The sequence below is a fragment of the Ambystoma mexicanum genome, chromosome 10, assembly GCF_040938575.1.
Source record: "Ambystoma mexicanum isolate Mex_15411 chromosome 10, UKY_AmexF1_1, whole genome shotgun sequence".
NCBI classification, from domain to species: domain Eukaryota; kingdom Metazoa; phylum Chordata; class Amphibia; order Caudata; family Ambystomatidae; genus Ambystoma; species Ambystoma mexicanum.
This window is the reverse complement of record NC_090932.1, coordinates 891,635,766-891,707,041: the sequence shown is the minus strand read 5'-3', so window position 1 is coordinate 891,707,041 and position 71,276 is coordinate 891,635,766. Positions and strand designations below refer to the sequence as shown.

At 50.3% G+C, this 71,276-nt stretch overlaps 8 non-coding genes across 8 annotated transcripts; all 8 read right to left on the bottom strand.

Annotated features, from left to right (window-relative positions):
- Positions 1-10,646: 10,646 nt before the first annotated feature.
- LOC138496894 (small nucleolar RNA SNORA81) lies at positions 10,647-10,823 on the bottom strand. Its single transcript, XR_011278350.1, has one exon. It is a non-coding gene; the product is annotated as a small nucleolar RNA SNORA81 (small nucleolar RNA).
- A 361-nt stretch (positions 10,824-11,184) lies between these two features.
- Positions 11,185-11,256, bottom strand: LOC138496906 (small nucleolar RNA SNORD2). The gene has a single exon (XR_011278361.1). It is a non-coding gene; the product is annotated as a small nucleolar RNA SNORD2 (small nucleolar RNA).
- A 2,103-nt stretch (positions 11,257-13,359) lies between these two features.
- On the bottom strand, positions 13,360-13,428 carry LOC138496908 (small nucleolar RNA SNORD2). Its single transcript, XR_011278363.1, has one exon. It is a non-coding gene; the product is annotated as a small nucleolar RNA SNORD2 (small nucleolar RNA).
- Positions 13,429-21,824: 8,396 nt separating this feature from the next.
- Positions 21,825-21,947, bottom strand: LOC138496872 (small nucleolar RNA SNORA63). Its single transcript, XR_011278331.1, has one exon. It is a non-coding gene; the product is annotated as a small nucleolar RNA SNORA63 (small nucleolar RNA).
- A 306-nt stretch (positions 21,948-22,253) lies between these two features.
- LOC138496873 (small nucleolar RNA SNORA63) lies at positions 22,254-22,374 on the bottom strand. Its single transcript, XR_011278332.1, has one exon. It is a non-coding gene; the product is annotated as a small nucleolar RNA SNORA63 (small nucleolar RNA).
- Positions 22,375-57,965: 35,591 nt separating this feature from the next.
- LOC138496893 (small nucleolar RNA SNORA81) lies at positions 57,966-58,142 on the bottom strand. Its single transcript, XR_011278349.1, has one exon. It is a non-coding gene; the product is annotated as a small nucleolar RNA SNORA81 (small nucleolar RNA).
- Positions 58,143-58,521: 379 nt separating this feature from the next.
- Positions 58,522-58,593, bottom strand: LOC138496902 (small nucleolar RNA SNORD2). The gene has a single exon (XR_011278357.1). It is a non-coding gene; the product is annotated as a small nucleolar RNA SNORD2 (small nucleolar RNA).
- Positions 58,594-60,645: 2,052 nt separating this feature from the next.
- LOC138496907 (small nucleolar RNA SNORD2) lies at positions 60,646-60,716 on the bottom strand. Its single transcript, XR_011278362.1, has one exon. It is a non-coding gene; the product is annotated as a small nucleolar RNA SNORD2 (small nucleolar RNA).
- Positions 60,717-71,276: the final 10,560 nt, after the last annotated feature.

Genomic DNA, 71,276 nt, shown 5'->3' with positions numbered 1-71,276 from the left:
GCTGGCAACAAGAAGGAAAGAGCGCACTCCAGCGGTATGGATTAAATCCGTTACTCCGGTTTTCCTGGCTGTTTGTATTTGGTCACCGCGACATGAGCCTGGGTAAGGGAGCGACGTTACCAGGTGTTGTTGCTGGGACGGCGACTTCATGTTTTCTAATTACGTCACAGCTGGGGGAGGTTTCCCAATCCGTCACGTGTTTCGGAGAACGTTGCCTTCCTGCATTCCAAGCCTCGTTCACAGCTCATTGGGAAAGGAAAATACGTGCCTGAGAGGGAGAGCGGAGAAGCGTTTCACTGGCGGTGAATGATTTCATTTGGTTTACAACTGATTGTAGAAATGTGCCGGGAGGTGATGAATTTATGACTTTTTTCCGTTTTTTTTTCTGGGAAATTTCGGAACTTGCAGTGTGGATTATCTTTAATGAGGGAAAGCCTGTCAGGGCATTTCGTTTTTCTGTGTGTTCCTGAGCGTGTTTCCGGATAGAAACTCTGTGGCCTGGTTTCATAAAGTGCGGGCCTTGGAACAAGTTCCGGATTAATGAATTGCCGAATTTTGGGGTCAGGTTAGTGTGGGCCGTGTGCCTGTGTTTGAGTGTTGTATCTGTTGTGGCCCATTTGTTTAGAGATATAAGTGCCTTTAATTAGTCTCAAGGCGGGGATTTCCCTCACTTAGGTGTGGGTGGCCGTTGTTTGTTTCCTGTGGTGTCACTGTGTTGTGGCCCTGTGGGGAATCTGTACCCTAGCATAGGGGGCTCGGGGTGGTCCCTTTTTGCAATTGAAGGGTTGGTGTGGGTGGTTTGTAATTAAATGCTCTTCGGAGGTGTACTTATTAACCACTTTTGCGATTGTAAATGCCAATGCTATATTAATGTTTCACCTAGTGGATGGAACGTTACTGGGACTAATGTTAACCCCTAGTGGTGTAGATTGGGGTGCGTTCTTACTTATGAAGTAAAGTGTGGGGTCTAGAATTTTCATGGACTTGAGGGTGGTGGTCCACTTGTCAACTTTCATTGGGAACACCGATTTCAAGCAAGCAACAATGTCATTGTCTTTGCACATATTTTTAGTGCTATTTTACATCTGAGGACTTTACAGGGGGGGTCATCATTTAATATAATATGTTTTGTGCAATGTTTTCAACATGTGTTGTGCAATGTTTTCAATCTTGAAATGTGTTTTTATGATGCCTGCATTAATGCTTATTGCTATGTCACGTTGTGTATGGTTAATGTTATCAGTGTTTGGTCCGAGAGTGCACTGTATGGGTGCGTGCAAGTGTTCTGGCGCATCTGAGGTCATGTGTTTTCAACTGCATTTGGTTCTTAGTGCCTGGCATTGGTTGTGCTAGGGTTGCTCACTATGTTTGCGTGTGTTGTTGATCTCTTGACCTTTGGTTGCATCTACCTGTGTGGTTTCAGGTTGGGTGTCTTGGAGTGAGGTGTGATAATGGTTTTTGGTGCCTGGTCTGTCCAGGGTGGGTCACTTTAGATGTTCTTGGGTGCCTGGTCTTCCCAGGGTAGGTCACTTTAGATTTAGTATCTCCCTCATTACTGTGGTGATTAGTGCCTGATAGTTCAGGTTTGGTCACTTTGGCCTGTATGTGGTGGTCATTAGTGCCTGAGCTTAATTCAGGGTAAGTCACTTTTGGCGGAGTCTTATTCTCAGGGCAGTTGTTCGCTGTAGTGATTCATTTTTTCTTTGCTTTTTTCCATCTCCCTGTACCAGATTTCCTTCCCCGACTCCTTCATAGCGTTGTTTTCTCTGTTTGGTCGCTATGCCTGAGTTGAGTGGAGTTTTTATTACTGTCCATAGTGTTATCCTATTGGACGAGGTGGTGTCAATTTTGCTTTGCCAGTGTGCCTCCTGATTCCGAGTCTGGTATGTCAGGTTGTCTCCTGGTGTGTTCGAAATGGATTTGGTGGATAGAGGGAACGGCCAACGGTTTTGTGCAGAGTAGCAGCTTGGTGTTGTGGTTCTTCCTCATACTGTTGTCAAAGTTGTTGAAGTGGTCCCTCGGTTTGTTGGGCATTTGTTGTTGCTTCCTTTGGGGGCGGTTGGTTAGCGCTTGGAGGGGCAGCGCTAAGACTTTGGGGTGGCAGACCGAAGTGGAAGGTGATTTGTGCTAAGGTGGGTAGGTTGGTTAGGTGTTAGTTGCGTTAGTGTTCGCTAACAATAGTTTTGGCTAGGGGTGGCAGCCCTAGGTCCTGAGGGGCAGCTCGGGACAGGCGTAAGTGCTCTGTTTCTTATTTTTGTGGCCTCGAGGTGTGACCGAGGGAGTGGTGTTGTCTTGTTTTGGTTGCATGCCGTTGGAAATCTTTTCCTTCTTGGTCCGTTGGTGTCCAGTTAATGCTGTCCTTTTGTTGGATTTCTGTTTTGGTTTTGCCAGAGGTTCTGCACATAGGCGGCCGCTGTGTTGTGGAATTTCTGGTAGCGTGGTGTCTTGGGGTGTTAAGGTCCCGTGCTGGTCACACTTCCTTGTCATTCCTTTTTGTCTTCCCTGGGAAGCGTTGGCGTAGCAGTTGGCTTTTGTGTTTCTAAGGGGGGGAGAAGTGTAGTAATCTGCTTTCAGGTTAGGTGGGTGTGTGACATCACCTACTTGGAATGTTTATGTAGAATGTTGGTGTGCAAGGTTCTGTGAGTGACGGTTGGGAGTGAGAGTGAGAAGAGTGAGCTGAGAAGATGGGTGTGGGGGTGAGCCCGGTGTTTCCCTGGTCATCTTGTGTCCCCTACCATCCCTGTGTCTTGAGGAAGAGTACTGGACATGGACAATAAAGGAACCTGTACCTAACCTGAAGTACTGGAGGTCCACTTTGTTACAGACTGCCCTTGGGGACTCAGTGAAGGGCTCTGCTACCTGTAATCATGGCACAAATCAGGGCCAGGGGATGTTGAGAGGTAGAAGCACAAAGGAGTCGGGGAAGGAAATCTGGTCCAGGGAGATGGAAAAAAGCAAAGAAAAAATACCCAATAAACTAAGCACAAAGGTGGTGGATGGGAAAAGGGGGGACCTGGTAACGGGTTAACGCACTGCTTGACCACTTTGAAAAGGGCCCAGCTTTTGTTCTCAGTTTCTGCTGCATTCTGATAGGCAGCCTTAGTTGAGTTGTAGGTTGCTCAGTTTCTCGTGAGCGCTGCCAGTTCCCTGGTTCCCTGATTCTTTGCTGAGGTGGAGTTCTTGCGTGTACCAGGTGGCGATGGGTTTCAGGTGCGCCGCTTGAGGCATGAGTCGGTCAATGAAAGAAGTGTGCCATGCTTCCAGATGTTGGGGTGTAAGGTGGAGTTTTCAAGGTCTTCTCTGAGGGCTTCTTGAAGGACCTGAAGATTTTTCTGATGGGTTTCTCCTAGGAGTGCTCGGGTGATGTGCAGGATGTTGAAATGGCACATCCAGGAAGTCAGACAAGTTAAGGGCAATAGGAGCGCCGTCGTGGAGGGAAGGCAGTGCAATGCGTCGAGGTAATCTTTAACGTGTTGGGTCTTGATTTGAGAGGAAGGGTGTGTCGAGAAGGCAGAGGAGAGCTTCCTTCATCAGTTTGGTGGCCTTAATACCTGGGAAGCGAATAGTTTACCTGTAACTCCATTTCTCCAGCATTGGTATCTTTCATGGATTCACATGCTTAGAATATTCCCCATCGTCAGACTGGGACCCCTCGGTACACATATATAGCCTTTTTCAAAGGAAAAACTTTCGACACTTTTGTGTCCTATCTACGTCCTTCTAGGACCCGCCTACGCATGCTCCGCAGGCCGTGCTAGTATAAGAGGCCCGCCCCCGCGGCTCCCCTTCAGATTTCGGCCCCTCCAAAGTAGGAAGGGTTAAATTTATCACATACATTACATACTGGGTGGTTGGTGGTCGCATGTGAATCCATGAAAGATACCAATGCTGGAGAAATGGAGTTACAGGTAAGAAACTATTCCCTTCTCCAGCATTGGATCTTTCATGGATTCACATGCTTAGAATAGATTGTATAGCAGTAACGCTTGAGACGGCGGTGAGAATGTAATGTAACACTATATATCCTCACCCTACTACACAATGCATATCTCCCGTAGGGATAAGTTAAGTCATATAACGTTGCCCACATAAAGTATATCGCCCTTAAGAGGGTAGATAACCGAATCTCCACAGGGAAGAGCTTACCTTACTGGAACAAATGGCGCAGGACAGCTCTTCCCATCTGCACCTCGTCTGCATGCTGCCTGGCAAGGCAGTAGTGGCGGGTAAACGTGTGGGGCACTGACCATGCCGCCGCTTGGCATATGTCCGTCAGCGGAATCCCAGCCCAATATGCTGTTGAGGACATCGACCTTGAAGAATGAGCTCTAGGATGTCCTTGCAGTGGCCTTCCGGCCTTAGAGTGACAAAAAGCAATCGTCGACGAGACCCATCTAGCCAGTCCCTGTTTAGAGATTGCTTTTCCTCTCGTCGACGGACCATATGCGACGAACAGTTGCCGAGTAGCCCTGATGTCTTGTGTACGATGTAGGTAAAATTTCAGGGCCCTCTTAACGTCCAGGGTATGAAGAGTTTTTTCTGCTGCCGATTATGGAGTGGCGAAGAAAGTAGGCAGAACCACGGATGAGTGTTTGTGGTATACCGTCGAAACCTTCGGGACGAACATCGGGTTAGTTGCCAGGACTACCTTGTCCTTAAAGAATCTTAGGTAGGGCGGGTCCACGACCAGCGCTTGTAGTTCCGAGATACGTCTGGCTGATGTGATAGCTATCAGGAATGCCAACTTCCACAAAATGAATTTTGTGTCGGACGTGGCCATAGGCTCGAAAGGCGGTTTCATCAAGCCTGCCAACACTGTGTTGAGGCTCCACGTCGGGGGAAAACGTTTCACCGGGTGAAAGGCTCGAAATAAACCCCGCATGAAGTGTTTTACCAGTCTGTCACTGAATAGAGGAGACGACTGCCTCTTCCTTGTGAACCTCGAGATGGCTGCCAGGTGTACCTTTATCGATGAGGGGGGACAATCCCTTTTCTGCCAAGAGGAGCAGGTAAGGTAGAACTTGTTCCGGCGTCACCAACAATGGTTGTAGGCCCTGTTGTCCTCTACACCATTCACAGAATCTCTGCCACTTATAGGAGTAAGATTTGTTAGTAGAAGGGGCTCTAGCCGCCTGTGAATTTTTTGGCAATCCTCTGAAATGTCTAAGGCGCCGAACTCCGAGAAGTCAGGAGCCAGGACGTAAGGTTGAGACTGTCCGGGTCGTGATGCCACACCGTGCCTCTGTCCCGGGATAGAAGGTACGGGACTTTCGGAAACGCTATGGGATGTTCCAGCGATAGGAGGAGGTCTGAGAACCACGGTTGCCTCGGCCAGTATGGTGTCACTAGAATCACCCGGCAATTGTATCTGCGTATCCACTGTATTGTTTTCCGTATGAGGGGGAAACGGGGGGGGAAAAGCATAGAGGAACATGTCCGTCCATGGGAAGGAGAACGCCTCCCCCACCGATCCCTCTTGGGGCCATCTGCTTGCAAATTGCTCGCATTTCTTGTTGTCTTTGGTCGCGAAGGCGTCCAGAGGGGGGTGACCCCATTTCTCGAACACTTTCCTCAAGTGACCCGTGTCCACTTCCCACTCGTGTATCTGGGCCATGCTTCTGCTGAGGGAGTCGGCTTGGCCGTTCCTCACTCCTGGAAGGTGATGAGCCACGAGGGAAATTTTGTGTTTCGAAACCCAATGCCATGTTTTCTGGGCTTCTATGGAAAGAGTCCTCGATCGTGTCCCTCCTTGTTTCCTCAGATAAAACATGGCTGTTGTATTGTCGGTCAGTATTCGCACTCGCAAACTCGTGTGGTAGGAACACCTTCAAAGCCCATCGTACCGCTCTGAGTTCCAGTACGTTTATGTGTAGGAGTGACTCCGTTGGAGACCAGCGACCTTGCGTTTGGAAAGCACCCATGTGCGCTCCCCATCCGGTTAGGGACGCATCCGTAACTATTGTGCTCTCAAACTCCGGCTCCTGTAGGGGCACACCGTTGCTCAGATTGTGGGAACTCTGCCACCACTGGAGGGTCCGACGTAGCTTGTCGTCGTCGACGGTTATCTTGTCCGACCACAATCCCTGAGCCTGTGTCCATCGGTCCGCGAGGAATTCTTGGATTGGCCTCATGAATAGTCGACAGTTTCTCACCAGATGGATGCAGGATGCCATGGCCCCCAGGACCGAAACATACTTTCTCACTGAGATCCTGGTGTTCCGCCGTAGCCGGGCCGCTTGTTGAATGAGTCTTGAGGTCCTGTCGAGGGAAGGTTTCACCAGCCCTAACTGAGTCTCGAACTGTGCCCCCAAGAATACCAGCGTTCTCGATGGCCGCAGAGAGGATTTCTCGAAGTTTATGGCAAATCCTAGTCGTTGTAGAAGCTGCCTGGTGGCTTGCAGACTTGTGTTGGTCGACGCTGGGGAGGATCCCCTTACCAGCCAGTCGTCGAGGTATGGGTATACATGGTGGCTTTGCTTCCTTAGCCAGGCAGCCACTGGAGCCAGGCATTTTGTGAACGTTCTGGGGGAGCTCTTGAGCCCGAAAGGAAGAACCGTGAATTGGTAGTGAGTTCGCCCTATTACAAAACGTAGGAATTTCCTGTGTTTCCGACACATTGGAATATGGAAATATGCATCCTGTAAATCCAGGGACGCCAGGAAATCTCCCTTTTGAACTGCGCGGATCACTTCCTGCAGAGTGAGCATCTTGAATTTTAGGCTCTTTAAGGACTTGTTGAGATCGCTTAAGTCTAGAATGGGACGCCATTTGCCGTTCGGCTTTTTACGACGAAGTATCTTGAGTAGACTCCTTGACCTCTGTGATGTTGGAACTAATTCTATCACGCCCTTCGCTAACATGAGCGTAACCTCTTGTTGCAGTACCTTCATATGGGACTGAGCGGTGAACACAGGTGGAATTTGCGGAGGGTTGTGTTTGAATTGCAGAGAGTGTCCGTTTCTTATGGTGTCTAACACCCATTGGTCCATCGTTATCCTTTCCCATTCGTCGACATATGCTGAGACTCTTCCCCCCCAGAACGGTGCGTGGTATGTCACTGCTGATCTTTATTTTGCTTGTCTCTCGACGACGATGGGTATGATGGTCGTTTTCTGGAAGACTGGAAGTTTCGTCGACGGTTAGCCGATTGTGAGGCATGTCGGTATCCCTGGGAGGGGTAAGCCGATCTGGCAAAGGATCTGTCTCCAGAAGAGAATCTCGAATTACCTGAAGCCCCTCTAAAGGGACAAAAAGACTTGTAACTTCTGCCACTCTGGAGGGCACCCAATGAACGTGCCGTGTCCGAATCTTCTTTCATCCCTTTTAGGGCCTCGTCCACCTTCTCGCCGAAAAGAAGGTCTCCCTCAAAGGGCATATCTAAGACCTTGTATTGCACCTCTGGCCTGAAGTAGGTACACTTAAGCCATGACTTGATGCAATACCACCCCATTGTTGACTTGCTTGAAGCCTGACTCAGCGAGATCCACCGCGATGTTTATTGCGTGATTTGAGGCTTCCTCACCCTCTCGGACCAGTAGCATCGCCGCCTTCCTCTGTTCTTCTGGAAGATCAAGCAGCGGAGCTAATCTGTGCCACATCTCCCTATCGTATCTGGCCACAATTGCCAGAGAGTTTGCGGCCTTTACTGTGGTCGCTCCCACGGAGAGCACTTTCTTGCCAAAGGCATCTTGGCGTCTCGCCTCGTTCTCAGGAGTCGTGCACTTGTGCTGTGCCTTTGCCTTCCTCGCTGCTGCCGCCGACACCACCGAGTCCGGTGTTGGTTGGGAGGATAAACACTTGGGGGTAGACTCTGGAGCCTTAAACTTTTTTTCTAGGCGTCCTTTCACTGCTGGTTCTGAGAATGGGTGTCTCATTGTCTGCAACCCCTCTTTCCATACATGGTCCAGTATAGGTATCGAGAACACCGACCTCCTTCTATTGCCCATGTGGTCGAACAAAAAACAATCCTTTTTATGTTCTTCTTGGGACAGACCAAATTCTTTGCATGCCTTCATCATTGAAGGGAATGACGCAATGTCGTCCGGAGGGGACGGGTGAGCTGGGCTTCTGGGGTTTTCCAACTCCGCCTCTGACTCCCAGGTAGGATCCCTGGAGGGGGATAATGAGATATCCGACATGGCCCCCCCCTGTCGGACTCCGAATCTGGCAGCTCACCTTCCTCCTGTGCCAGTGTTGAGATTGGCGTGCGTGGGTGCGTCGGTTGACGGGACGGGCCCGGCTCGTCGAGTGACTGTGGCAGGCTTGCCTGGGGTAGTCGCTGGTCCAACGACTGCAACAAGGACTGAAGCGTGGACAGAATATACGACAAAACGGATTGAGGAGAGGGGCAGATACCGGTGTAACGGAGGCCCTCGTCGACGACTTGTCAGCCGCTCATAGCCCTAGGTCTGCTGGGCCAGCAACTCTCGTTCTCATCCTCCGAGGACAGCAACATAGCTTGTTCTTGTAGCAAAGGCTCCGGGGGGGTCGGGTCAAAGACTTCAGGCCTCCAGGCCTCCTGTAGGAACCCCGTCGACGAGGCCCTTGTCGACGGGATGCCCCCTGTGCAAGTGGTAGGGAGGCGGTCGATGACTGGACCGCCGTTGACGAAGACTTTGGCGGTCCCGCCTTCTCCACACTGTGCCTGCTTTTACTCGACTCTCGACTCGTGGTCGATCTGTGATGATCGCCAGAGGAGGATTTCCTTTCCTTCTCATGCTTTTTTGATGAGGATGATTTCTTTGCCGAGGAGTCTCTAGTGGAGTGACTTCCAGACGACTTTTTCCGACGGTCTAGATTTCTTCGCCGGCGGTTCCGACGAGGCCGCTCGGCGCGACGTTTTCGCCGACTGTGTGGAGCCCACCTCCGATGGGGGGTACCCGCGCCATCATTCAGCCATGCCACCAGGCGTCGGTTCTGGTCTTTGAGGGTTTTTTGAGAAAACCCCTTGCATATGTCGCAGGTCTCCGCCGAATGGTGAGGGTGGAGGCAATATATGCAGTCCATATGTCCGTCCCCCTCGTAAACCTTTTTTAAGCCACATGTCGCGCATGGACGGAACAGCGCTTTACCTGACAGAGGACATTATGATTCGAAATCCAATGACACAACCTAGTACAAAACAGTAGGACAACACGAGGAGATCCCACTACTTTGGAGACGGTTGAAATCTGAAGGGGAGCCGCGGGGGCGGGCCTCTTATACTAGCACGGCCTGCGGAGCATGCGTAGGCGGGTCCTAGAAGGACGTAGATAGGACACAAAAGTGTCGAAAGTTTTTCCTTTGAAAAAGGCTATATATGTGTATCGAGGGGTCCCAGTCTGACGACGGGGAATATTCTAAGCATGTGAATCCATGAAAGATCCAATGCTGGAGAAGTCGTAGTAACCTAGGAAGAACATGCTTGTGACTAGGTCGGTGAAGTCTGATGAAAGTGGTGCTGGGTTTGGGAGGTCTATAGATGAGATGGAAGGAGACTGTCCCAATCAGGGAACAGGCAGGAAGGGAGTTTGAAGGTGCAAAGGTTGTAGACCTCAAGTCTGGTGCAGGGCCAGGAGGCCTTATGGATGACTGCGAGGACCTCTGCACGTCTTGTAAGGTCAGTCTCTGAGCTGGATGCTGTAGCTGTCAAGGGACAAGGATGTCCAACAAGTGTGCGGAGGATAGGTCGGACGAAGACCGCGTCAACGTCATGTTTAGTGATGAGCTCAGCGAGGATGGGTGGTTGGTGAGCATCAACTTACGTGTTGTGGAAGTTGAGGGGGTGCTGATTAGCAGGAGGCTGACGTGGGTGAGGTTGCTGCATTTGAGACCATGCCTTCGTGGAGGGGCAATGTTGCCTGGTGATGGTGGGGATAGAAGGAGGCAACTTATGTCAGGGCGTGCCCACCTGTTGTCTGAGCAGGGGTTTGGGCCCTCCTGGTCCAAACAACAATTCCTCAATTCTATCAGCTCAACACCCAGGTGAGAGACATCCTTATATTATGAGCAGATAGGAAGATGCATGGCTAAGGTGGGTGGAGCTTAGGCCAAAGGAAGGTGCTCACCTTCACGACAGCAGCTTATTTCTATTTGGGACATGCAGATCTCACGGACACAGCTTCATTATTGCCTTGATCAGCCACATGTCCCCATGCTGGTGATCCTCAAAACTCCAGGGGAGGGCAGGAGGCTGCTGGGAGAACCTACTACTAGAGAACTGAAACAGGCATTTGGGGGCTACCAACTATCTGACTCATGGGGCCCAGCATTTGATGGGACCCACTGTCCTATACACCCACCCACTTGGGGTAGTGAAAAGAGGGGCTTGGCTTGCTTTTGGTGCTTCAGGTCACAGCAGACATCCTAGCTGCTGTTGCCAAAGTCAGCCTTGGGCGTTAACCAGAACGGGTGGGAGTGGCAGCATTCATCCAATGCAAGCAGGCCTGTAGAATCCAAAATGTGAGGCATTGTACACAATTCATCACTGTACAAGTTCTTGAAATTTACCAGCTCAATCAGCCTTCTATCCAAAGGTGAAGCTGCTGCAGGAGACTCCACATTACAAAGAGTTGCAGTCCTCTGTAGGAAAAAGAAAAGTAGTCCCATCAAACAACCCTGTTCCAAGAACATGACCAACATATCAGAAACAATGTAAATTAGACCGTATTTGTTGCACCACCCTTAAGACGTTGGACACTGGACATTAAGAAAGAGGTCCACCCAAGTCACTTCAGATTGTGCTATTACTCTCCTTCCTGGGTGTACCCTGTTGGCATTATTATTAAAACCTGGAGTGATCCGGGATTTAATAATTTTCGCACAATGCTTTTTGACAGGAAGGAAAACCGTGTATGTGGCAAACCAAACAATGCAGCCCCCTTTATCAATTTACACCACCAACATAACATGCAAGAGAGCCCTGCAAACCAAACACCAAAATACAAGGTTGGAAAGCTGCACCTCTACCTTCATCCCTCCACCATTCCCCTCACCACCCACATGACCACTCAACCAACCTCTGCACTGCCACCCAGGGGCTTCCAATCCACATCAATATGCATGTCACATTCCCGTCGGCTATAAACTCCACCATTAAAGAACCTCGAATGTAAAGCAATACTTACTTTGCATTACTGAGACTCCCCCACTCCTACAGGGATGCGTTAAACCACGGGGGGGGGGGCACAAAGTAGATGTACTGCCAAGTGATCAGCGTAAGGTTTTATCATCATTGGTTTTACAGTCACGAAAGATGTTAAATCCATCAGTTCACTTGTGGGTTTCCAGGTATGGCAAATCATATGAACTACAAATGGCCTAGAAATCTGAGCATATTTAACTAGTCTGGCCCTCCCCCCCACCCTCATCTCCATGCATAGCTTGGGAAGGCACTCAAATTCTGGGGGTAAGCACACTCATGTGAACATTTTACAACAATTCGTACTAACCGCAACGGCTGCAATGTGTGGTTTGGCTTTTTCTCCCTTGGGAATTTGATTTGCGCCCTTGCCGCAAAAAGAGAACAATTATTTTTAGCCTGACTAAAAAAATAAACAAACAAGGGGTCAAATTCAAGATGCCTGGTTGGAGAAACTGCTTTTGCAGTATGGTCAACCCAGCGTGGCACGAGAGACAAGTTCCAATTTTAGTTCCCTCATTGACTGGACGAAAGCTCACGCAACAAAACAATGCAGTTAATCAGTGCATGGGATGTTTCGGTTAGTGTAATCATCCAGCACTCCTGGAGATGGCTGAGCCTAGTTAGGCATCAGGAACAAACAAGTTTTAGAATATGAAAGTCTAGTTAGACTCCCTCCATAAAAAAAAAACCCTAGGTAATGCCCTTTGTGTTTGCACCTGCACAGCAAGGTTCATTCTGGTTTTCTAAAAGGATTGCCTGATGAGGTTTTGGGGGATGTCTGTTCAGTAACACGTCTGCAAGGAAAGGTCTTTCTAAAACTGTATCAAGGGTATTGCAAAATGTTCTCCACAATCAAAAATGTCCGTTGTATAGTAAATCATGAACGGGTTTAGGGAGAATAAGTCCACTGAGTGTAGGACCACCCCGAGGATTCCATTAAATGTGCCACCTTAAAGGCCCAAAAATGAGTTGGACATTGATGTGTACCTGCGGTATGGATAGAGTATCCCGTAGTTGAGGAGGCACTATTTTTTTTTTAACCGTGGGGCAAGCTGCATCATTTATGAAACGGTAAGTGCAGCTTTGCTTTTAGAAGAATCTTTAGAGCATTCTGAGGTATAGGTAGATTGTTACTGCATATGACGCGAATGAGTGTTGTACATGGTCTTCTTAATGGATCTTCTCAGAATAAATCCCAACGTTTACACCCATCAAGTAATACCAACCAGGTTATGATGGGCTAACAAGCAGAGGTATTCAGACTCACTACCTTTACCCCACCCCCCAGCCTCCCATGACCACTTAAGCACTCCCATGTCACTTAACCTAGCTCTTCAACTAGGAACGGGATAAAAACTACTAAAACACCCATGCACCATGAATGAACACACAACTAAGGAGTGGGGAGTAGATGAAATGCATGGCGTAAGAAACCTTAATGGTAGGTGTGGTTTTTAAAACCTAGGTTGTACCTTGAGGGTCAAAAGGGAAACTGGGAGGGAGACCGGATCGACTTGTAATGGAGGGGGCCAAGATGGAAACGGGGAGGTTTCACGATCTTGGAATAAATTAACAGAAGGGGAACACAAACCCTGGAGGAACCCATGGGGTGTTAAATGCTGCAACACCAAAATGTACTAAAGGTGAAGGATTATTGGCAGTACTTAGTCGGTACAATGGGGAGGGGGGTAGAACAAGTACTGCCCCCAACCAACCCTACTAAAAACTCAACCTTCTGCATACAGCTCACTAAACAACCATACCTCTACAGCACAACAAACCGCAGACACTTGACTACACAACTAAACAAAGCACACAGCAGCTACCAACCATAACACCTACACTCGGTGAATGGTGTCAACTGAAGCTGCCAGCAGTACATCGCAGCTCTCTGGCGCATTCTCCTGCTCAGACCAAGCCCATCCCCCTTGCATTACACAGCACTAAGAAACCATGCAGGTAGCAACAGTGCATGGTATATGAACCTTTATAACATCAAGGGGCTTCCAAAGTGCACAGCGTGGATCTTTGGCACCAATTATTTATGGCACAGCACCACTAACTTATGCAGCTGTGGCTATAAATTCAATTCCCCATTAAAGAAATCTTGAATGAAAAGCAACACTTGCATTACCGAGCGCTCCACTTCGCTTCTAGGGACGCGTCAAGGTAGGGAGAATATGGCATAATTTTAGCCACACACCAATATCCCACAGGCACAAAGCAGATCTACAACCAAGTGATCAGCGTAAGGTTTTATCATAGGTTTTACAGTCCCGAAAGATGTTAAATCCATCATTTCATTTGTCCAATAAGGACCACCGGAGTGCGCTATATTAAAAACAAACTACTAATAGCCTCGAAAATATTTACATACCCCAAACCTAACCCACATTGCTTTGACCTGAAGAACAATTTAGGGACTACAGGAAATAATGGTTCACACTTACCAGTAATTGTAGAGCTGTGGCCTGGGGTACCACAGTGCCTTTATGTTACTGAAAGGAAAATACTACAACAGTTAAGGAACAAGTTACTTACCAGTAGCTGTTCTCCAGCATGGGTCTGGCATGGATTCATGCTCATGAATATTCCCCGTCAGGCTGGGAATCCTTGGTAAAGAAAAAAACTATCAGTTTCGTTTCTGATCTGTCTTGGTAGTAACCAATCACTGGTCTCTGGGTCATACTGCCCCCAGCCAATGACTGCCCTCTCCCTAAACCCCACCTCTGGCAGCCATCCTCAGATTTGGTAGCACAAAGTTCAGTACGACCAAGTGAAGAGCCGCAGAGGGGTGGGAGGGTTCACATGTGAATCCATGCCAGACCCATGCTGGAGAACAACAGTTACAGGTAAGTAACTTGTTCCTTCTCCAGCATGGGGTCTGGCATGAATTCACATGCTCATGAATATAATACATAGCAGTGCACACATGCACAACCACGGGAGGTGGCAAAGGCTCAACATTAAGCATTACATCAAAACTCAACATTAAGCATCTCTTACCTCACCAGTCTCACCTTAAGCGAACAGGTTGCGCAGCACTGCTTGGCCGACTCTGGACTCCTCCCTGGAATCCCAGTCGACGCAGTAGAATCTTGTGAAGGTGTGCGTCGACCTCCACGTAGCAGCCCTGCAGATGTACAACAGGGCCACACCAGACAAGAACGCCGTTTGCCAACCGATGAGTGCATGATGCAGCCGCAGAGCCATCTGGAAATAGAAGCCTTCGAGAGAGCCTTTCCTTGGTTCACAGGTCCAAAGTTCACAAACAGCTGTGATGAACTCTTTGTTCGGTCCACGTAGAACTCAGCGCTCTAGCTACATCCAGCAACGCGACCGGCGACGGGAAAAAAAACAGGTAACACCAAGGGCTCGTTGAGATGGAAGTCCGACGGCACCTTGGGCATGAAGGAGGGGTGCGCCCTCAGCACTACCCTCGTATCGTGAAAAGTCAGATATGGAGGCTTGCAGGATAGGGCCTGAATCTCTCCCACGCGTCGTGTGGAGGTGATGGCCACAAGGAACGTCGTCTTCCACGACAGGAACTTAAACGGGGCTGAATGCAACGGCTTGAATGGCAGGCCCATGAGCCTGGTCAGCACCACGTTGAGCTCCCACGCCGGGGCTGGTGCCTTCACCGGCGGGAACGATCAAAACAGTCCTTTCATAAATTCCTTCACCAGGCGATGGGACCACAGGGATGACCGTCTGTAGTGATCGAGAACCCGCACCCCCTGGAATCCAGCCCTTTGTGCAAAGTAAATCACTCCTAATTACCTTCCCACACAAGTAAGGTTTATGACGCACGATGAACTCAGTCCGGAAGAAAGCCAATCACACAGAACATATGATGCTTGCATTTATTATCTACAGTGTCTAATGAGAACTAAGCAGCAATTTACAATAATATGGAAATAGAAAGTGCAAGCTGTATAATGCCAATTATCAATCACAGATGAATATGCAATTATTTTGTCTTACGCTCCTAATAAAATGTAGATGAAGGTACGATCAGATCACACCCAGGACCCTCGCCGCTACAGGTGCCCGGCACTCCTCGAGAGAGGAGGGGAGGAGGACTGGCCAAGCCCCCACAGTCCTACACCAGAGCGGGGGTGTGATGCTAGGAGTCTCGGCCCAGATAGTGCACAGCTGGTCGTCCAGGCACTGTTCCTCTTGGTACGCGCGTCTCACCAACAGCCCAGGATGAGTCCCTACCTCACTGGTCCAAGTATAGTTCTCTTATTAGGGGCTGCACGTCAATCATCATGACATATCAGCTCTTCAAGAAGCTTCTAGACTCACCCTTCCGGGCAGTAAACATGTTTTCGCTTGGAAAGTTAAAAGACTGGAAACAGCCAGTCTTGGCTCCCAGGCTTCGTGCACTGTTTTGGGAAGATCTGACTTTCTTGCCTTATCAGTGCACCTGACTCGCAGAGCGAAGACGAGCAAAGCTGTGCAAAGCTGTGCCTGGCTCCCAAGGGCTGCGTAGAGCCTCTTGCAAATGCTAGATGTTTTAGGTCTTCAGGAAAGGCCTTCGCAATTAACCCCTTAAAAACATGCAGGTTCACCCAGTTCGAGAGGCCTGGTTGATGTCAGCATTTTCCTCCACGCTTCGAATAGGCTCTAATACACACAAGATAGCTCAGTGGGTTAGTGCAAGTGCAGGTTACTGCAAGCGCCTAGAAGCTTATCACGACATTGTCTTGTAGTTCTGGTGTATCGGGAAATCGCTGCCAGATGTATCTTGATTGAAGCATGAGATAGTCCAGCTTTGGCTAGCGACAGTAGGAACAAGTTACTTACCTGTAACTGTTCTTCAGTATGGGTCTGGCATGGATTCACATGCTCATGAATATTCCCCGTCAGGCCGGGAATCCTCGGTATAGAAAAAATCTATCAGTTTCGTTTCTGATATGTCTCTTAGTAGTAACCAATCACTGGTCTCTGGGTCATACTGCCCCCAGCCAATGACTGCCCTCTCCCTAAGCCCCGCCCCTGGCAGCCATCCTCAGATTTGGTAGCACGTAAAGTGGCAGTATGACCAAGTGAAGAGCCGCAGAGGGGTAGGCGGGAGGGTTCACATGTGAATCCATGCCAGACCCATGCTGGAGAACAACAGTTACAGGTAAGTAACTTGTTCCTTCTCCAGCATGGGGTCTGGCATGGATTCACATGCTCATGAATATAAGAATACATAGCAGTATACACATGCACAACCACGTGAGGTGGCAAAAGGCTCAATATCAAGCAATACAACTCAACATTAAGCAACTCTTACCTCCTCACCAGGCTCACCTTAGGCGAACAGGTTGTGCAGCACTGCCTGGCCGACTCTGGACTCCTCCCTGGAATCCCGGTCGACGCAGTACAATCTCGTGAAGGTGTGCGTCGACCTCCACGTGGCAGCCCTGCAGATGTCGAGCAGGGGCACACCAGATAGGAACGCCGTGGTAGCAGCGATCGCCCTGGTCGAATGGGCTCTCGGATGGCCTAGCAACGGTCGGTTTGCCAACCGGTGAAGTGGATGATGCAGCCGGAGAGCCATCTGGAAAAGGAAGTCTTCGAGAGAGCCTTCCCTTGGTTCACAGGTCCAAAGTTCAAACAGCTGTGACGTCTTCCGAAAACTCTTCGTGCGGTCCATGTAGAACTTCAGCGCTCTAGCTACATCTAGTGAGTGCAGAGTCCTCTCAGCCGGCGACTAAGGCGACAGGAAGAAAACTGGCAACACCAAGGGCTCGTTGATGTGTAAGTCCGACGGCACATTGGGCATGAAGGAGGGGTGTGTCCTCAGCACCACCCTCGTGTCGTGAAAAGTCAAGTCTGGAGGCTTGCAAGATAGGGCCTGGATCTCCCACTCGTCGTGCAGAGGTGATGACCACGAGGAATGCTGTCTTCCACGACAGAAATTTCAACGCCACTGAATGCATAGGCTTGAATGGTGCCCCCCCCCCCCATGAGCCTAGCCAGCACCACGTTGAGTTCCCATGCCGGGGCAGGGGCCTTCACCGGCGGGAAGGATCGGAACAGTCCTTTGATAAATTCCTTCACCAGCCGATGAGACCACAAGGACGCCCGTCCTGTAGTTCTGGTGTAACGTCAGACGGCAGCCAGATGCACCTTGATGGAAGCGTGAGATAGGCCAGCCTTGGCTAAGGACAGTAGGTACAGCAATACTTGAGGGGCCGTAATCCGCAGAGGGTTAATCTTCTGTGCACGGCACCAGACAGAGAACTTCTTCCATTTATGTCCGTAGCACCTGAGAGTTGAGGATGCCCTGGCCTTTGCAAGAACCTCTGCAGTCGGCCGGGATGTCATATCCTCCAAACTCTAGTGCTGCAGGAGCCAGGCCTGCAAGTTCAGCGACCCTGGTTCGTGATGAAGAATGGCGCCCCCTTCTCTGGAGAGAAGATCCACGTCCGTCGGCAGCTTGACTGGTGTGGACGCTGACAAGTCCAGAAGGTCCGGGAACCAGATCTGCCTCGGCCACGCCGGTGCGACGAGGATCATCCTGCACCGGGACCTCTTGAGCTGGTTGACGAGCTGGAGTAGCAACGGCAACGGCGGGAACACAAAAGAATAGGCCGTCCCAGGGGAACGAGAAAGCATCGCCCATGCTCCTCGGCTGGGGAAACCTGCTGGCGAACCTCCAGCAATTGGAGTTCGCCGCCGTCGCGAAGAGATAGATCTGGGGTTCGCCCCATCGTCGGAAGAGTCGATCCACTTGATCCTGGCGCAGTTCCCACTTGTGGCACGAGCGCAGCTCTCCGCTGAGCGAGTCGGCGATGGTGTTTTTTATCCCTGCCAGATGAAAGGGTACCAGAAACATCCCTTGGGCGACGGCCCAATGCCACAGATCCTGGGCTTCCTTGGCTAGGGCAGGGGATCTGGTTCCGCCCTGCTTCCGAATGTAAAACATTGTGGTGGTGTTGTCGGTGAAAATCCTCACCACCTTGCCCTTGAGGGACGGGAGAAAAGACTTGGGAGCCCAGAACACTGCTGGGAGCTCCAGTATGTTGATGTGGAGCGGCCTCTCCTCCGGGAGCCACAGGCCTCTCGCGTGAAGATCTCCGGTGTGTGCTCCCCACCCCTACAGGGAGGCATCCGTCGTCACCGTCACCCGATATGCTGGGGTCTGAAAGTCTGCCCGCTGCGAGATGCGCATGGGTGCCCCACCATCGAATAGCTTGGCGGAATACTTCGTTGAGCGAGATCTTGTCCTCGAAGCTGCCCGTCGCTTGCATCCATCGGCTTCAAGAAACTCCGGCAAAGGACGCATCTGAAGCCTGCACAGGCGCACCAGATAGATGCAGGAGGACATCATCCCGAGCAGACGCTGTACCTTGCCCAGGATGGCCTGCGTTCTTTCCTCCGACGGCGAGGCCAATCGCGCCACTTTATCAAGCTTGGCTCCCAGAAACAGTGCGACGGGCCAGGAGGGGTTTGGGGGAAGATGGAGAATCCCAGGTCCGTGAGCAGCTGGACGGTCTTTGCCGTGTGTTCGACGGCGAGATCCCTTGTTCTTGCCCGGATGAGCCAATCGTTCAGGTAGGTGTAAACGTGGATCCACTGCAGGCGCAGCCGTGCCGCCACCGGTGCTAGGCTCTTGGTGAACACCCTGGAATCGACTTCAATCCGAATGGGAGGGCCTTGAACTGGTAGTGCCGCCCTTGGACCACGAACCTGAGCGAACTCGGTGACTTTTTAGAATGGGGATATGAAAGTACGCATCCTCCAAATCCAACGACAGGAAGTCGCCTTCCTCCAGCTGTCCCAGCACATGCTAAAGGGGGACCATCCGGAACTTCTGTGCCTTGATGTACTTGTTTAGTCGACGCAGGTCCAGGATGGGACGCCATCCGCCTGTCTTCTTTCTGACGAGGAAGTATCTTGAGTAAACTCCGGAGCCCTGAAGCCTCTTTGGGACGAGCTCGATGGCACCTTTTTTGAGCATCTCCTTTACTTCCAACAGCAGTTGAATGATGTGGTTTTCCTTCCTGGCCACGGGTGGAATGCAAGCTACAGAAACTGTAGTGTGTGCCCCTGGGCCAGGGCATCGATCACCCAACGGTCGGTGGAGATAGACTTCCACACACTGATGAACCTAGTCAGCCGGCCTCCCACCGGGGTGTTTCGGTGGGGGCCCAACACCACGGCCGCTTCAGTCTTGCTTGGCAGCCGCCTTGCCGTCGATGGCGAGGTCCTCCCGACTTGCCTCATCCCCCTGTAAGCTTCTTGCGACGAGGAGCGGGCCGCTTGACAGTACGTCGAGGAGCCACCGCCGAATCCCTTGGAGGCACCTTGCTTGCCTCCGGAGTTCCAAAAGGGCAGACGTCATCGTAGAACTTCCAAGGCCCGAGCCGTCTCCATGACGGTCTTGATGGCATGAAGGGACTCATCCACTGTCTTCCCAAACAGGTTGTTCCCGTCAAAGGGCATGTCTAAAACATTGGCCTGTACTTCCTGGTGGAAATCTGTTGCCTTGAGCCGCCCCCAAAGGCAAACACTGTTGCCCAATTGGCGGAAACCGGTGTCGGCAATGTCCGTGGCCACCGTTGTGGCGTGGTCAGAAGCCACCTCACCCTCCTGCAGGATTGCCATGGCCTCCGTCCTCTTATCGTCCGGGAGGAAGTCCAACAGGGGGGGGGGGCGATCATCTACCACAACTCCCTGTCGTAGCGGGTCACGATCACTAGGGCGTTGGCCGCCTTAATCGTCGTCGCCGAGATGCCTCGTCGTCCTATGGCATCCATCTTTTTTCCCCTCGCTGTCTCGCGGGGAAGTAGGGTTCGAGGCCGATGCCCCCCCTGCTTTCTTCTTGGCCGCCGCCGAAACGACCGAATACGGGGTCGTTTGTGCTCTAAGACACAAAGGGGTGGCATTGGGGACCCGGTACTACTTCTCGTACCGGTCCGACTTAGCAGGTGTCGTGGACAGTTTCTTGAGGAGGGCAAGTCCCTTGTCCCAGATGTCATCCAACAACGGCACCGCAAGGACTGTTTTCCTTTTGGCCTCACGCCATTGGTAAAGGAAGCCTTCCTTCTCTTCAGGGCAGAGCTGAAAAATCTCGGATGCCTTGGCGATCATGGCGTGAAACTAGCCAATTTTGTCGGGCGGCGACGCCTGGGGAATCAGCGACGGGAGATCAGTCCCGTCGTCATCCATCCCCGTCGTGGCCGTATCCATCCCAGTGTCCTCCCTGAGGGTCGGTGAAGAAGACAAAGGCTGAGAGGGCCGTGAGGGCTGAGAAGGCAGGGTTGGATGGATCCTTCTCTTGTTAGAGGGGCTTCCCGACGGACCCGGCTCTGTCAGGTCGTCTGGAGCCAAGGGCACCCTGGTCCTTATCTCCGTGCATAAGGCCTGGATCGCTGTCAAAATGGCCGCCAAGTTGTCTTGTGGCTCGGGCTGCGATGGGTGCAACAGTTGCTCCTCCTCCACGGAGCCTCGTCCTCACTCATCATCCCTCTCGTCGGGATCCCTCCCGTGGGGATGGGCCTCCTCCAAATTCTTGTTGAGTCCCTCTATGACTTCGACCAGTTCCTTCTCGGAGGTCGTGTCAACAGCCACCGCCCCCACCCACCTCTTTTTCCACCGGGGTCTTATCAATCAGTTTAAAAGAGGATTCCCTCCGCGGGGTAATCTCCACTGGGGGGAGCCTCCCCAGGGCCGTAGCGATTCCCTCAATAGAGGCCTTGGCTGGGTGAATCAAGGCCTTCACCACCCTGGGCGCGCTTGAGGCCTTCACCTTAGGGGGAGGGTCACCGCCTCATACCCCTTCGGCCGATTCCTTCGAGATCGATCGGGGCCTCTCCAGAAGCTTAGCCGGATTCTCCGACTTTCTCTTCCCCGAGCCAGAGCGTTGGCTCGCAGTTGATGGTGTCGGTGAAGGTGCGCCCTGCCTGGCAGCCGAGGAGCCCGACCGTCCGGCGCTCACGGTTCCCGCGGACTCGCGTTGCTTTGCCTTCTGTTGGGCCCCCTTCGCCGGGCCGCCCTCACAGGACTTAGAAGACCGCTCGGATTTCTTCTCACCTGCTGGGCTGTTGCTTTCCAACCAGTTGGCGAGACGGGTCAGACGGTCCCTCATGGTCCGTTCTGACATGTTCATGCAAAACGCACAGTCCTTCTCCACGTGCGATTTGTCTTCATGAAGGCAGTAGAGGCACTTTGAGTGCTAGTCCTCCTCCTTTAACAGGTTCTGTAGCTTGCATCCAGGGCAGTTCCTGAACAGCTTGCCCGGTGTCGAGCTTCCTTTCTCCTGGGCCATGTCCACGAGGTAGGCTTCAGAAACTTCTGGAATCCTTCAGGAAGCGTAGCTCGATGACAACTACACCCTTGAGGGCCATAATAGATTCCGAAAGGGGTCCCCATTGATCGGAAGTAGAAGCGGTGGAGCTTGAGGCTCTAACCAAAAAATGAGATAAATCGCTTTGAAAAAGCGCGAAACACAGAAAAAGCTCGGGAGCTATAGCACGAGGACTCCCAACACTTGAACGTGCAGTAAAAATCTGAGGATGGCTGCCAGAGGCGGGATTTTAGGGAGAGACCAGTGATTGGTTACTAAGAAAGACAGATCAGAAACAAAACTGATACTGTTTTTTTCTTTACCAAGGATTCCCAGCCTGACGGGGAATATTCATGAGCATGTGAATCCATGCCAGACCCCATGCTGGAGAAGTACAGTGCTTGCTGGAAAGCACACATGTTTGAGACCAAGCGTCCCTGCCTGCTGTTGCACCATAACAGACAGGGATAGGAATCAATTGCTTTGTGCAGGGGGAACGACAAGGCAGCACTTGCAGCTGAATTGTAACTTATCCTGCATCATAAACCAAAATGCCCAGTTTTAGCCCATTAGAGCAGCATTTACAGCTGGTAAACACCCAGGAAGTAGCTCAACAGGGACATGCTGTTAGGGCCCATTTCAGAAGTACAGCTAGCTAAATACCTAGGGCATGCGAACTACCCATAACATTTGCAATGCCATTAGAGCAGGGAAACGTGTAATTACCAGCACTTGAAACTTCAGAGCCAGATCCACAGGGCACTGCCACAGTTTCTATACTGCAAACTAAATTTATACATTTAAGTTACTGCTCAAACTATGTACATGCTTTAACAAAAGCACAACGTGTTTGATATCAAGCGTCCCTGCCTGCTGTTGCACCATAACAGACAGGGATAGTAGGAATCAATTGCTTTGTGCAGGGGGAACAACGCAGCACTTGCAGCTGAATTGTAACATCCTGCATCAGTTTCAAGGTCGTGCAGGCAAGAGTGAATGCAAGTAGGTTGTTGATGAGTTTTAATAGCAAAGAGGGGTTCGTGGTGCACGCACCACATGAATGACTTGGGTAGACTACTGTAGTTAAAGAGTTACTTGTGAAAAGTCAATACATGAATTCCACACGCAATGTCAAATCCACTGATACTACACACTGAAACACAGGCCATCACATGGTCAATGTGTGCAAGACAATGCAGGAAAAATGTTGCCCAAAAATAAAATAAATAAGACCTGAAAACTCAGAACATAAAAAACAGGGCCAGGACACACAACTCAAGCTGTTTCTAGCAGTGTCCCTTGTCCAAGTTACACAAAAATCAATCTCAAGTTCCCTGCACTGCAATTTGCTCACACAGCTGTAAAGCTAATGCTACTCAGGAGCAGCTATGACAAAATATAAACTAGGTTTCACTACTCTAACACTGGGGAGAGGGAGCAGTGTAATGCACTGCACATTAACATTTTTCAAGATTCCTGCTGACCTTCTTGCACCCTCCATCAACCGGGACTGCCCATCTGCCATCCAGTCCTGGTGCACCTCTCTGCCTCAACTCCTGTAAAACTGACATCCTGCCCATCAGGACCCCTGCTCCTTCCTCCCCCCGCTCTGGCCTTCCTCCTTGGGCTCTCTGCCTGCTCCTCCTTCTGAAGCCAGAAACCTTGAGTCATCTTAGACTCTCTCTCGACTCCTCAACTTAGGACATTGCTCGGGAGTGCGCATGCGCGAGCGATGTATGCGCTGCTAAAACCAACAGCTCCCGGCGGCCGCTGCTAACATCCTGTAAATTTTCCACTTACGCGGACTAATCTTCCCTCAACCGCCTGCCAGCGGTGGTGGCCCCACCAGGGCTGCTGACGCCACACTCCGGAGAGAAACCGGAACGGGGGACGCCAGAACCAACCCGCGGACTGCCGGCGGACGGCAGGCGACCATCGCGGCGCGGGCGGAAGAAGAGGACCGCCCCTCCCCCCCGGAGGCGCTGAGTTCGCTGGTCCCCAGGCGAGATCGTCGCTCGGAACGCGACCCCACGGCGCTCTCCGGGGGCCATTGAGCGGCCGTGGAGAGGCCCCCCCCACCTCCTCCACCCTCAGGACAACAGTGGCCCACACACTACGAGAGGCTTTGCGGCCTGGGCGCTGCAGCACCGGCCTCACCTGCGGGACCTTCCCCCCCATCAGCAAGACTGCGAGACCCGGGGTCGAGCGGCAGCAGGAGCCGTGAGCTGCGCTCCCCCAGTGAGGAAGACACGCTGCAACTAGAGGCACCCACGAGAAGGTACAAGGGAGTGGGGGGCGGACGCTTTGCTTGTTTTTCCCCCCCGCGACCCCTTTTTGCAACCAGCCTGCACAGAACACAGGTGCGCCACAGACCAGCACCAGACCCAGAGCGCTGCTACTACCTACGTGTCCGCGGTGGACCCCAAAACTCGGCGTGAACAGTGGAACTGCCCTGCCTCTCTTGGGACCACCCCGAGTGGCCTACCTCACACCCCGAAGCGCAGCACTCGCGGTAGAACAAGGGCACAGTCCTACGCACTTTGGCCACTCGGTACGCCCGAGATAGACAAGGGCCAACATCACGCCGCCTGGTGAGGCCGAGCGACGACACTGCGAACACCCCAAACGTGACCTTGGCCGCGATTCACAGTGCGCATCCCGCGCAGCCTGTACGCAATCGTCCGCCTCGAGGGGGAACAGCTAGACCCCTGCTACACAGAACCCGATCACAACATGGGAAAGGAGAAAACTAGGAGGCAAACGCTACAGAGCAAGATGGATCTCTATACCGTGGGGGCCCCTCCCCAGCGCGAGCCTCAACCCCTAGAAGAAGAAAGTAACCCTAGAGAACTCAGCGACCCTCCTATCTCTTTGTCAGACCTTATGAAAGCGATTGGGGACTCGAGGACGTCCTTGGAACTTAAAATGGGCGGCTTATCCTCGGAGGTGTCCCTCATACGCCAAGACCTCCGCAACTTGTCGACCAGAGTGGGTGAAGCAGAACAGAGGGTGTCCAGCAATGAAGATGCGATCCACCGCATGGAACAGCAGCTCACTGCGATTGCCCAAAAGGTGACCCAACTGGAAAGCCGCGCCGAAGACAGTGAGGGGAGGGCGCGACGCAATAATCTCAGGATCCTCGGTATACCGGAGAAAGAGGAAGGACCCAGTGCAGAACTCTTCCTGGAAGATTGGCTCACTCATATCTTTGCCCCGAAGAAGCTATCCAAATTCTTCTCGGTGGAAAGGGCACACAGTCCCCACCGGCCAGCCTATACCGGGCGCCCCACCCAGAACAATGATCGCACGCCTACTGAATTATCGCGACTGAGATGCAATCCTACAAATGGCAAGGGCCATGGGCCCGATCACATACAACGGCTACAAGGTTGGCTTCTACCCCGACTACACGAAAGAAGTCCAAAAAGCCCGCCAATCTTTTGACTCCGTTAAGAGGAAGCTCCAGTCACTATCCATCAAATATGCCCTCTTCTTCCCGGCATTGCTAAAAGTCCAGTATGAGGGCGCTACACACTTGTTTTACAACCCCAAAGATGCATGGGACTGGCTTGAAACCCACGTCCTCACGGAACCCAACGGGAGACGTGGGCCATCGGGCCCACCCACGCAGCGACCCCGACCTGGGAGACCCTCGCCCCCTCGTTCCCCGTCTGAGGCAGACGACGACGCGTCAAGGACCCCGGCGGGAAAAGGATGAATACCCTGTACTGTAGGGCCCAAACTGCAGATTGGTAGAGTGGAAATGCTCACTTAGCGGCCGCCGCCCCCTAAGGCTGAGCGTGCGTTACCACACCCGGGTTATCCCGAAGAAGTTTATAAAGTTATAGGTTTAATGTTTGGGCGACAGGTGCTCCCAGTTGGAGGGGAAGTACAGGGTGGGGGGGGAGTTCAAAGTTCGTAAAGAAAACGAAACAAGAAACAAGAAGATACGACACATAGAAGCACTGGCAAGGGAGCCAGATATTGGCTATGGGCAAGACCACAGACACGATCATCATCCAGGCAGGAGATATACCAACACGAGAAGACCTTCGGGCATCCCCCCCGAAAGTATAGCGTTGCACAAATCTCGAGCGTACAGGACTACCATTGATCCTTCCAGATATCCAGATAAGCGCCCCACGCAGAGAGAATGAACTCCAACAAGGTGACCGTGCTCTCCTGGAACGTTAACGGCCTCGGCTCCAGCATAAAGCGAAGACTGATGCTCCAGTACCTTAACCGTTACTCACCTGATATTGCCCTACTAAATGAAACACTTGCTAAGCACGAGCACAATCTTCTTCAAAAAAACCAACTACTCTCACACCTACCAGGCTGGATTCACAACAGGAGCTAGGGGCACGATGATCCTGGTTCACAAGCGAGTCCCCCTGCAGGTCAGGAAGGTCAAGATCGACCCCCGGGGCCGATATGTTATGATACTGGCCGACATCTGGGGCGAGAAATGGGGCCTCGCTGCAGTCTACGCCCCCCCCTCACAGACGAAAGAGCTACTCTCCGAGCTACAGAGCCGGTTGCTTGAGGATGTGGCCGATGTATGGGTGATTGGTGGGGACTTTAATGAAGTGATGAACACTACAATCGACAGATCTCACAGAAGGTCAGGTTCCTGTCTTGCCCCCACACCACTCGCCATGTTCGCCGAAGCTTTGGGTATGACAGATGCATGGCGCGCGCTCCACAACAACGAGGCTGGGTTCGCCTTCTCAGGTGTCCACAAGTCATTCTCCCGAATCGACTATGCCTTCATCCCCCGCAATGTAAGTCACAGGCTCCTTGACGCCGACTTCCTCGCAAGAGGTATTTCTGACCACTCTCCGCTCCTACTGTCTATGAAGAACTCTTGCCGTGGTCCGGATCGTAATTGGCGCCTGAACACATACCACCTACGTCTCCCCGAAATAGCGGAGGAACTGGAGAAGAAGACAACAGAATACTTCGAAATCAACGAAGGATCAGTGGATTGCCCGATCTCGCTCTGGGAGGCATATAAGACTGTCCTCCGCGGAGAAGTTATCTCGGAAGTTTCAGCCTACCAACGAAGACGAATCCGAAAGATCAAAGAGGCAGAAGCGCGCGCCCTGGAGTGCGAACAACAAACCCTGGAACACTCCACCCAAGAAGCTAAGGAGGATTTGATCACCGCACAAGTGGCCCTTAGCAACCTGGCTCTAGACAATGCACGGACAGCCCATCAGTTAGTCCGGAGTCAAATCTACGAACGAGGTGACAAGGCGAATAAGACACTGGCCTGGTTGGAACGGCGCGAGCAGACCAAGGGACATGTGCGGGCAATTGAATCTCCAGACGGAACGCTCCTCACAGACGACTCGGACATTGTTGCAGCATTCGCCGCCTACTATGAGAAACTCTACACTCCACCGACCGAGCACTTGCCTCCCGAACCCACATGCTACCTTGACCGGTTCGAGATCCCGAAGCTCTCTCAGCGCCAAACAGACCTCCTGAACGCCGAAATCACTGTAACTGAGGTACAAGAGGCGCTCGCACAGCTCCAACCTGGGAAGACCCCGGGTCCCAACGGGTTCCCTACAGAAACATGGAAATGCCTCGGCGGTTCACTGCCCGCCCACATGCACCGTATGTTTCTACGCAGCAAGGAGCTGGGGGCACTCCCCCCGGACCTCAGGAAGGCATGCATAGTCGTCCCCCGGAGGAATGTGCCTCCTATCGCCCAATATCCTTGATCAACGGCGAAGCCAAGGTCCTTGCAACAACACTAGCCAATAGACTGCTGCAGGTTATTGAGACCCTGATCACCCCGACCAATGCGGATTCATGCCCAACAAATCCACCCGCATGAACCTGCGCAGAGTTCAGTTGGCGCTGAGTAGAGCCAAGGAAATATCAGCCCCACTGGCCCTCCTGGCAGTGGACTTTGAAAAAGCATTTGATTCTGTGGACTGGGAGGCCTTGTGGGCAATCATGTCTCGAATGAACCTGGGGCAAACGTTCATATCGTGGGTTAAACTCCTGTATGCACACCCAGAGGCCACGGTAAGGGTGAACGGCAGGTCTTCACAATCATTTCCCTTGGGTCGGGGTACGAGACAGGGGTGCCCCCTCTCCCCGCTGCTTTTTCTATTGGCCATAGAACCTCTCGCAATTGAGCTTAGGACTAACACTACTTGGACAGGGTTCGCCTGGCCAGGGGGGGGAGAAGACCGACTATCCCTCTACGCGGACGACCTCCTCATATACCTAAGTAACCCACGCACTTCCTGCCCGATTGTCTCCCGCATCCTCAGGGAATACCAGCGCTTCGCAGGCCTCAAAATAAACGAAACCAAAACCATTTACTTCCCGATCCAGGGAGGTGAGTCTGCGATCCCTGAAACCTGCCCATATCATGTCTCCATTAGAGAACTCAAATACCTGGGCATAAGACTCGACCTGTCACTAGGTGGGTTCCTACAACTCAATCTACAGCCAATAATTGACCGATTCATTAGGGACACCTCCCACTGGCAATCACTCCCACTATCACTATTGGGCAGAGCGGCGCTATTCAAAATGCTGACCCTCCCCAGACTACTGTATGTACTTCAAAACGCCCCCCATATAATCCCCGTGACACCTTCGCACTCATTGACAGACGCCTCCGCACACTGCTGTGGGGAGGGAAACAATCCAGGATCGCCCTGGAGACGCTGCAGCGATCAGTGTGGGAGGGAGGCATCGGTCTACCATGCATTCGCACCTATTACCTTGCAGCCCAGATTGGGGTGGTAAACGACTGGATACATGCTGACCCCACACTCCCCCACATCCGCCTTGAAATGGAGAGCATGACCCCACTAACCCCACTACAGACCCTGTACGCCACCCACGACCAACCCCCGTCCTTACCCAAAATGACACGTCACATTTGCTGGGCCTGGCGGGATGCGCACAAACTGATAGGCTGGAAAGGTAAACCAACGCTATCTCAACCCCTATGGCACACCGCACTCCTCCCAGAAATAGTGAAGATGGGCCCCTTGGGTCACTGGTGCGCGAAAGGGATACACACACTAGCACATGTGATACAAGAAGGCCATCTCCTTGACTTTGAGGCCATGCAAGAGCGTTTCGACCTCGCGCCTATGGACCGGTTTCGACATGCGCAAATGACCCACGCCATCCGCACCCAATTCCCTGACACGACGACCATACCCCCCTGTACTCCCATTGAGACCAACATCCTTCCGCAACGCATTACCTCCAAGGTCACCTCCACGATCTATCAAGCCCTTAACTCCTTCGGGGCGACGCAGCTAGATGGGCTCAAAGAAAAATGGGAAAGGGATATAGGTCACATGGAACCAGAGGACTGGGTAGAGGCATTAATGTCCCCTAGAGAAATAGGTATTGATTCTAAACTCAGGCTTATACAACTGAGGATCCTCCACCGCACATACTATTCACGCACTGCCATGGTCAGATGGGGTGGACTGGAAGATGGGACATGCCTCAGGTGCAAAACAGAACCGGCCACCTTTTACCATATGTTATGGGAATGCCGAGTCTTACAGGTCTTCTGGGAGAGCTGTACCAACACGATTTCTGCCACCCTGACGACACCAATCCCCAGGGACCCCAAAATGATGCTGTTGGGAATCCGAGGTGAAGTGGATCTCTCAAAACATGATAGAATATTTCTGGCACTTGGGACAGTCAAAAGATTGATCGCGGCTAGCTGGGGCTCCGCCGACCCCCTATCTGTGAACCGATGGTGCAATGAGTTGGACAGATGTGCGGCCCTGGAGCGCCGGATTTACAACGCACGGGGGTGCCCCCGCAAATTCCAGAAAATATGGGGTAAATGGCTGGACGCTAACTGAAATGTACCGAGAGGAATAGAAATGTACTATTGTTAACATTGGTTACCTGCCATACCCAACGAATGTCTGATGGCCCTCGGCCCCACCGGGTCCCCTCTGCCTCTTTGAAAACTGCCTTACTATCATGATCTGTTGTATGCCTTTGACTCATGCCTGTTTTGTTGTTGTGTTACTAAAACGTAATAAACAGAATTATTAAAAAAAAAAAAAAACTTAGGACATTGCTGCCTCCTCAAAGGAATACTCCCTTTTCTCACCAGAGGCTCAGTGTCATCCAAGCCCCGGTTCTCTCTAGGCTGGACTATTATTTTAATAGCCTCCTCCTGAATGTACCTTCTTCCATTCTGCGACTCTCTAGCTAATCCAGAATACGGCAGCAAGACTTCTCCTTGGCCTCAAGCCCAGGGACTGCATCTCACCTGCCCTAAAAAGTCTTCATTGGCCACTGATTGCTGCACCGATTAAATTCAAATCCCTCTGCATCATCCACAAAGGGACCACACGGTCTTCATATTTTACTAAATACTCCCCTACATTCCTCTGGCACCAACCGAGTAAGGCATTTCATTAATCAGGGTAGGTGGTCGATGGCTTTCCTCAGCTGGCTCCCTCCTAGCCTCCCCATGCGTCAAGCAGGACTTGCCGCCGCCTCCTCTGCTAATCCCACAGTTGCTGTAATTAGTGTTGGGGCCCGTATGCAGACCCTTTGGCCCCTGAACCTCCCCACACCCAATCAGCCAAGCTCCTGTCTACCCTAAGAACTTGCCTTGGCACACCCTCCGCCCTGGAGGTTCACTTAATCCGAACGTTGCCCCTGGTCATAGCACTCAACAAAAGCATTTAATCTGTGATTCACCCATGAGCCTGGGCAACCCAGCACTTACACCCTCTTCCTTGCTGCACTGGCAAGTTCTGAATAATCACAAGGCATAGTAGGTCTGTTCTTCCTCCTTTTCCCTCCTCTGCCCTTATTAAATATTGTGTTTTGTAATGTTATTTTGACTCCCTTGTTCCCTCCCTCTGTGGGCGCTTTGAAATTTACTTGCTGTATAAGCACCCAATAAGCATAAAATCGCAGTCCTTTCTAAACCCAGGGTTGCTATGCCCTCCCCTGAAAGGCAATTCACTTCCACGCTCAAATACCACACATGCCGTTTAGCTGGTCAAATGTAAGCTACATGTTACCATGGAGAGGTTATCCCGAAAACCTCATGTGGTCGTGGGGCTGTGGACTGGACATTTGGCATTACTGCTACAAGCACAGAGATCACAACATAAGCATGTACTGAACAGGAGCAATGCTGGAAGGAGGCGGTTTAAAGCTTGCAGTAGGTATGCCCCCCATGGGATGCAGAGTTGCTTACAAAGTCACAGGGTGTAGCCACAGACCAAGCCAGATGTATGCAAGCTTAGGTTGCTCTTAGCCAGCAGATTGAGATACAAGTGGGATGGGGTCACAGCACAATTGGCAGTAACCATATTTGGCATTTCGGGAAGCCTTCTGAATAAAGTGCCCTAAAATGGTGTGCTTTTAGAACCTTCAAGAAAGCATCTAGGAACCCAGAATTAAGGTGGCATGTTTAATATACAATCTACACAAGGGGTGTGGAAAGCCCACCACCAGTGTGCTAGAAGGCTAGTGGATTTTATAATGAAATCTAGGCATGTAGACTGAAGTCACTGGGTGGAGACACGACCAGACTCCTATAATCTTTGAAAAACAAGGTGGAAAGGCAAGCCAAGCAAGGCTTGCCCCCTATCTATGGGCACCGGTAAACCTTAGCAGGGCACCTCTGAAAGCAATAGCACCAGCAAGTTCATCAGAACAAATAGCCTTTTGACATACTAAAAGTAGCAAGCTGACCATACCTGTGAATACACCACAGACTGGCAAACTGAATGCAGGCCTCAGGAACCCAGGCCACGAGTCTGAAATTAAAAAGGATAATTAGTGCAAGGCATATTACTAGCTGCATGTCATTTTGAAAGCGCCACAATATATGCTGTTGCCCACAATAGTGATGTACTACCACCGTATAGTCCACTGTGGAGAGCAGTCCTTACTTTTCCCTATAAGAATTTGCTGTAAGGTACAGAGAACCTCACAGAAATAAAGTCTTTTGGGGAGAAGGTGTATTCATATCTACAATTAGCAGTAATTGAGGGAACACTTAATCCAGACGTCACGATAACTCCGTCATTTAAGAACAGGGCAACCAATGTACTTGCCACCAGCTTGCAAGGACAGTGCTGCTGTATTGGGAATTTGTTGCAATTCCCCCTTACCGTACCAGTCCTACCACCCCAAAACATTGACATCGCCACCCACGCAAATAACCTTCACGTGCTCAAGTGCGCCCATTGGATACATTGCACGCCTTTGGTACATTAGCCAGAACTATGCCGGCCAGGGCAACTGCTTTTTGAATGTAACTCGTAAGAGTACAGGTGCCAAGACACGTATAAGGGGTGTCCAAGAAGGTGGCGGCGGCGAAGCATAAACCTGGGCTTGTCAAAGCAGCAACGCGGGGAAGACTAGACATGCCAACCTCTGCCAGGGTTCACTTCAAAGAAAAAGGACCGCCTTTGATTACTCACCTGTGCATTGTTAGGTGTTCAAGTCAAGCTGTAGATAACCACCACACGCCTGCAACAGAAAGTTGATATTCAGGAAAGGTGCACCCAAGTATTGAAAATAATTTTACGTACAATACTTTGTTGACCACAACATAGTGATGGACTACAACTGTATAGTCCACTGTGGAGTGTGGTCCTTAATGTCGCCCAGAAGAGTATCTGTGAAGTAGCGTGGACCTTACAGAAGTAAAATCTTGCTGGGAAGAAAGTAAACCAGCAGCCCCCATGGCCAGACATGTGACCAAAGCAACAGTACACGAGCAAATACAAACAAGTAGGACATTGTGCACACTCACATAACTCAATAAAATAATGAACGGAAACTTAAGGATAACTGGAGTGCCAAGACGCTCAGAGACAAGAATGATTGTCGCTGGAGAAAAAAACTTGTCCATCTCAGTGGGTAGAGCAATCCAGGTCACTTCCCCAGCACCCCAATTGTCTTAAGTTGGAGGGCGCTACGATTCGGCCCAGGGTATTTGACGGTGCAAAAACATACAGAATCCTCACGAGCAAAGTTAAGTCAAGACTGTCCCAATGATATAATGCAAAGGGCGCATCGTATTCTCTGTAAGCATCATATCAAATATTACAAGGCAGGCATATTTCAGTTTCCACCCCAGGCCTAATTTGAAGCCACCAAGTTGCAGTGAACTGCAGGTAAGGGTTTTAGGCGTAAGAATCAGATAAACCATACATACCACAGCGCAACAAAGCAGTCATCGCTGGACGCTTAAGAGCGACTCCATGCATCGCAGACATGCCAAATAGCTATTTCAATTTGAGCAAAATGCATGCCTTCGTGCATGAGCACGATGCATTGTGCCCCGCGCCGCCGGGGATGGCTGGCACGTGCGGCTTAACAGAAGGTAGACGTTATCTAGGAGCTTGTCCTGTGATCACCCTTTTCTTTGAAGCTCAGCTACACCAGCCTAACGGGCACGCCAACATGGGTTAGACAAAAAACTAGCCCCGAACAATGCAAGCTTAAAGCCCATAACCGCACTGTTCAATCGGTTTCTAGTAGGCTTGCACATTCCCACAAACAAACATCACATAGGATTACATTGCATGAGTGTGGTTGCTAGAATCCTGCCCATGCCAATTAACAGTTAGCTGAACCCTTAAGTCTCAGAACCCGAGAACCACTACCACCACAATCAGGTCGCCCATCTAGTGTACTTGATATCATCTGTGACTTGTATTCCTTGCACAAGTTACTTAACATCTACAGCAAATAAGTCACGATTGATCCAATGAATCACCTTGTTGCTACTCCTACAATACAAATGATCTGCTTGGAACGTAGCAACATCACAAATGAGGGCATTTAACAGTCCCACGTTGTCCACAAAAGTGCCAAGCGTGTTTGGGGAGTGCCCGCTTTAAGACTCACTGCTAGGCACATGCAACCAGGAAGGGTTACATCCAATCTACTGAAGAAAAACCTTTACCTGTATGTTTGACCAGCGATCCGTACATGGCGGGAGGCGGGCATGTTCATTCGGACACGTATCACACTGTGGATGAAGTTTTTAATTAGAACACTTCTGTTGGGTCTAAAAATAATGCTGCACTCACGTGCCTCAACACATTAAGATTATATCCCACACCCCTTTATTCCAGGGAACTTGGTTATCCTCCCAAAACCTAGCAGTACGGCTACAATGCACGACAGTCAACATCTACCCTAATTAGCATGTGGCCTGGAGAACGAGGTTAAACATTTTGTCGGCCACACTATAGTGATGGACTACAACCGCGTAGTCCACCGTGGAGAGCGGTCCTTCTCCCCTTTAAGAGCCGAACTGCAAAGTACAAGGAACAATGCAGAAGTCAAAATCTTATTAGGGGCAGAGCGTGAAAAAAATTCTGACTTACCTGCAGGGATATTAACATGATACGCCGTGTTTTCAAACAATGCTGTAATAAATACAAATAGCAGTGCATTGTAAAATGTAGTATACACATTTATAGTATAACTTGCTTGCCCAACGCGCACCCTCTAGGTGGTGTAAAACCTGCGCTTGAGGAGAAGGGTGGGGTATTTCGTAAACTGAAATTGGTTTAGTAAGGAATGCAAAAACGCCATCTGATGAGGCAGGATAGTCTGATTTTTAGAAATAAATGCAGCCTTTGAACCGTAGAGGTTGAGATTTTGGTGCTAGTAGAACCACTTACTGGGCTTTACCTCTGGTTCAGAACATTGGTGGACCCTAGTCATCCTGGTGCCACAATGACCTGTAAATATAATCCATGTCCAGTTATGAAAGGAGACTGCAGGGGACAGACAAAAAGCCACATGCCTTTGGATGTCATTCGTTTTAGCTTGGCGAGATGACCCATCCATGACAGCTTGTGTGGATTGGCTGGCTGGCTTGGGTGTACCCACAAGGTTCCCTGCTCAAGAAGCTGCTGCTTTGAACCCCAAATAGAAAACAGACTTCACACTAACCCATCGCTGAGCACAAACTATCCACTGAGCTCCATCTCAAAGCAGAGGCAGCTGCAACGACTACTGCAGAAAAGCACAAAGCAGCAAGGCTCAGCACTGTTCAGCAGCCAAGTTAAGACATTTGTAGTGATGCCCTCCTCTCAGAACACCCTGATGGCCTGTCAAATCCAGTGTCTTCACCATGTGCCGCTTCGCTCCCAAAGTCTATTTTCTCAGTGTTTTTTTTTAGTTTTTTTTTTACTGGGATGAACACCAACTCCGTCTCACACTACACCAGCAGCAAATCTAATCAAAAAGATGACGCACAGCCTACCAAGTATACCTTCTACACATGCGCAGAAGGCAGGATTTACTGGTGTGACCTAATGTACTTCGAATACAGCTTATGGTAATGTAAATGATTATCACACTCAATACCCAGAGGTTTCCAAGCGCGGACACAGGGATCAAACCAGTGTTGCTCTGCGTAGTCTTTTCCAAAGCAAGCACGTTGCCCCAGAGCTATCCTACCGAGACAATGAAGGAACACGTTACTTCGAACTATTGTTCTCCAGCATGGGTCTGGCATCGAGTCGCATGCTCATGAAAATTCCCTGTCAGGCCAGGAATCCTCAGTAAAAGAAAAAATAGTTTCACTTTCACTTAGAAACTGTATTTCTCCTCTAAACCAATCACTATACTCTGGGCCATACTGCCCCCAGCCAATGACTGCTCTCTCCCTAAAACCCTCTGGCAGCCATATTCAGATTTGCCAATCATGTAAAGTGGCAGCATGACCAAGAAGAGCCACAGATGGGTAAGGAGGGAGGGTTCACATGTGAATCCATGGCAGACCCATGATGGAGAATAGTTACAGGTAACTTGTTCCTTCTCCAGCATGGGGTCTGGCATGGATTCACATGAATAAAGAATACATAGCAGTACAACATTAAACAATCACGGGAGGTGGCAAGGTTCAACAGAAGCAATACTCTTACCTCTGGAACAGACTCACCTCAAGCGAACAGGTTGTGGAGCACTGCTTGGCGGACCCTGGACTCCTCTATGGAATCCCTGTCGACGCAGTAGAATCTCATGAAGGTGTGCGTAAAACTCCACGTGGCAGCCCTGCAGATGTCCAGCAGGGGCACACCAGACAGGAACGCCGTTGTCGCAGCGATCGCTCTGGTGGAATGGGCTCTCGGATGCCGGGCTGCAGTCGGTTTGCCAGTCAGAGTGTGTGATACAGCCAGAGAGCTACCTGGAGATGGAAGCATTGGACAAGGCATTCCCATGGTTCACTGGATCTAAGTTCACTAACAGACTAATGTTTTCCAAAAACATTTTGTGCGAGCCACGTAGAACCTCAGAGCACGAGCAACGTCCAGCGAGTGCAAGGCCCTTGCAGCCGGTGACTAAGGCTTTGGAAAAAACACAGGCAACACTAAAGGCTCATGGAGGTGGAATTCCAACTGAACCTTTGGCATGAAGATGGGGTGAGTCTGTAGCACCATTCTCGATTCGTGGAAAGTCCGATATGGCTGTTTCTAGGAAAGGGCCTAGATCTTCCCCACCCTCCTATCAGAGGTGGTGGCCACAAGGAACGCCACTTTCTACTAGAGCAACGAGATGGGCCTGATGCATAGGCTCGAAGGGGGCTCTCCCATGAGCCTCGTCAGCACAACATTGAGTTCCCACACCCTCAGCCAGCGTGCCACAGGTACGCTTTTGCTAAACAGACTTTCCTCATTCCCTGAAAGGGGTAGCTTATCCTTGGTCATTGATCATGCCCACTAGCAGTTCAATATGTTTTATGAGTTCCAAACCGGAACCCAGTGCTCATAGCTCTTCCCATCTCCATACTATCCCCATACAGATAGAATCTTGGACCACGTGTGCCATCTATGCCTGGTATGGGAGGATGGCCATGCAATGAAAATTAACATTACGGTAACAACTGAGACTTGCCTACCTAAAGAGAAAGGGAAAAAAAAACAGCGCCACCCCCAGGGTGTTCCCACAAGGTCAGTGGTGCCCTAGCAAGAATATTTTCTTAGCCCTTTTAGTTGATTGTAATCACTTGTTCAACCCTTCACTAGCCCACCATTGTAGACTAATGTTTCAAGTTTCTCCAGACTGATTACTTCTGTGCTCTTTTCCCCCCCGGAGACATGATCCGAGGCCCAGAAGAAGGCAGCTTTTAATGCAGCCGAAACGTCAATGGACACAGCAACAACTGTTTCTACACAGTCCATAAAACATTGAAACTATACCACGACGTAGACCCAGGATTAGTCACTACCTTGTTAGTATGACCTTTGTCAGGTCCAAAATACGACACAATTCATGTTATTATTGTGCTGTATTAAGCTTAAAACACATTAAGATGTGTTAAAAGGATTGGTTTGTAGTGAAATGCTATATACCAGCACTGACGTGCAAATAGATGTATGCATGGTATATATTTTGTCACCAATGTTAGTATCACAATTGTATGTTTCGTCTTAAATGCACACCTATGTCTTAGAAAAACAAATGCTTAAAAAAAAGTATACAGCAGTGTATTTTAAAAAAAACTGCCCGAGATCAATGCATGAAAGCAACCTACCAGTGGATTACAAAGCAACAACAATAAAAGTGTTCTCGACTAACCTCTAATAAGGGTCTAGTTGCATGTATTTTTGGTGCAAGGTCTACATCTTGAACCCAGGTAATTTGCATCCACTCTACATTATGCTTTTGAAGGGTAATTCTAGGGCTGACTCATTTCAGCCACCCCTGTGAAGAATTGTTACATACACGATTTAGAGTATGTTAAATTGTTAAGTGACAGGAATCAATTCATTTCATATCAGAGTTCCCACACCAGGGCAGAGGCCTTCACCGGCAGGAAAGATCAAAACAGTCCTTTGAGGAACTCCTTGAAGAGACAGTGGGACCAAAGACATCTTCCTTGAGACCTGGTGTAGCAGGAGATAGCTGCCAAATGCACCTTGATGGATGCGTGCAGCAGTCCTGCCTTGGCCAAGGACAACAAGCATGGACGTATCTGCGGGGCTGTGACCCTTTCGGGGGAGATGGGTGGAATCTTCTGCAAATGGCAGCATGCCACAAAAGGCTTCCACTTGGGACCGTAGCACAAGACTTGAAGAGGCTCTGGCCTTGGCAAGGACCTCCCTGCAATCCGTTGGCAACTCATATCCTCCAAACTCTAGGGTTGCAGGAGCCAAGACTGCAGGTTCAGCAATCCTGGGTCGTGATGCAGGATTGCACCTTCTTTGGTGAGCAGATCTACAACCACTGGCAGCTTGACTGGAGGAGATGCTGACCGGCTAAGAAGGTCCGGGAACCAAATCTGCCTCTGCCACACTGGCGCGACAAGTATCCTGCATCAGCACTGTGAGTTGACCGATGACTCACAGCAGGAGAGCCAGCGGAGGGGGGTGGGAAAGAATTCATAAAGAAACAGGCCTTCCCGCGAGAAGGAGAATGCACCTCACATGCTCCTCAGCTGGTAGAACCTGCTGGCAAATTTCTGGCATTTGAATTCGCTGCCGCAAACAGTTCGATCAGGGGACTGCACCACTTGATGAAGATGCAGTCCAACTGGTCCTGCCGAAGTTCTCACTCGTGTCAGGAGCACAACTCCCTGCTGAGTGAGTCTGCAATGGTGTTCTGGACTCCGGCCAAGTGAAAGGGGATAAGGAACATCTCTTGCCTGACGGCCCAGTACAAGTTCAGCACCTATTTGGACGTGTGCCCCCCTGCTTTCTGATGTAGAACATTGTGGTGGTGTTGTCCGTGAAGATCCTCACCACCTTGCACTTCAGGGACAGAAGGAATGACTTGAGGGCCCAAAACACTGCATGCAGCATATTCTCCTCCGGGAACAATAGGCCTCTGGCGTGCAGACGTCCGGTGTGGGCTTTTCCAGCCCTCCAGGGAAGCGCCCGTGGTGACAGTCTCCTGGTCAGGTGGTTTTGAAAACCTGTGCCTTGGATGATGTTGAGAGTGTACACTGCCACCACCTTAGTACCCAACTGAACTCCTCGCAAGCAGGATCTGGTCTGTGAAGCTTCCAGACACTTGTATCCAGCAAGCGTCCAGTAACTCCTTAAGTGGTCGCATCTGCAACCTGCAGAGCCGGATAACGTAGATGTAAGACATCATGCCGAGCAGCGACTTGATGCTCGCACTGTGGTGGTCTTCAGTGGCAATACCCTCTCCACCGAGGGCAATGCTAGGCAGGAGACTCTATTTAGCCTGGCTCCTGGGAACAGAGCATTCTGCGATGGTGTCAAGCAGGACTTTGGATAATTGATGGAGAACCTCAGATCTGTCAGTAGCTGACGTTCCTCTCTGTGTGTTCGATGGCTACCTCCCTGGACTTGGCCCCGATGAGCCAGTCTAGTCAAGGGTACACATGTATCCCTCAGACAGATGGGCCGCCACTGGTGCCAGGCACTTCGTGAACACCCTGGGCGGTGTCGACTTTAGGCCAAAAAGGGAGGGCCTTTAATTGGTAGTGTCTTCCCTGCACCACGAAGCATAGGAAATTCCAATGTTTGCTGTGAATGGGGACATGGAAGTATGCTTCCTCCAGAGTCTCCTTCCTCCAGTGGCTAAGCATGTGCTGCAATGGGACCAACCTGAATATTTGGGACTTGAGGTACTTGACACCGCAGGTCTAGAATGGGCCTCTAGCACCATAAGTCCGTGGGAGAGCGTCCAGCACCCATATGTTGGTGGAGATCTTTTCCCACTCGCTGACGGATCCCGCCAGTCAGCCGTCCACCGGGGTGCGCCCCCCACCCCTTCCTGGCTGGTTCAGTCCTGCTTCGGCACCTTCAGGGGAGACAATGGCGCAGACCACCTCCACCGAAAGCCTTGGAAAGGCCTCTGTAGGCCTCCCAGGTCATGGACCGGGAGGGTTGAAGGTACAAGAAGCCTCCACCAAAACCCTTTGTCGATCTGCCAGAGTTTCCTCTGGAGCAGCGAAAGGAAGAGCGGTTCTATGGAGAATACCCAGGGCATGAGTAGTCCCTGTATCCATCTTGACTCATTGACGGTCTTCCTGAAGAGGTTTTCTCCAAAGGGCATGTCCAACCCCCTCGTCTGGACCTCCTGACAGTAATGTGTGGCCTTCAGCTAGCCACGACGGAGGCACTGTTCCCCATCTGTCGAAAACCAGTATCTGATGTCCAGGGCCACCGTGATGGCATGGTATGAAGCCACCTCCCCCTCCAGGAGTGAGATTGCCTCCACGCGCTTGTCATCGGGTAGGAACTCTCGAATCGGGGCCAGTTTGAACCACAGTTGCCAGTCATACCTGGCCAGGATCGCCAGTTCGTTGGACGCCTTCATGGTCAGTGCCGCTAAGTAGATGACCCTTCTCCCCATGGCAACCAACTTCTTCCCCTCGCTGTCTGGAGGGACTGAGGACGATGACAAAGGGTTGGACAATTTCTTCCTTGCAGCCGCCAACACCTGTGACAGTTGCAGCCGTAGGCACCTGGTACTTATTCTAGCCTATCCTGCTTGGCCGGGGCAGGACTCAATAGGGCCCGGCTTTACTCCCACATGTCATCCAGGAGGGGCACCGCCATGATAGTCTTCCTCTTGGCCTCGCACCTCTGGTACAGGAAGCCTTCCTTCTTGGTCTCCCTGGTTATCATCTGGAAGAACTCTTAAGCTCTGGTGACCATGGCATCAAACAACCCCACCTCATCCGATGGGGATGGCCTAGTCTGCGGCGATCCCCCCACCATGACTGTCATCGTCCATGTCCATCCCTGTGTTCAGATCCCTCAGGGGGCGGGCACCTGGTGCAGAGGTTGATGAAGGGGCATAGGGTGACGCTTCCTCATTTTCACTGGAGGATGATCTGAGCCGCAGAGGCCGGGACCTGCGTAGTCCTCTGGATTTCCAACACCAGTGTGCAGGGTCGAAAAGATGTCCAGAGATACAACGCTTGGCTGAGCAGTTGGCCTACTATGCCCTGCACCATCTGTTCAGCGGTAGTCCTCCAAGTCCTCGTGGATCGTGTGCATGGTCTACTGGTCCTCCTCGTCCAAGGATGAAACCTCTATGTACTGGGGTATGGCCTGTGGCGGGCCTGGGACCTACCAGTCCTGGGTGAGGCATGACCCTGCTTCGGGCATGGCTCAGAGGACTTGACACTGAGCCATGCAACCAGTCTACTGTGACAACCCTTCATAGTTTTCTTGGATAACCCAATGCAGATATCGCAATCCCCTTCTTTGTGGTCTGGGTGAAGAGTCATTGAAGGTGTTTGTCCACCACAAACACGTTCTGCAGTCCACATCTGGAGCAGAGGTTGAAGAGGGAACTTCCCTCATTCTCCTCTGCCATGGTCCGAGGTGCAGAGTAGGCTGGATGTCCTTCTGGAAACTTTGAAGAAAAACTTTATGATCCCTGCTCTTGAGGGGCACAGAAATTCCCCGACAAACGGATTCCCGCTTGTCGCCGATGGAGAGAAGAGCACACATTCTTGGTTTTGACAAAAATAGGACTTTCACGACAAAAGCACGAAAACCGTAGAATAGTTCAGAGCAAAGCTTGAGGACTCCAACACTTGAACCTGTGGAAAAAATCTGAAGATAGCTGCCAGAGGAGGGGCTTAGGGAGAGGGCAGTCATTGGCTGGGAGCAGAATGACCCCAAATACAGTGATTGGTTTAAAGAAATACAGTTTGTAAGTGAAAGCGAAACTATTGTTACCGAGGATTCCTGGCCTCTCAGGGAAGGTTCATGAGCACATAAATCCATGCCAGACCCCATGCTGGAGAATGAGAGTTTACACTGACCATTTTGCTCCTCTTCCAAGGCTTATGGGAGGAAAGAACATTTTTGTTCAGAGAAACCGCAGTTTTAATTTGAAAACGTCACCCATTTCACCTTACTCAGCAAGGCTTGCAGTGTCAGCCCTCAGATGCAGTGCTCAGTGACCTGCTCAGAGCAGACTTTCAAGGGCCCTGCATTTGCCAGGCATTCTAGGTAGAGGCCAGACAAGTCTATCTTGCTGTCTCCCATAAACCACAAATTCCTACTTTCAATATGAAAAGTAACCCCTGCCACCTCTCAACTCACTAGGTTTTGGGGTGGCACCAGAACTTGGTACCAGTGATGCTTCACCCCTGCAGGGAGTTTTACCAACGGAGCAAGCAGAAAAGGTAGCTTTCAGTCATAAGCACAGCGCCTAGGCCTAAAGTGGGTTGGGATGCAACTGTAGTATGGCAAAGAACTGAAGGGGAATACGATGGACTTCCAATAACCGAAATATCTGGCCCAGTCATGTGTAAAGGTCTTCCTTAAAATGCTGTGTACCACCACCTCCTAGAATCGAAAGGGGTGGTCCGAAATGGCTGTTTGGGGTGAAACCCAGAAACTCAATGCAGAAGCCAGTAAAGGTTGTGGGAGCCAGTAAAGGTTGAGGGCTGGGTGATGGGCATGCAGCCGCATGTACGACACTCTCGGGAACAAGGTAGGAGGAAATTGCCCCCCATCCAGGTGGGATAGGACCAGTGCTTGAACAGTGTATCTAAAGCTGTCCAGAGGAAGGAAGGGCTTGCCTTTCTGCAGGAGGGAGAGCAGATACCAAGCTGTGGGTTCTTAGCTATGTGTACCTTAAATAAGTGTTTGTCAATGTGGAACCCAAGCCCTCAGGGTTGATGGCCATGTCTGTATGCTGGGTGTTGGTAAGGAGTAGGAATTCAGGGGTTGGCCTTCAAGTATGCATTGGACATCCAAGACAGCAAAAAGCAGGTTTTGAGCCTTTGGATGGAGATCTTTATGTGTCATATTGGTGGATGTTGTGTATGGGTAGGAGGGCACCCAGCGGATCCATGCAAAGATGACTGGGGAGAGATGGAACCCTGTGGTACTCCACAGGTGATGGTTAACACTGGCAATCGAGTCCATCTGAACAAACGGTTGGCAAGGTAGGGCTTGTACCACAGTCGAAGGTCATTGATCCCAATCTTCCAATGGAGGGTGTCTCAGCACCTGGTGGTCCACTGTCTAAAGCAGCCGAGAGGTTGAGTAGAACCAGGTGAAAGGGGTAGCCATCAAGGATGTTCAGGGCATTAACTACCTGTATGGTTGCAATCTCTGTGAGGCATGTGGGTCCAAACACTGATCAGTAGGTTAAGGAAATTGTGGGTGTCGATGTGTGCTACAGCTGTGCAGCTGCATCTCCCCAGAAGATCATTGAGAGTGGTGTCCAGTCTTTAGGGTAAATTGGAAGGTGCCTGGAGTGGATCTCAAAGTAGGGAAGGAGAGCTTCTGCTGGGTGGGTCTTGAGGATGGATGCAGGGAGGATACAGTTTGTATATAATGTGGCTTTGAGGGCAACCTGGGTTTCTACCAGGTCCTTTGTAGAGAGGGTCTTGAATGTTGTTCAGGGTGTGGAGATTTAGAGGGGAGGGATCTGTGGATGCAGAGCTGGTATATGGACTGGCGAATCTTTATTGTTCACTTGTTAGGCGCATACAGGAATCATACTGTTAAAGCACCCTGTCGATTAGGGCAGTTATGGTGGCTTTTTCAATGGAGTTTGGTTTTTTAATGCGTCTTGTACTGCACACCGTCACCAAAGCATTCTGCAGGATCTGCAATTGAGGGAGTGTTGCGAGGAAGAAGAGCAATAGCGGTGATGTGCCATTAGCAGCTTCAGTTTCTCCGGTTGGTAGTCATGTGGTGTTGGTGAGATTGGATTTTCATGCAGTGTGTTGTGAAGTGCATGCGATCTGTGGTGCGGTAGAGGTATGGTTGAGTTTAGTTCAGCGTTTGTGGGTGCGTATGCAGAAAGGTGAGTCTTTTAGTATAGCTAGTGGCAACAGATTACCTCCAGATAAGGTGCTTACCAGGGCTTTTTACACATGAAAATATTGTCAATACGGCAGCTTTATTATTTTCCTGTGCACATTTACACACAAGTTTAGAGCAGAGGGAAGTGCAAAGGTCAGGTTACTTGACAGAAACCAGAAGGCTTCTTTTGATTTTCATCTACATGGATATAATTGCAAGCCATGGAAACAGAACGCATTTCTCTGAAGCCTTTAAAAAAAAAAAAAGAAACTGCACACTGATAAAAGGAATGGTTTCTTTCCACGATCACTCCTCTCTCCTGGAGTGATCACCTTCTCCTTTCCTCCCAGCTCACCCCCTCTACCCCTCAGGCCAAGCCAACTCCAGCACCGTCACCCACCTTCTCGGTTATCCGACCCATGAAGCGTGTGTCAGTTGAGGCTTTCGCAGCCACTTTCTCACCTCCCCCCAACCCCCTTTGGCTGACTCGCATACTGAAGCCCTTTCTATGCTCCACTCTGCCACATCTGATACTCTATATTCTTGCCCCAGTCATGAGGATCTGCTTGAAGCCCAAAGCCAAGTGCAACTTCTGGTACGACTTGGACCTAGTCAACCTCAAACACAAGTGCAGGGTGGCTGAGAGGAAATGGATTGGCTAGATATATATATATATATATATATATATATATATATATATATATATATATATATATATATATATGCAATATCAAATGGCCAGACCTTTGAGAAATAAATGAAAGGTGTATTCTGTCACAATGCAGAAAGCTGCCGCATTTTAAGTGAGATACTTCAGCACTTCATGCAATTGGGATACACTTCTCGTCTCCAATATCCCACCACCCACAATCCATACTGAGGCAACACTCCTCACCCATTAAAAAATCCATATGGGTGGATCACACAATTAGGCACAATCAAAGCAAGGATGGCTACAGTACATAATTAGGTTAAATGCATGTAGGCATATCATTGAGCGCCTGGAGACTGCCCTCAGGTGGTAGCGATGCAATGTTTAAAACATTAGGTAGTAAGAGGGGTGGTGTTTAACTGGTAAAGGCTGTACTTGTGCCCACTAAGTCACAGTAGGTTGTCTTAGGCCAGGACTGCCCTTGGGGACTCGGTGAAAGGCTCCGCTACCTGCAATCATTGCACCAATCAGGACCAGGGGATGTTGAGAGGTAGAAGCACAAAGGAGTCGGGGAAGGAAATCTGGTACAGGGAGATGGAAAGAAAGCAAAGAAAAAATACCCAATAAACTAAGCACAAAGGTGGAGTAAGGGAGATGAAGGGGAACCTGGTAATGGGTTAACGCACTGCTTGACCACTTTGGGCAGAGGAATTAACCAATTACTAAAGATGGTTCTTTGTTTGACTAGAGTTCTTGACTATTATAAGGTATTACATGTGAAGTACATGGGTGTATCTGCTGATTGTTCCACACTTAACTATTGCAAAATGATCCCCCTAAGTGTACACAAAGGTTTGACTCTTTATTATAGTAAAGGAACCCCCCTTTTTTCACCTTCGAGTCCATTTGGGTAGTATTTCCCGTGAGCTACTCACCAAGGACACCCCCTCTTATGAGACAGAACTACTGATGAACTCTTTTGATAGTCTCGAGTTCCCCTCTTTCCATTATGCCGACTAGTTCCACCATGATTATTATGTTACCTGGGCACCTTATGTGCTTTTGATCAAGATGGACCTCTTGTTAATGTCCTCTTCCTTTTCCACCAATTTCTTTTAACTATCACATCATTTTCTTTACTCGTGATGACGTCACTATGTAAACACCACAAAATACAAGTGACTCTCAGTAACTTCTATTATTTAGTACTTACCTTGCTGCAATGATTATGCGCAGCACCCTTCCTTCTGAATCCACCTCATGACGGCATTTTTCAACACTTTAAAGATTTCTTTTAACCACTCCACTGCGTCGCATGCGCGTAGTGACGTCATGGTGTATTTAAGTCGCCTGAGCGTTGAAGGGAATCTGATGTCCTCCCTGGATCTCTTGATTCCTTTGGCAAATCTGGAAGCTGCAGGTAATTTTTTGTTACTTTTGGTACATAGCTCTAAGGAGCTCTTATAACTCTACCTCTTAATAACTAGCCTTTATCTAGACTAGTTTACTTACTTTTTGCAGACTGATCGCTGAACCCTGCCTTGCACTGGAGTTTGGCCGAGCTATCCTAGCTTGTCTTGCAGACTGCCCCTACTGGACTCTGCATTTCTGCTTGAAACACCCTTCATTTCTGAGTGAGTGCTAGTATCACCCTTTTATGATTCCAAGATATTTAAAAAGTTCGATTCAGCTAACTATTACATTACTCCTTACTTTTGTAGAGAGTCTAGTGCCCTGAATTCCCTGAGCACCGTCATCCTGTATTCCAAGATCTTGAAGATTTCTCTTACACTCGTGAATCACAGATATATCACAAGGTTACCATTTCGAAATTTCCTTAGACTTTACTTTCCAGAGTCGATTTATATACCTTCCATAGTTGATTCTTATAATCTCTATTCCCAAAATAAACACATTGCTGCAGTTACTGGTATTACCATTAATGTGATTTTTCTTTTATGATACTGTTAGTTTTCCATCACTATTAAAGTTGTCCAATAAATAAACAGGGAACCCTACTTCACCGCACTAGTCGTGCATTTTGGGATTTACTAACTCTGTTCTAATGGGATTGAATTTCCCTATTACACTGATGTTGGTCTTCAGTCTTTAACTGAGGTTTTTTGAAGATAATATCTCATAGTACACGGGTATGTTTCACTTAAGGCTGTTGTGTATAATATATATATATATATATATATATATATATATATATATATATATATATATATATAGTTTTCCAGAATTTGTTCTTGCCCCTGATGAAGTGTTACCACTCGAAACGCGTTGGGCCCTCCACAACTCCACCATCATGAATAAAACGAAGATTTATTCTTGTGATCAAAATTGACTGAACGATCATTATTACAAAAGTGTTCTTTTTCTAATAGATGTAATTTTCTTAAATATGACTTATTCAAATTTATGAATTGTTGGTCTGGTATTCCAGACATATATAAGTGTGCAGGGGACGTGAGTTCCCAAATTGGGAACTCGTTCGTTTTTTCTAGCAAAGGGCCAGCTTTTGTTCCCAGTTTCTGCTGCGTTCTGATAGGCAGCCTTAGCTGTGTTGTAGTTTGTAAAGGTAGCGGGCGCCCCTCTCTCGACAGAACAAGGCCTGATAACCTGTTCAGTGGTTATTAACCACTTGAGAGTTCGCAGCCACTGCTTTTACTCACTGTGCCTTTCACAGATGGGAAATATCCATTTGCATATCAGTCTTTGTCCTGCCCAGGGGCAGTCCAGCACCGAAATGCAATGGCAATTCCAACCTGAACGAGAGTACCACCAGCAACCCCATACACGTGTTTCACCCTTGTTGGGGATCATCAGTGAGGTGAAGCTGATGCCTCTCTAAGCACAGTGAGGGGGAGACCACGTCTGGTTGCCCCCAGGAGACCTAGGGTTACCAATCCCAGGTTCCTTGAAATTTAGTTTGTAAAGGTAGCGGGCGCCCCTCTCTCGACAGAACAAGGCCTGATAACCTGTTCAGTTGTAGGTTGCTCAGAGTTCCTTGTGAGCGCTGCCAGTTCCCTGGTTTCCTGATTCTTTGCTGAGGTGGAGTTCTTGCGTGTACCAGGAGGTGATGGGTTTGAGGTGTGCTTGAGGCATGAGTCGGTCAATGAAAGAAGTGTGCCATGCTTCCAGATGTTGAGGTGCAAGGTGGAGTTTTGCAAGGTCTTCTGTGAGGGTTTCTTGAAGGACCTGAAGGTTTTCTGAGGGGTTTCTGCTAGGTGTGCTCGGGTGCTGTGCAGGATGTTGAAATGGCACATCCAGGATTTCAGACAAGTTAAGCGCAATAGGAGAGCCGTCGTGGAGGGAAGGCAGTGCAATGATTACGTCAAGGTAACCTTTAACGTGTTGGGTCTTGATTTGAGAGGAAGGGTGTATGAAGAAGGCAGAAGAGAGCTTCCTTCATCACTTTGGTGGCCTTAATACCTGGGAAGTCATAGTCACCTAGGAAGAACATGCTTGTGATTAGGTCGGTGAAGTCTGATGAAGGTGGTGCTGGGTCTGGGAGGTCTGTAGATGAGATGGAAGGAGACTGTCCCATCAGGGAAAAGGCAGGAAATTAGTTTGAAGGTGCAAAGGTTGTAGACATCAAGTCTGGTGCAGGGCCATGAGGGCTTATGGATGACTTTGAGGACCTCTGCCCGTCTTGTTAGGTCAGTTTCTGTGCTGGATGCTGTAGCTGTCGAGGGACAAGGATGTCCAACAAGTGGGCGGAGGAATAGTCTGACTAAGACTGTCAACGTCATGTTTAGTGATGATCTCAGCAAGGATGGGTGGTTGGTGAGCATCAACTTACGGGTTGTGGAAGTTGAGGGGGTGCTGATTAGCAGGAGGCAAGCGTGGGTGAGGTAGCTGCGTTTGAGTCCATGACTTCGTGGAGGGGCAATGTTGCCTGGTGATGGTGGGGATAGAGGGAGGCAACTTATGTCAGGGCGTGCCCACCAGTTGTCTGAGCAGGTGTTTGGGCCCTCCTGGTCCAAACAGCAATTGCCCTATTCTATCAGCTCGACGGCCAGGTGAGAGACATCCATATTTTAAGAATTATGAACAGATAGGAAGATGCATGGCTAAGGTGGGTGAGCTTAGGCCAAAGGATATACCTGCTCACCCTCACGACAGCAGCTTATTTTTATTTGGGACATGCAGATGTCACGGACGCAGTTTCATTATTGCCTTGATCAGCCACATGGCCCCATGCTGGTGATCCTCAAAACACCAGGAGAGGGCATGAGGCTGCTGGGAGAACCTACTACTAGAGAACTGAAACAGGCATTTGGGGGCTACCAACTATCTTGACTCATGGGGGACAGCCTTAAAATGTTTGGGACCCACTGTCCTATAGACCCACCCACTTGGGGTAGTGAAAAGAGGTGCTTGGCTTGCTTTTGGTGCTTCAGGTCACAGCAGACATCCTAGCTGCTGTTGCCAAAGTCAGCCTTAGGCAAGTTAACCAGAACGGGTGGGAGTGGCAGCATTCATCCAATGCAAGCAGGCCAGTAGAATCCAAAATGTGAGGCATTTTGGCAGACTTCCACCATAGAGGTTTCATAACCAAGACAGTGAATCAAGCAAGGGTGGGCTGATGGCACCTTATCTGAGCCAACACCCCCAGCCAGAGGAACAGTTAACTAGTACATACATGCAAGGTGCTGGGAGAGTAAAGGGCTTGCTTCAGTAGTTCGGTCCCCGACAATCCATGTAGCCTACAGTAAACTCCTGGCTGGCCAACATTCCATAGCCCACTGATTGTGCGATAGATCACTTCTGTAAACACTGGGGCAGGAAAGGCGTATTAGGAAAATCCATCCATGTAGTTCTACAATCCCAGACTACGCAATCTAATCTCTACCATTACCATTCAGAGAAGTGCCAAGTAAGGAACAAGTTACTTACCTGTAACTTGTTCTCAAGCATGGGTCTGGCATGGGTTCACATGCTCATGAATATTCCCCGTCAGGCCGGGAATCCTCGGTATAGAACAAAAAAAAAATCAGTATCAGTTTCGTTTCTGATCTGTCTTTCTTAGTAGTAACCAATCACTGGTCTCTGGGTGATACTGCCCCCAGCCAATGACTGCCCTCTCCCTAAGCCCCGCCTCCGGCAGCCATCCTCAGATTTGGTAGCACATAAAGTGGCAGTATGACCAAGTGAAGAGCCGCAGAGGGGTAGGCGGGAGGGTTCGCATGTGAATCCATGCCAGACCCATGCTGGAGAACAACAGTTACAGGTAAGTAACTTGTTCCTCCTCCAGCATGGGGTCTGGCATGGATTCACATGCTCATGAATAAGAGAATACATAGCAGTACACAGATGCACAACCACGGGAGGTGGCAACAGGCTCAACATTAAGCAATACAACAACTCAACATTAAGCAACTCTTACCTCCTCCCCAGGCTCACCTTAGGCGAACAGGTTGCGCAGCACTGCTTGGCCGACCCTGGACTCCTCTCTGGAGTCCAGATCGACGCAGTAGAATTTTGTGAAGGTGTGAGTCGACCTCCACATCGCAGCCCTGCAGATGTCCAGCAGGGGCACACCAGACAGGAACACCGTGGTAGCAGCGATCGCTCTGGTCGAATGGGCTCTCGGACGGCAGGGCAGCTGTCGGTTTGCCAACCGGTGACAGTGCATGATGCAACCTGAGTGCCACCTGGAAATTGACGTCTTCAAGAGAGCCTTCCTTTGATTCACAGTCCCAAAGTTCACAAACAGCTGTGACGTCTTCCGAAAACTTTGTGCGGTCCACGTAGAACTTCAGCGCTCTAGCTACATCCAGCGAGTGCAAAGTCCTCTCGGCCGGCGACGAAGGCGACGGGAAGAAAACTGGCAACACCCAGGGCTCATTGAGGTGGAAGTCCGACGGCACCTTGGGCATAAAGGATGGGTGTGTCCTCAGCACCACCCTCGTGTCATGAAAAGTCAAGTATGGAGGCTTGCAAGTTAGGGCCTGGATCTCTCCCACTCGTCGTGTGGAGGTGATGGCCACGAAGAAAGCTGTCTTCCATGACAGGAACTTCAAAGGCGCCGAATGCATAGGCTCGAATGGGGCCCCCATGAGATTGGTCAGCACCACATTAAGCTCCCACGCCGGGGCAGGAGCCTTCACCGGCGGGAATGATCGGAATAGTCCCTTCATGAATTCTTTCACCAGGCGATGACCACAAGGACGCCCGACCCGTCGTCCTGGTATATCGGGAGATTGCAGCCAGATGTATTTTGATGGAGGCGTGAGCCAGTCCAGCTTTGGCCAGCGACAGTAGGTACGGCAGTAGTTGAGGGGCCGTAATCCGCAGAGGGTTAATCTTCTGTGCACGGCACCAGACAGAACCTCTTCCATTCATGTCCGTAGCACGAGAGTGGAGGACGCCCTGGCCTTTGCAAGAACCTCTCTGCAGTCGGCCGGGATGTCGTACCCTCCAAACTCTAGTGCTGCAGGAGCCAGGCCTGCAAGTTCAGCGACTCCGGATTGTGGTGAAGAATGGAGCCTCCTTCTCTGGAGAGAAGGTCTGCGTCCGTCGGCAGCTTGACTGGTGGGGACGTTGACAAGTCCAGACGGTCCAGGAACCAGATCTGTCTCGGTCACGCCGGTGCGACGAGGATCATCCTGCATCAGGACCTCTTGAGCTGGTTGATGAGCCGGAGCAGCAACGGTAGCGGAGGGAACGCATAAAGAAATAGGCCGTCCCAGGGGAACGAGAAGGCATCGCCCATGCTCCTCGGCTGGGGGAACCTGCTGGCGAACCTCCGGCACTTGGAATTTGTCACCGTCGCGAACAGATTGATTTGGGGTTCGCCCCATCGTCGGAAGAGTCGATCCACTTGATCCTGGCGTAGTTCCCACTCGTGGCACAAGCGCAGCTCCCTGCTGAGTGAGTCGGCGATCGTGTTTTTTTATTCCTGCCAGATGAAGAGGCACCAGAAACATCCCTTGGGCGACGGCCCAATGCCACAGATCCTGGGCTTCCTTGGATAGGGCCAGGGACCTGGTTCCGCCCTGCTTCCGGATGTAGAACATCGTGGTGGTGTTGTCGGTGAAGATCCTCACCACCTTGCCCTTGAGGGATGGAAGAAAGGGATGTTGATGTGGAGAGACTTCTCCTCCGAGAGCCAAAGGCCTCTCGCGTGAAGATCTCCAGAGTGTGCTCCCCAACCTTCCAGGGAGGCGTCCGTCGTCACCGTCTCCTGGTGAACTGGGGTCTGAAAGTCCGTGCCCGCCGACAGATAGGAGCGGGTACCCCACCACCGGATCGCCTGACAGAACGTCTCGTTGAGGGATCCTGTCCTCGAAGCTGCCAGTCGACTGGATCCAGCGGGCGTCGAGGAACTCCTGTAAGGGTCTCATCCGAAGCCTGCAAAGGCGCACCAGATAAATGCAGAAGGACATCATCCCGAGGAGGGACTTGATGGATCTTACCCTGGCCATGTCTCTGGCTAGCAGACGCTGCACCTTGCCCAGAATGGTCCTGGTCCTTTCCTCCAACGGCGAGGCCAGCCGCGCCACTGTCGAGCTTGGCTCCCAGAAACAGGGCCACTTGCGACGGAACTAGGTGGGATTTTGGAAAGTTGGAGAATCCCAGGTCCGTGAGCAGCTGGACGGTCTTCGCAGTGTGCTCCACGGCGAGCTCCCTTGTCCTTGCCCGGATGAGCCAGTCGTCCAGGTAGGGGTAGACGTGGATCCCCTGTAGGCGCAGCCGTGCCGCCACCGGTGCGAGGCACTTGATGAACACCCTGGGTGCCGACTTCAATCCGAATGGGAGGGCCTTGAACTGGTAGTGCCGCCCTTGGACCACGAACCTGAGGAACTTTCGGTGTCTTTTTAGAATGGGGATGTGGAAGTACGCATCCTCCAAGTCCGACGACAGGAAATCGTCCTCCTCCAGCTGTCCCAGCACATGCTGGAGGGTGACCATACGGAACTTCTGTGCCTTGATGTACTTGTTAAGTCGTCGTAGGTCCAGGATGGGGCGCCATCCTCCCGTCTTCTTTACGAGGGTATCTTGAATAAACTCCGGAGCCCCAAAACCTCTTTGGGACGAGCTCGATGGCACCCTTCTTGAGCATCGCCCTTACTTCCAACAGTAGTTGAGGGATGTGATTTTCCTTCCTGGCCACGGGTGGAACGCGAGGGCACTTCTGAAACTCGAGGGCGTGCCCTTGGGCCAGGGCATCCAGCACCCAAAAGTCGGTGGAGATGAACTCCCACACGCTGACGAACCTCGCCAGCCAGCCCCCCACCAGGGTGCTTTGGCGGGGGCCGGACCCCACGGTCGGTTCAATATTGTTTGGAGGCCGCCTTGCCTCCTTGACGCCGGGCACCACCTGACTTGCCGCGTCCCCTGTAGGCTTCCTGGGACGAAGATCTTGCCGCTTGGCGGTAAGTGGAGGAGCCAGTGCCAGATCCCTTGGAGGCACCTTGTCTGCCTCCAGAGCTCCGAAAGGACGGCCGTTGTTGGAGCACTCCCAGTGCCCGGGCAGTCTCCGTGTCTGTCTTGATGGCCTGAAGGGACTCATCAACCTCCTTCCCAAACAGGTTGTTCCCGTCGAAGGGCATGTCCAAAACCTTGGTTTGTACATCCTGGCAGAAATCCATGGCCTTGAGCCATCCTCGTCGTCTCAAGCAAACGCTGTTGCCCAACTGACGGAAACCGGTGTTGGCGATGTCCGTTGCCACCGTGATGGCGTGATCCGAAGCAATCTCCCCCTCCTGTAGGATTTCAAGGGCCTCAGCCCTATTGGCGTCCGGAAGGAAGTCTAACAGAGGGGCGATTTTGAACCACAACTCCGTCATAGCGGGCTACGATAGCCAGGGCGTTGGCCGCCTTGATAGTCGTTGCTGCAGATGAGATGATCCGTCGTCCCATCGTGTCCAACTTCCTGCCCTCGCCGTCCAGCGGGGAAGTTGATGTCGAGGCCGATGCCCCCCAGCTTTCTTCTTTGCCGGCGCCGAGACGACCAAATCCGGGGTAGGTTGTGCCCAAAGGCACAAGTGGGCAGCGTTGGGGACCCCGGTACTACTCGTACCGGTCCCTCTTTGCCGGTGCCGTGGCAGGGTTGAGGAGGGCGAGCCCCTCATCCCAGATATCATCAAGAAGCGGTATGGCGAGGACCGTCTTCCTTTTAGCCTCGCGCCGTTGGTAAAGGAACCCTCCTTTTCTTCTGGGCAGAGCGGAAAAAGCTCGGATGCCCTGGAAATCATGGCATGAAAAGATCCAATCTCGTCGTCAGGTGGGGACGCCCGAGCAGGGGGGGCGACGGGTGACACGTCCCGTCGTCGCCTCCGTCGTCATCTGTACCTGTCGTAGCTGTGTCCGTGCCTGTATCAACCCCGTGGGTAGTAGACCGGGGGAAGGCAGAGCAGGCCGCAGAGGTGGGAGAGGTGGCATAGGATGAGTCGTCCTCTTATGCGGTGGACTCTCCGAAGGTCCTGGCTCCAGTTCCCCCGTCGGGTCTGGCTCAGGTACCTCCATCGGGGGAAGGGGCAACCTTGTCCTCATCTCCAAGCATAAGGACTGAATCGCTGACAAAATGGCTGCCGAGGTGTCCTGTGGCACCGGAAACGATGGGCACGAGGGCTCTCGAGGAGCCTTGTCGGCGACACCGTCGCTCTCGTCGTCGCCCTCGTCGGGATCCCTCCCGATGGGCTGGGCCTCTTCCACGACTTCGATGAGCTCTTCTTCAGAGGTCGTGTCTGTATGCACGATGGCCACAGCCCCTCCCCCACTTTTCCAACAGGGATTTCGTGGGGGTCTTCTCAATGGGCCTGAAAGACTCCCCTCTCCGCGGTGGCAGGGAGACTCTGGGTCCTGAGGGCGCCTCCACTGATGTAGCCTCCACAGGCTGAGCCAGGGCTGCGGCGACCTCCTCAATTGAGGTCTTAGCGGGATGAATTAAGGCCATCGTCACCTTCTGGACGCCTGGGGCCTTCACCTTAGGGGGAGGGTCCGAGCCTCGCTCCCCCTCTGCCGGAATCTTCGCCGGGTTCTCGGACTTCCTCTTACCCGAGCCAGAGCGTTGGCTCGTGGTTGATGGCGCCGGGGAGGATGCGCCCTGCCTGGCAGCCAAGGAGCCCGACCGTTCGGCGCTCCTGGTGCCCGCGGACTCGCGGTGCTTAGCCTTTTGTTGGGCCCCCGTCGCCGGGGCACCCTCACAGGACTTAGAAGACCGCTCGGACTTCTTCTCGCCTGACGGGCTCTTCCCTTCCAGCCAGTTGGCGAGACGGAGGTGGCGATCCTTCATGGTCCGCTCCGACATGTTCCCACAAAATGCAGTCCTTCTCCTTGTGCGTTTTGTCCTCATGGAGACAGAGGCATAACGAATGCTCGTCCTCCTTGAAAACATTCTGAAGCTGGCATCCAGGGCAGGTCCTGAACAGCTTCCCGGGCGTCGAGCTTCCTTTCTCCTGGGCCATGTCCGGGGTAGGCCTCGGAACTTCTGGAATCCTCCAAAAGCGCAACTCGTCGAAATCTTCACTCTTGAGGGGCGTAGAAAACTCCGAAACGGATCCCAGTTGATCGGATGTAGAAACGGTGGAGCTTGAGGCTCTATTTAACCGAAAAATGAGAAAAATCTCCTGAAAGCTCGAAAACGCAGCTAAAGCTCGAGAGCTACAGCACGAGGACTCCCAACACTTGAACATGCGGTAAAAATCTGAGGATGGCTGCCGGAGGCGGGGCTTAGGGAGAGGGCAGTCATTGGCTGGGGGCAGTATGACCCAGAGACCAGCGATTGGTTACTAAGAAAGATCAGAAACGAAACTGATAGATTTTTTTTTCTATACCGAGGATTCCCGGCCTGACGGGGAATATTCATGAGCATGTGAATCCATGCCAGACCCCATGCTGGAGAACGTCCCCTCTTTCTCATCAGTGAGTGGTTGGCTTTTGAGCGCAACCTAGAAAAGCCATTGCAATAATACATAGGGAGCCACCACCTCAAGAGCTGGAGGGGGAATATACCCTTCCCCAACACGTGCATTTTACAGCACTTTCCCAAACAGGCTAAACAGTTATACGATCAGAGCTCAACCAGTCAAAGACCTGCCCAGTACCTAGCAAAAGTACTGCGAGACAGAAAAGGGTACATGCCGCCACCCCCCCCAACCCCCCGGCCTCTCCCCAAAAAAGTGCTGTACAAATAGTTCCATTTGAGGGTATTAAGACTGCTTGACAATGCATTGTACCTGGCCAAATACTTGCCAGATTAAACAAAGGCAGGTAAAGCGGCAGCATGCCTGAAAACGTAGTTAATGTGCCACACATCAAGTAATTCACTGCGTAGGAATAGAGCTTCCAGGGTGTGTCGTGATGATCATAGTATGACAGTTTCTGTGGCTCCATCAGGTTTGTCTGCCCAGAACAATGACACGTATACCAGCCTAACAATTACTACCGCACAAAATGACTACATGGAATAACTACAGGAACATTTGGCTGGAAAAATATAAAGGTACTAAAAAAAAAAGACAACCCAAAAAAAGGGGAGGGGGACTCAAATCCGATCCTAGCCCGTTTCTGCCCAGTTTCACTAATTTCCAAACGGCATCTTCCCGATTAAGAGGAAAGAACATCTCCCAAGCAGAGCGTGAAATATCTTCTTGCAACCCCAACATAAGCAATGAAATCTACTAGGCACGTAATGTGGCCTATAGTTTAAGCGAGCCTAGACAAAAGGTCTAATTTTATATGGAGCCACTTTGCTGCCAACTAAAATCTTTGCTTTTCTTCAATGTTCAGTGGCCCAACCATGGGAGCATATTTTCCTGCAACTAGGAGCCCCTCTGCTAAAATGCAGTCATCAGTACAAGGACGCATGGAAAAACCTGCATAGCAGAGCATAGAAAAACACTGCTCCAATTTCCTATTACTAGTCTTTACCATCATTAAATGCAAATAAACACATTTCCTTCACTGTACAAATAACCACTGTTTCTAAACCGATTTCTTTTTCTCCCAGAGGGGTTTTTCACCCCCATTGAGTTCTCCTGTACCCCTCTTACCTCAATCATGTGCTGGCCTCCAATAATAGTTGAGAGCTCAGTTAAGTGAGGAATTGCAGCAGTAAAAACACTTAAACTAAAATGTCACATTAATGCACAATAGCAGTGCAAACCAAATGGTTTGCAACATCACACGTATCGTTAGGCCGGATCATAGATTATAGGTGTACTGTAAAAGTAGTTTTAGATACCAGCATTACTAAAGCACATCCAAGTAGCCTTTTAAGTTTGCGCACATAGTTTTATGCAGTCTCATGTCTTACTTTCAGGTGGGCATAGTCTGATCCTCAACTCTTGAAGGGCACGCAAAGGGAACCTCGGCATGTGCACATTTTTCCATGGTGCTCTGCCTTTAGCTGCTCAGATGTTCACTCTCGTCAGCCCAGTCAATGGTGGGCGATCATGGGAGTAGTAGTCTTTGCACACCCCCCTGACTTGAAGTGATCATGATGGCAAACCCGAGTGACAACTGCCAGGGGTGGACTGGGAGCCAAAAGAGGCCCTGGAAGTAATTTCCAAAGTGGCCCCAAATAACATTTTCAGCAAGCCCATCCCTTTTCCTACAGGAAACTGGAAATATCACACAAAAGAGGCCCACAGGAAATATCCAGAGTTCCGTATAGGCCAGTCCAGCCCTGACAACTGCTAGACTAGTCTGAAAACATGACTGGCATCAGCAACATGACTGGCATCAGCATGGATCCCAACCGTATGAACTTGTACCAACCAATGAAGTGCTGTTTCATTGGTTCTAGCTCCAGCAAGAACACGAGTTCAACCACCCTTAAGTTGCTCAGGGCTACCCCACACAATATAGCAGTGGGGACAGCTATATCAAAGTTGAGCAATAATTCAAATGATGGGGCATAAATCCGCTGGTCCAGTCTCAAGGTAGCTTGAGCATAAATAAGGAAGTAATTCAGATCCTGTAACAGGGTAGCAATGTCTGGGATCCATTCACATGGTTCACAGCCATGATTGCACTTTGAAAGTAAATGTTATTTGACGGAATACATGTCTAAGACAGAAAAGTACAAAACGGCAATAGAAAGTGTTCAGAGCATTTTATTGAGTGGAGACAAAAGCAAACTGCATTAAAGGATGCTAGGACTAAAGACCAGAACTACAAAGAGGGGATAAGAACCATTTTGATTAGTGCTGGGGTGCACTTGGTATGTATGCAGCCAGAGTGGTTTGTGCGGGTTGGCTGCATTCTAATGCTATGTGCGGTGCAGTGGATGTGAGATCAGCGGAGGGTGGCTTGTCTGTAGTACAGAGTGCCGCTAGGCTGATTTTTTCGTGGGATATAGCTGCATTCTACCAGGCTGTTGCATTGTTCTGAGCGATGTAGCTGCGTTCTATTTTCTGTTGATGTAAAGGGGAGCGTGAGCATATTTTTAAGAATGAGTGGGTATTGGTGGGGGTCCCCCTTTTTGGGATGCTTTCAGAGCTCAGCGTTCCAGCCGTGTCTGTTATGGAATTACAAGTCATAGTAGTTGTCCATTCAACACATGTACAAGTCTGTAGTAGTTTAATCATTTCAACCTGGTCAAGCGCAGCCACATTTGAGGAACATCTTAAGTAGCAGGGCACAGATTAGGATAGTGATTTGGCAGGACGGTTCTACATAAAAAATCCAAACTAAAACTTTTGAAAGCATGGAATTATCAGTTTGCTACCCAAGAGCATTATACTAAAAATCAAATCATGCTATACAACCAAAATTAATACCCCTATCAAAATACCATTATTTTGCGGCCAGTTAAACATGTACGAGACCAAGCGTCCCAGTCTGCCATCGTATTACAAAAGAAAAGGATAGTATGAATCGTGTTTCTTTTTGCAGGGGGAACGACACGAACAGCATGTTTGCTGCGATGTAACTTAACCTACATCAAGGACAGCATGGCAAGTACAGAACTGCTAGATAACACTGTACAAAATTCAACACTGTACAAGGTTTTGAGATTTACCAGCTCAATCAGCCTTCTATCCAAACGTGAAGCTTCTGCAGGAGAATCTACATTACAAAGAGTTGCCGTCCTCTGTAGGAAAAAGAAAAGTACTCGCATCAAACAACCCTGTTCCAAGAACATGGCCAACATATCAGAAACAATGTAAATTAGACCATATTTGTTGCACCACCCTTAAGTAGGTGGACACTGGACATTTAGAAAGAGGTCCACCCAAGTCACTTCAGATTGCGCTATTACTCCCCTTCCTGTGTGTACTCTGCTAGCATTATTATTGAAACCTGGAGTGATCCGGGATTTAATAATTTTAGCACAGTGCTTTTTGACAGGAAGGAAAACCGTGCAAGTGGCAAACCAAACAATACAGCCCCCTTTATCAATTTACACCACCAACATAACATGCAAGAGAGCCCTGCAAACAAAACACCAAGATACAAGGTTGGAAAGCTGCACCTCTACCTTAATCCCTCCACCATTCCCCTCACCACCCACATGACCACTCAACCAACCTCTGCACTGCCACCCAGGGGCTTCCAATCCACATCAATATGCATGGCACACATTCCCATCGGCTATAAACTCCACCATTAAAGAACCTCGAATGTAAAGCACACAACTCCTCCAACAGGGATGTGTTGATAACCACCTGGGGGGAATATGGCAGCATTTAGTCACCAACACCAGTACCCACAGGCACAAAATAGATGTACTGCCAAGTGAACAGCGTAAGGTTTTGTCATCATTGATTTTACAGTCCCGAAAGATGATAAATCCATCATTTCACTTGTGGGTTTCCAGGTATGGCAAATCATATGAACTACAAATGGCCTAGAAATCTGAGCATATTTAACAAGCCTGACCCCCCCCCTCATCTTCATGCATAGCTTTGTGAAGGCACTCAATTCTGGGGGTAAGCACGCTCATGTGAACGTTTTACAACAATTCGTACTAACCGCAGCGGCTGCAATGTGTGGTTTGCCTTTTTCTCCCTTGGGAATTTGACTTGCACCCTTGCCGCAAAAAGAGTACAATTATTGTTAGCCCGACTTAAAAAAATAAAAGAAATAAACAAGGGGTCAAATTCAAGATGACTGTTTGGAGAACCTGCTTTTGCAGTATGGTCAACCCAGCGTGGCACCCGAGAGACAAGTTGCAATTTTCGTTCTCTCATTGACTGGACGAAAGCCTGCGCAACAAAACAATGCAGTTAATCAGTGCATTGGAGGTTTCGGTTAGTGTAATCATCCAGCACTCCTGGAGATGGCTGAGCCTAGTTGGGCATCAGGAACAAACACGGTTTAGAATATGAAAGTCTAGTTAGACCCCCTCCATAAAAAAAAAAACCTAGGTAATGCCCTTTGTGTTTGCACCCGCACAACAACTTTCATTCTGGTTTTCTAAAGGGATTGGTTTTGGGGATGTCTGTTCAGTAACATGTTGCCAGGCAAGGTCCTTCTAAAACTATCAAGGGTATTGTAAAATGTTGTCCAGAATCAACAATGTCCGTTGGATAGTAAATCATGAAAGGGCTTAGGGAGAAGTCCACCGAGTGTAGTACAGCCCTAAGGATTCAATTAAATGTGCTACCTTAAAGGCCCAAAAATGAGTTGGACATTGATGTGTACCTACGGTATGGAAAGTAGATCACGTATTTTTTAGAAATTAAGGAGTTGGGAGGCCTTATTTTTATTAAACGTGTGAAAAGCTGCATCATTTATGAAACGGTAAGAGCAGCTTTGCTTTTAGAAGAATCTTTAGAGCATTCTCGGGTATAGGTAGATTTGTCACTTGGTATGATGTGAATGAAGTGTTGTACATAGCCTTAACGGATCTTACCGGAATAAATACCAACGTTTACACCCATCAAGTAATACCAACCAAGCTATGATGGGCTAACAAGCGGTATTCAGACTCCCTACACCTTTACCCCACCCCACTGCCTCCGATGTCACTTAACCTAGCTCTTCAACTAGGAACGGGATGAAAACTACTGAACACCCACGCACCATGAATGAACACACAACTAAGGAGTGGGGAGTAGGACGGAGTGCAGGGAGTAGGAAACCTTAATGGTAGGGTGGTTTTTAAAACCTAGGGTGTACCATTGAGGGTCAAAAGGTAAACTGGCTCGACTTATGATAGAGGGCATCAAGTTGGAAACAAACCGGGAGGTGTAAAGATCTCGGAACACAACAGAAGGGGACGGGAACACATACCCTGGAGGAACCATGGGGTGGTTTAATTGCTGCACACGAAAATATACTAAAGGTTAAGGGTTATTTTAGTACTTAGTCGGTACAAGTACTGCCACTAACCAACCCTACTAAAAACTCACCCTTCGGCATACAGCTCTCTGAACTAAACACAACCATACCTCTACAGCACAACAAACCGCAGACACTTGACTACACAACTAAACATAGCACAGAGCCTTAAAGCACACGGGAGCTACCAACGGTAACACCTACTCAGTGAACAGTGTCAACTGAAGCTGCCAGTCCATCACAGCTCTGCCGCATTCTCCTGCTCAGTCCTAGCCCCTACCCTTCCATTACACAGCACCAAGAAACCATGCAGGTAGCAAAGGCATCTAGGGGCTTCCAAAGTGTGCAGTGGATCTTTGGCACCAATTATTTATTGCACAGCACCACTAATTTATGCAGCTGTGACTATAAACTCAACTTCCCCATTAAAGAGCCTCGAATGAAAAGTAACACTTACTTGCATTACTGAGCTCTGCACTTGGCTTCTAGGGACGGGTCAATAACCTAGGGAGAATAAATATGGCATTTATCCACCAACGCCAATATCCCACAGGCACAAAGCAGATGTACTGCCAAGTGATCAGCGTAACGTTTATCACCATAGGTTTTACAGTCCCAAAAGATGTTAAATCCATCATTTCACTTGTCCAATAATGGCCATCAGAGTGTTATATAAAAACGAACACCAATAGTCTGGAAAACATTTACATGCCCCAAACCTCACCCCCTTTACTTTGTCCCGAAGACAAATTTAGGGAGTACAGTAAACAATGGTTCACACTTACCAGTAATTGTAGACCTGCGCCAGGGTTCCACACTGCCTTTATGTTACTGAAAAGAAAATACAACAGATAAGTACAGTGCTTGCTGGAAAGCACACATGTTTGAGACCAAGCGTCCCTGCCTGCTGTTGCACCGTAACAGACAGGGATAGTAGGGATCAATTGCTTTGTGCAGGGGGGGAACGGTAAAGCAGCACTTTCAGCTGAAATGTAACGTATCAGTTTCAAGGTCGTGCAGGCAAGGTGGAATGCAAGAAGGTTGAAGAGGGGTTCGTGGTGCACGCATCACATTGATAACTTGGGCAGACTAGTGTAGTGAAAGAGGGTTACTTGTAGTCAATACATGACTTCCACACGCAATGTCAAATCCACTGATACGACACACCGAAACACAGGCCACACAAACACTGCATCACCACATGCGCAATATGTGCAAGACAACGCATGATACATTTTGCACAAAAAAACGAGACCATCTGAAAACTCAGATATAAAAAAAACAAGGCCAGCACACACCACTCAGCTGTTTCTAGCAGTGTCCCTTGTCCAAGTTAAAATCAATCTCAAGTTTCCTTGCACTGCAATTTGCTCGCCGAGTTGTACCATCCTACTCAGGAGCAGCTATGACAAATTATAAACTAGGTTTCACTATTCTAACACTGGGGAGAAGGAGCAGAGTGTAATGCACTGCACATTACCATGTTTTAAACTCCCTGCTGACCCTCTTGCACCCTGCATCAACCGTGACCGCCTGCCATTCAGTCCCGGTGCACTTCCAACTATCGCTGCCTCAACGCCTGTAAAACTGAGATCCTGCTCATCGGACCCCTGCTCCCTCCTTCCCCTCTTCACCTGCTGCTTCTTCTGAAGCCAGAAACCTTGAGTCATCTTACACACTCTTGACTCCTCAGTTGGGACATTGCCTCCTTCTCAAAGGAATTCCCCTTTTCTCAAAAGAGGCTCACTGTGACCCCAAACTCTGGTTCTCTCTAGGCTGCACTATTGCAATAACCTCCCCCTGAATCTACCTTCTTCCACTATGTGACCCCCCCCCCTCTAGCTAATCCAGAATAGAGCAGCAAGACTAATCCTTGGCCTCAAGCCCAGAGACTGCATCTCTCCTGCCCTAAATCTTCATTGGCTACCGCTTGCTGCACAGATGAAATTCAAATCCCTCTGAATTCAATCATCATCAATGAAATCCACAAAACTGTCTGGGCCCAGGAACCACATTATCTTCATATCTTACTTAATACTCCCCTACGTTCCTCTGGAATCAACCGCGTGTAAAGCATTTTATTAAACAGGGTAGGTGGTCAATCGCCTTCCAAAGCTGGCTCCTTCCTTTGGGAACAGCCTCCCCTGCGCCTTAAGCAGGACTTGCCACCTCCTCTGCTAATCCCACAGTTGCCGTGATTGGTGTTGGGGCCCTTATGCACACCATCAAGCCCCTCAACCTCCCCACACCCCATCAGCCAAGCTTCTGTCTACTCTAAAACCATGCCTTTGCACACCCTCTGCCCTGGAAGTTCACACGTTGCCCCTGGTCATATAGCACTTAGCCAAAGCATTTCATCTGTGGCTCACCCATGAGCCTGAACTCCCCAGCACTTACACCCTCTTCCTTGCTGCACTGGCACTTTCTGAATACTCACATGGCATAGTAGGTTTGTCCTTCCTTTTCCCTCCTCTGCCCTTATTAAATATTGTGCTTTGTAAAGTATTTTGACTCCCTTGTTCACTCCCCTCGCCCTGTGGGCGCTTTGAAACCAGTGTACTTTCTGTACAAATACCCAACAAGCATAAACCCGCAGTCCTTGCTAAACCCAGGGTTTCTAGGCCATCCCCTGAAAGGCAATTCACTTACACGTTCAAATACCACACATGCCGTTTAGCTGTTCAAATTTAAGCTACATGGTTCCAGGGAGAGGTTATCCCGATGTGGTCGTAGGGCTGTGGACTGGACATTTGGCACCCCCTGTACTGCTCTTGTGCCTGACCGCAAGCGCTTCACTGATAAGGGAATAGTTTCTTACCTGTAACTCCATTTCTCCAGCATTGGTATCTTTCATGGATTCACATGCTTAAAATATTCCCCGTCGTCAGACTGGGACCCCTCGTACACACATATAGCCTTTTCCTATAGGAAAACTTCTGACACTTTTGTGTCCTATCTACGTCCTTTTGGGGCCCGCTTACGCATGCCCCGTAGGACGTCGCGGTATAAAAGCCCCGCCCCCGCGGCTCCCTTCAGATTTCGGCCCCTCCAAAGTAGGAAGGGTCAAACCTATCAAGCATATACATTGCATTCCAGGGAGGCTGGCGGGCGCATGTGAATCCATGAAAGATACCAATGCTGGAGAAATGGAGTTACAGGTAAGAAACTATTCCCTTCTCCAGCATTGGATCTTTCATGGATTCACATGCTTAGAATAGATTGTATAGCAGTAAACTGGAAGACTGCGGTGAGAATGCAATGCAATATACACCCACAAAAATACACAATGCATAGGTACACAAGAAATAAGTTTACCCATATATCTGTACCTCCATAAAGCATACGGTCACCAACAGGTAGAAAAAAGCTCTCCACAGTGTAGAGCTTACCTTATTGAAAAAGATGGCGCAGGACTGCTCTTCCCATCTGCACCTCGTCCGCATGCTGCCTCGCAAGGCAGTAGTGGTGGGTAAACGTGTGGGGCACCGACCATGCTGCAGCCTGGCATATGTCTGTTAGCGGAATTCCTGCCCATAATGCTGCTGAAGAGGACGTGGACCTTGTAGAATGGGCTCTAGGACGCCCTTGCAGCCGCCTTCTGTCCTTGGAGTGGCAAAACGCAATCGTTGACGAGACCCACCGAGCCAGTCCTTGCTTAGAAATTGCATTTCCTCTCATCGACGGACCATACGCGATGAACAACTGTCGAGTAGACCTGAGTTCTTGTGTACGATGTAGGTAAAATTTTTGGGCCCTCTAACGTCCAAGGTATGAAGAGCTTTTTCCGCTGCTGATGGGGTCGCGAAGAAAGTAGGGAGGACAATGGACGAGTGTTTGTGATACACTGTAGGAACGAAAGTAGGATTAGTTGCCAGAACCACCTTGTCTTTAAAGAATCTTAGGTTTGGAGGGTCGACGACCAACGCTTGCAGTTCCGAGATTCTCCTAGCTGACGTGATAGCAATTAAGAACGCCAGCTTCCACGATATGAATTTCATGTCCGAAGTGGCCATAGGCTCAAAGGGAGGTTTCATTAAGCCTGCCAGCACTACGTTGAGACTCCATGTTGGTGGAAAACGTTTTACTGGGGGAAAAGTTCGAAATAAACCCCTCATGAAGTGTTTCACTAATCTGTCGCTGAATAAAGGAGACGACTGTCTCTTCCTCGTGAACCTAGAGATGGCCGCCAGGTGCACCTTTATCGATGTGAAAGATAAACCACCCCTCTGCCAAGTGAAGCAGATAAGGCAGAACTTGCTCCGGAATCACATTTAACGGGTGTAGACCTTGTTGTCCTCGATACCACTCACAGAACCTTCGCCACTTATAGGTGTAAGATTTGTTGGTAGAAGGGGCCCGAGCCGCTTGCAGAATTTTCTGGCAATCCTCCGAAACGTCTAAGGTACCAAATTCCGAAAAGTCAGGAGCTAGGCTGTGAGGTTGAGACTGTCCGGGTCGTGATGCCACACCGTGCCTTTGTCCTGGGACAGTAGGTTCGGGACTCTCGGAAACGCTATTGGTTGTTCCAGCGACAGGTGAAGCAGGTCGGAAAACCACGGTTGCCTCGGCCAGTACGGTGCCACTAGAATTACCCGGCAACTGTACCTGCGTATCCACTGCACCGTCCTCCGTATGAGGGGGAACGGAGGAAAAGCGTAAAGGAACTTGTCCGTCCATGGAAAGGAGAACGCCTCCCCCATGGAACCCTCCTGAGGTCATCTGCTTGCGAATTGCTCACATTTCTTGTTTTCCTTCATTGCGAAGACATCCAGTGGGGGGTCACCCCATTTCTCGAAAACTTTCGTGAGCTGAACTGTCCATTTCCCATTCGCGTATCTGGGCCATCCTTCTGCTGAGGAAATCCGCTTGCGAGTTCCTCACTTCCGGGAGATGGTGAGCCACGATGGATATCTCATGCCCAATGCCACACTTTCTGGGCCTCCATGGAAAGGGTCCTGGATCGCGTACCCCCTTGTTTTCTCAAATAAAACATGGCCGTCGAATTGTTCGTCAGCACTCGTACTCTCGATCCCTTGATGTGTGGTAGGAACGCCTTCAAGGCCCATCCCACTGCTCTGAGCTCTAACACGATGTGTAGGAGTGACTCCGTTTGAGACCAACGACCTTGCGTTTGAAGAGTTCCCATGTGAGCTCCCCAGCCGGTTAGAGACGCATCCGTGACTATGGTTAGCTGGAACCCCGGTTCCTGTAGGGGTACACCGTTGTTCAGGTTGTGGAAACTGCCACCACTGAAGAGTCCGAAGCAGTTTGTCGTCGTCGATGTTGTCTGACCACGATCCTTGGGCCTGTGTCCACCGGTCCGCCAGGAACTCCTGAACTGGCCTCATGAATAGGCGACAGTTGGCCACCAGATGGATGCAGGATGCCATGGCCCCTAGGACCGAAAGTATTTTCTCACAGAAAGCTTGGTGTTTCGCCCTAGTCGACTCGCCAGTTGATTGAGTTTTGAGATTCTGTTGAGGGAAGGCTTCACTAGCCCCGACTGGGTTTCGAACTCTTCCCCCAGGAACACCAACGTTCTCGATGGCATCAGTGAGGATTTCTTGAAGTTTATGGCAAATCCCAGCTGTTGTAGAAGCTGCATGGTGGCTTGCAAACCTGTGTTGGTCGACGCCGGGGAGGATCCCCTTACCAGCCAGTCGTCGAGATATGGGTATACATGGTGGCCTTGTCTTCTTAGCCAGGCCGCCACTGGGGCCAGGCATTTTGTGAACGTTCTGGGGGAGGTTTTGAGCCCAAAGGGAAGAACCGTGAACTGGTAGTGAGTCCGCCCTATCACAAACCTCAGGAACTTTGTGTTTCAGACACATTGGAATATGGAAGTACGCGTCCTGCAAATCCAGGGACGCCAGAAAATCCCCTTCTTGAACGGCTCGGATCACTTCCTGGAGCGTGAGCATTTTGAATTTTAGACTCTTTAAGGACTTGTTGAGATCGTGTAAGTCTAGAATGGGGCGCCATTTTCCGTTTGGCTGTTTCACGACGAAGTATCTTGAGTAAACCCCTTGACCTTTCTGTGATGCTGGAACTAATTCTATCACACCTTTTGCTAACATGAGTGTTACCTCTTGTTGCAGTACCCTCAGATGGGAATGAGCGACGAACGCAGGTGGAATGTGCGGAGGGCTGCGCTTGAATTGTAGAGAATGCCCGTTCCTTATTGTGTCCAGCACCCATTGATCTGTCGTTATTCGTTCCCATTCGTCGGCATGGGCTGATACTCTTCCCCCCAGAACGGTGTGTTGCTCTTCATTGCTGATCTTTATTTTGCTTCTCTCTCGACGATGGATAGGATGGTCTCTTCCTGGAGGTCTGGAAGTTCCAGCGTCGGTTTGCTGTTTGGGAAGCACGCCTGTATCCCTGGGAGGGGTACGCCGACCTACTGAAGGATCCGTCTCCTGACGCAGAGAATCTGGAATTACTTGAAGCCCCTCTAAAGGGACGAAAAGACTTGTACCTTCGGCCACTCTGGAGGGCACCAAATGAACGTGCCGTGTCCGAGTCCTCTTTCATTCCCTTTAGGGCCTCATCTACTTTCTCGCCGAAGAGGTGGTCTCCCTCAAAGAGCATATCTAATACTTTGTATTGTACCTCCGGCCTGAAGTAGGTACACTTAAGCCATGACTGTCGTAACACGACCCCATGTTCTGACTTGAGTGTCGTGTAGACCGATGAGACCTCCGTCCCCAAGTGACGCACAGGGGAACGAAATAGAAACCCGCTGTGCGACCCTTGAGGCCACAGGTGAGAGATGTCTTCCCAGATCCACGGAGCCTCTGGAACACCGATGCTGCTGTCAAGAAGGAAGGAGGTTAAGCACCAGGCAATCACAATACAGGCAGGTAAACAAAAGAATCTAAAGTGTCTTACCTATCTGGTGTAAGGGAGACCCAGGTAACCTAGTAGGGAGGTTCGAGGCTCATTAGATGCGGCGGTCCCTGGAATAGTAGAACCGCAGGTTAGCGTGGATGAAGGGTAGCCACCTGTGGGAGTCAGGGCTTGACTTGAATCCCCAGTAGGGAAAAGGCGTAGAAGATCAGCAAGGTACCAAGGGATGATCCAAAGACAAGTCGAGGTGCAGTCCAAATATCCGGCAACAGGTAAACAGTTCCAAGCAAAAGTACCAAGGGGTGTCCAAGGGAGTCCGAGATAGAGTTCCGTGATCAAGGTAACAAGGAGCAAGATGTAACGCCAAACAGTGTCCGAAGCCAGCTGAGAAGCAATGAGCGTTCTGTCTCTCAGACCTTTATACTGATCGCCCCTGGGTCACGTGACTTCTCTGGATCATGTGACGTCCACCAAGATCACATGGGGAACGCCATAGCGTATCACGTGACCGGCGTGGAGACGTAAGGCCGCCCTTTCTGCAATACGTTCTCCAAGGCAGTTGCCAATGCAGAAAGGGTTGCAATCGAGCCCGTACAACGGTACGGAGCTTTCGGTTCTGTGACTTCACCGAATCACTTGAGCCTCGAAGCTTGGGAGGAGATGTTGGGGGAATGTGAGCAGTGTTCTGATGTGTCGTGGCCTGGTGTGCAGAGGATCGCCTAACATAGCCCCCCCCAACGGCCCACGACCCCGTGGGCAGGACGGATGATCCCTATGGAAGCGGGCTACCAACCGCGGGGCGTTCACATCAGATGCGGAAACCCACGAACGCTCCTCCGGGCCGTAACCCGTCCAATCCACCAGATACTGGAGCCTACCCCTAAACCATCTAGAACCCAAAATGGCCGATACCTCAAAAACATCAGGAGAGGTCAAGGACACCGGCGCAACAGGGGTACGAAGACGGACTGAGTCAGGACAGGGTTTGAGGAGGGAGACATGAAACACAGGATGGATACGCCAAGAGCTGGGGAGGACTAGACGGAAAGCCACCGGATTAACAACCTGTGAGATCACATACGGCCTGACAAAGCGAGGCAGCAATTTCCGGCAACCCACTAGGCGAAGATGTCGGGAAGATAACCAGACCCTAGAACCCACCACCAGAGGGGGAGCAGCACGACGTTTGCCATCCACACGGGCCTTCATAGAGGCCTTTGCTTCAGTGAGATGAACCACTGTACTCGCATGAACAGCAGAAAGATCCCTAAGACATGTCGTGGCCGCAGGATTCGAAGAACCAGAGGCATCAGGGACCGGCAAAACCTTGGGATGTTGACCATAGAGGGCGTAAAAAGGAGAATAACCAGTAGCTGAATGAGCCGCATTGTTATACGCAAACTCCGCAAGCCGCAAAACGGCCAACCAAGAGGACTGGTGTTGCAATATGAGGCAACGAAGGTACTGTTCCATCGATTGATTCGTCCTTTCGGTCTGACCATCGGTCTCCGGATGGTAGGCCGAAGAATACCTCGTATCAATGCCCAATAGTTTCGTCAAGGATCTCCAAAACCGAGAGGTGAACTGTGAACCTCGATCGGAAACAATGACCGAAGGGAGGCCGAATAGCATAAACACATGTTCAAAAAACAAGTCCGCCAAGACAGGGGCCGAAGGGACACCTTTGCAAGGGACAAAACGGGCCATTTTTGTGAACGTGTCCACCACTACCCAGATGGTATCGAAGCCTTTCGACTTGGGGAGATCGGTAACGAAATCCATCGTTAATGTATGCCAGGGCTTGGGAGGTACCGGAAGCGGAAGCAACAACCCAATCGGTCGACCCCTTTGATGTTTAGCCTGAGCACATACCGCACAAGACCTGACGTAACACTCCACATCGCGCTTCATAGAAGGCCACCAACACCAACGCTTGAGAAGGTCTAAAGTGCGCTCTTGTCCGGGATGGGCATTAAAGGGGGCGTCATGAGACCACTCAAGGGCAAGATTACGTGTATCAGGTGTAGGAAGGAACAGGCGTTCATGTACGAAAGGTAAACCATCAGAATATACCGGATCCCATTCTCGCAACTGGTCAGAATGATCGCTAGTCCAGGATCGAACCGAGTCTATCAGTGACAATGAGGGTGTACAGAGACAAATCACATGACTCTTTTCGAGAACAGTGTCGGGGAAAATAGGCAATTGGACCCCCCCCGGGGAACGTGACAAGGCATCCGCCTTCCCATGCGCCGTTCCAGGACGGTGCATAATACGGAAGTCGAAGGAGGAAAAGAAAAGATGCCATCGGACCTGTCTGCTATTAATGCATTTCAGGGAGGCCAAATCCTGTAGGTTCCGATGATCGGAGTATACTGTGACAGGATACTTAGCCCCCAGAAGATGATGACGCCAAACACGGAACGCGTCCATGACCGCCAAGAGTTCTTTTTCCGTAACGGTATAATGAGACTCAGTACTGGAAAACTTACGGGAGTGGAATGCCACTGGATGTAACTTGCCGGTATTAGGACACGTTTGTGACAGCACCGCCCCGAGGGCAAAGGAAGAGGCATCTGCCTCGACTATGAACGGAAGATCCGGATTGGGATGTTGGAGTACCGGTGCGGTAGTAAAGGCGGTTTTCAGAGTCTCAAAAGCCTCCTGCTGTTCTCTCTGCCACTGATATGGCACCCGAGGACTAGTCAGGGCCGTGAGTGGGGCTACAATCGTGGAAAAGGAAGAGATGAAACGCCTATAAAAGTTGGCGAATCCTAAAAAGGTCTGTTCTGACTTGAGTGTCGTGTAGACCGATGAGACCTCCGTCCGCAAGTGACGCACAGGGGAACGAAATAGAAACCCGCTGTGCGACCCTTGAGGCCACAGGTGAGAGATGTCTTCCCAGATCCACGGAGCCTCTGGAACACCGATGCTGCTGTCAAGAAGGAAGGAGGTTAAGCACCAGGCAATCACAATACAGGCAGGTAAACAAAAGAATCTAAAGTGTCTTACCTATCTGGTGTAAGGGAGACCCAGGTAACCTAGTAGGGAGGTTCGAGGCTCATTAGATGCGGCGGTCCCTGGAATAGTAGAACCGCAGGTTAGCGTGGATGAAGGGTAGCCACCTGTGGGAGTCAGGGCTTGACTTGAATCCCCAGTAGGGAAAAGGCGTAGAAGATCAGCAAGGTACCAAGGGATGATCCAAAGACAAGTCGAGGTGCAGTCCAAATATCCGGCAACAGGTAAACAGTTCCAAGCAAAAGTACCAAGGGGTGTCCAAGGGAGTCCGAGATAGAGTTCCGTGATCAAGGTAACAAGGAGCAAGATGTAACGCCAAACAGTGTCCGAAGCCAGCTGAGAAGCAATGAGCGTTCTGTCTCTCAGACCTTTATACTGATCGCCCCTGGGTCACGTGACTTCTCTGGATCATGTGACGTCCACCAAGATCACATGGGGAACGCCATAGCGTATCACGTGACCGGCGTGGAGACGTAAGGCCGCCCTTTCTGCAATACGTTCTCCAAGGCAGTTGCCAATGCAGAAAGGGTTGCAATCGAGCCCGTACAACGGTACGGAGCTTTCGGTTCTGTGACTTCACCGAATCACTTGAGCCTCGAAGCTTGGGAGGAGATGTTGGGGGAATGTGAGCAGTGTTCTGATGTGTCGTGGCCTGGTGTGCAGAGGATCGCCTAACACCCCATTATTGACTTGCTTGAAGCCCGATTCAGCAAGGTCCACCGCAATGTTTATTGCGTGATTGGAGGCTTCCTCACCTTCTCGGACAAGTAACATCGCCGCCTTCCTATGCTCTTCCGGAAGATGATCCAGCAACAGAGCCAGCCTGTGCCACATTTCTCTGCGTATCTGGCTACAATAGCCAGAGAGTTTGCAGCCTTTATTGTAGTTGCTCCCACAGATAGCACTTTTTTGCCGAAGGCATCCCGACGTCTTGCCTCGTTTTCAGGCGGAGTCGTGCACTTGTGCTGGGCCTTCGCTTTCCTCGCCGCTGCCACCACCGATTCAGGCGTTGGTTGGGAGTATAAGCACTTGGGGGTAGACTCTGGAGACTTACATTTTTTCTCAAGGCGACCTTTTACAGCCGGCTCCGAAAAGGGGTGACGCATTGTCTGCAAACCCTCCTTCCACACGTGATCTAGTATGGGTATTGAAAACACTGACCTCTTACCCATGTGGTCGAAAAGAAAACAGTCCTTTTTCTGTTCTTCCTGGGACAAACCGAATTCCTTACACGCCTTCTCCATCATAGAATGGAATGATGCAATATCATCCCGGGGGGACGGGTGAGCCGGGCTCCTTGGGGTTTCTAACTCCACCTCTGACTCCCAGGCTGGATCC